The 72,089-nt window shown below is 33.8% G+C and overlaps 3 protein-coding genes, 1 non-coding gene and 1 pseudogene across 5 annotated transcripts; 1 reads left to right on the top strand and 4 right to left on the bottom strand.

Annotated features, from left to right (window-relative positions):
• Positions 1–25,175: 25,175 nt before the first annotated feature.
• Positions 25,176–25,649, bottom strand: LOC123895946. The gene has a single exon (XM_045946411.1). It carries the CDS (start codon positions 25,647–25,649, stop codon positions 25,176–25,178), a length of 474 nt encoding a protein of 157 aa, XP_045802367.1.
• A 367-nt stretch (positions 25,650–26,016) lies between these two features.
• Positions 26,017–28,123, bottom strand: LOC123900168 (organic cation/carnitine transporter 3-like). The gene has a single exon (XM_045951489.1). The coding sequence runs from the start codon at positions 27,987–27,989 to the stop codon at positions 26,346–26,348; it is 1,644 nt and encodes a 547-aa protein (XP_045807445.1). The 5' UTR covers positions 27,990–28,123; the 3' UTR covers positions 26,017–26,345.
• Positions 28,124–35,857: 7,734 nt separating this feature from the next.
• On the top strand, positions 35,858–35,976 carry LOC123900234. The gene has a single exon (XR_006805886.1). It is a non-coding gene; the product is annotated as a 5S ribosomal RNA (ribosomal RNA).
• A 6,788-nt stretch (positions 35,977–42,764) lies between these two features.
• LOC123899752 (myb family transcription factor IPN2-like) lies at positions 42,765–45,645 on the bottom strand. 2 transcript variants are annotated; one of them, XM_045950962.1, is made up of 6 exons: positions 45,305–45,629; positions 44,935–45,011; positions 44,688–44,745; positions 44,509–44,575; positions 44,197–44,239; positions 42,765–43,647 (listed from the first exon to the last, which is right to left on the bottom strand). In XM_045950962.1, the coding sequence occupies exons 1-6, from the start codon at positions 45,483–45,485 to the stop codon at positions 43,051–43,053; spliced, it is 1,023 nt and encodes a 340-aa protein (XP_045806918.1). In that variant the 5' UTR covers positions 45,486–45,629; the 3' UTR covers positions 42,765–43,050. The 2 variants fall into 2 exon arrangements, with proteins under 2 accessions (XP_045806918.1, XP_045806916.1); XM_045950960.1 differs by having other exon boundaries at positions 42,786–43,647; positions 44,679–44,745; positions 45,305–45,645.
• A 2,526-nt stretch (positions 45,646–48,171) lies between these two features.
• Positions 48,172–50,111, bottom strand: LOC123900161 (annotated as a pseudogene).
• Positions 50,112–72,089: the final 21,978 nt, after the last annotated feature.

The raw sequence follows: 72,089 nt of genomic DNA, 5'->3' as shown, positions 1-72,089 counted from the left end.
CTCTTCAACAGTTTGTGCATCTCAACCTTGGGAAGAGCAAAGCTGCTAATAGAATTTATAATGTTTTGAGACATAGAGGAGAAGGACTTGGCTATGAATATGGTAGAACATATTCAAAGCTAAAGACCTTTGCCAAAAAGGTTGGAAAATCTTGGGTTTATTATGTTGTTCCACCAAGTGAAGAGGGAAAGAATCCTGGTGTTGTTGAAAATGACAATGATGATCTGAGTGATTTAGAAGCTGACAGCTCAGAGGAACCAAGTCCCTCAGGATCTGGAAAGAAAAGTTCAGAAGATAGAAGTTGTTCAGAACCTGAGAACATTAGTTCAGATGTTCTGAAAGCTTCAACATCTGAGACTTCAAATTCTGGATCCAAAGGAACTTCAGTACCTGAAGCCAGTCAATCTAAAAGATCAGAAGTTTTTAAAAGAAAAAATTCAAACTCCAAATCTCAGATGAAGTACAGGACTCAGATTATTTATGATTCTAGAGTCAGTAGATATAATCAATCAGAACATGGGATTGGTGATAAATACAAACCCTGGAATCATAAACAATCCAAATCCTGGAATAATGATCGCTGTCGTTTTTGCTTAAGTACTCATAGAAAATTGGGCTTAAAAAGCTACGGGTCGAAAAACATAAGTTTGACCCGAAATTACATTATTTTCATAAAGTCTGGAACATAAACGTAAATATTTGACTGCGTTGCGCTCCGAACTGGGTTCTGGCCTTAACATGCAAGTTGTAGCTCTTTCTCTTGTCTTTCCAACGCATATTCGCACACCTCAATCCGATACTCGTAGCTCAAGTTATGACCTGCAGACTGAGAAGGATCAATATGTCATTAAATACGAAAATTGGTCAAATAAATTCATTAAGGCTCAATTGTGACCCAAAACTTAGAAACATAATAAAAACTCGATATTATTGTAGAAAGACTACTAATATGCTAAATTATAATACTAGAAAATATGTGCCAAAATGCACTGATCAAATTCCCCCACACTTATTCTTTTGCTCTCCTGAGCAAAACTCTAGAACAAAGCATGCTACAATCATCACAAGCAATCAACAAATTCTAGGATTCAAGCTTCCAACCGTGGACTGTATTTCAAAGATTGACATAACTCTTGTATATCAGCTGTCAACGATAACCCTGCGTGTGTGTACTGCCTATTACTTTTCAACCAGAGTCATGACATGATCCTTCTCGAAAATACACAGTCAGGATACTAAGCTACCTTTTCTTTCCTACAACTCAGAGTTTGAGTTTAGATTTCAGCTTGAGGGGAAACTATTCTTTTCTTGTTCTCACAGGCTTTTTGATTTTTATATGCAGGGATACCACTTAAGTTCATTTTAGTTATGCTTTAGGTGCTACTCTATCTTTTCACCTGACGGGATCTCACTTGTAATGAGTCCAACCTGTTACTCCGAATAGAGCACCCTACACAGCATTTGTTCCTCCAGTTTTAGGCACAGGAACTCAACATATTCATTATTGTTCCTCCAGTTTCGGGCACAGGAACTTATTCTATTTTTATTTTTATTTTTTTTAATTTTTTTTATTGTATAGTATCCCATCATTTAATCTAGCCATGATCCTACAATCAAGTAATTCAGTTTTCCCCCAAACTTAGTCCTAATCATAACTCTTTATCGTATTCTATACTCAGACAACTTAGCTGATGACTGTGTATTTTAAAGATTTATCAAGCCACTACTAAGTTTGCAAGTTTTTCAGCAATTGTGCATTAAGGTGCAAAGATCATCATATCAAGTATGAAAACGAGAATTTCCAAAAATTTCACCAATCCTACAGCTATATTGCTCTAGTCCTAAAACATGTAACTACTCATAACAATTGCATGCATGCTAAATTTATTTATTTATTATTATTATTTTTTTTTTTAATTGACAGGAAAATAAAATAAATGAATGCCCCCCCACACTTAAAACAGACATTGTCCGCAATGTATAACAATAAGCATAAAGAAAAGGAAGGAACACACCCGAGGGCTAAGGTGTAGCTTTCATGTCTGGTGGTTTTGGAGGAGGTCGTTCCACACTACGAATACACGTAACAGGAAGAAGCAAGTGGCAAGTGGACTTGCCCTTTAGTAAAAAATCGGGTGGCTTAGGAGGAATAGCCAATGTATATGGTGGACCTGCAATAACAAAAGCATGAATATCAGAAAATCCACATTTAGCTTGTGAGTCAGATAAATTGGGTGGAAGAGATGCACAAATGATGAAGGATGGCTGCTTGTTGTGCGGCTTAATCAGAGGTTCCACCAACAATCTTTTTGCTATAGACAATGGTTGCTTCCGACTAAAATCCACACTTTTTGTGTTAACTTCAAGAATTATTGAATTTGTTGGGATTTCTGCACAACTGGTTGCCGGAATCAAAATGTCTTCACCTAAAATAGCTGCATTGATCTCATGACAAATATTACAAACACCACATTCACAAGCAAAAATTTCAAAAGATTTATCTACTTCAAGAGAAGTATATAATTCATCTAAATCAGATTTCAATAAATTTTGTGGTGTAATCTCTTCCATGCATTCACTTGAATTTATGTTGCTTATTTTGTGTTCATCAACGGAAGCAAGTATTGTTTCAATGGGCCCACTTGGAGTTTCATCAAGACTTGTATCACATTGCATTACCTCTAATAGTGCAGCAGGTTGTACATCAACATGAGACATCTTGTCCTCTTGAATTCGATGGACGGTGGAGATTATTTGTTCAACTTGATCAGTTTGGACTTTCATAACTTGCATATGTTGAAGAAATTGCAAATGATCTTCAGCCATTCTCTTATTATTTTCAGCCATCTGCATTATCATTTCTTCCAAACTAGGTTGTGGTTCAACTACCAATGAATCAATTTGCTGAAATTGTGGATGTGACCAAATAGGTTGTTCTTCAAGATATGAATTTTGTTCTTGATAGTATTGTCCTTGAAAATTACCTACAAATTGGGTCTCACCACAAAGAGCAGTATCTAACAATATAGGACATGCATCACTAATATGAAAACTCGAAGAACAAATATTACACATCACAGTTGGAATATGATTTTGATAGCATGTTTGTTGTTTTCTTGCATCCAAGCAATTAATTATATAAGTCAACTGGTCCAATGAATCTTCCATTTTTTTTTATAGGTTTTTTTTTTTTTTTTTTGTCTAAATGAAATGAAGAGAAAAATAAAAAATTGAGTCAAATAAAATCTAAAAAAAAATAAAAATACCACCTAAAATCTCTAAAAATCAAATAAATCTATATATAATTTTTTTAGATTTTTTTTAAATATATGGAAAATTCAAAAAAAATAAAAAGTGGTCTAAACGAAGAAATTTCGCAATTTCAGCCTGAATTTTCGTATCAAAGATACGAAAGTTTTGTTCCTTGATTTTTTTCGGATTTGTGGACCAAATTTCGGATCAATCCGAGATATGAACCGAAAATTAATTATTTTTCAGCTTCACTACAAAATTCAACGTCAGAACCTGAAACACAACTAAAACTCACAAAACAAAATTGTTAGTAATGTTAGTTAGTTCTCAATTTTACTAATCCTAATCAGAGATCCCCGGCAACGGCGCCAATTTGATCGCTGTCGTTTTTGCTTAAGTACTCATAGAAAATTGGGCTTAAAAAGCTACGGGTCGAAAAACATAAGTTTGACCCGAAATTACATTATTTTCATAAAGTCTGGAACATAAACGTAAATATTTGACTGCGTTGCGCTCCGAACTGGATTCTGGCCTTAACATGAAAGTTGTAGCTCTTTCTCTTGTCTTTCCAACGCATATTCGCACACCTCAATCCGATACTCGTAGCTCAAGTTATGACCTGCAGACTGAGAAGGATCAATATGTCATTAAATACGAAAATTGGTCAAATAAATTCATTAAGGCTCAATTGTGACCCAAAACTTAGAAACATAATAAAAACTCGATATTATTGTAGAAAGACTACTAATATGCTAAATTATAATACTAGAAAATATGTGCCAAAATGCACTGATCAAATAATAACAGATTTCAAACAAAGAAAAGGTTTCAAAAAGGTTATTATTCCAAACCAAGATCTTTCTCTAACACTAGACAACATAGTAAGCATTTGTGGACTAACAAGCGTGGACCCAGAAGATGGGTACCAAAAGCTGAAATAATGTATCATTCAGATTTACCAACTAGGAAAGGATATGTCCTACCTAGAGTATGGAAACAAGTCCTATGCAAAGGAAGAAGGGTTTATGTCCTAGACAAATGGCTGACAAGTTCTCAAGTTAACAATCAGAACTTGAAAAATGAAGAGGAAGAATACTGGGATGACTTTATCATTAACTGTGATGAAGAGTTCTACCGCAATGATTAAAGTTGTTTCTCATACAGCCTGCCACTCAAAGAAGTATCATGAAACACTCATGGTATCTGGATAGTGGATGTTCAAGGCATATGACTGGTGACAAACAACTATTTTCTAAGCTGACTATGAAGGAAGGAGGATCTGTTGGCTTTGGAGGTAATCAAAAAGGAAAGATAATAGGTACAGGTACAGTAGGTAATTCTTCCCTATCTATTAATGATGTTTGGTTAGTAGATGGACTCAAACATAACTTATTGAGCATAAGCCAATTTTGCGACAATGGTTATGTAGTTGTCTTTAATAAGGAATCATGTACTGTGTCTAAACAATCTGATAACTCCATTATATTCAAAGGTCTGAGAAAGAACAATGTTTATAAAATTAATCTTTCTGATTTGAATGAACAAAAAGTGATGTGTCTTTTGACCTTGAGTGAAGAAAAATGGATCTGGCATAAGAGGTTAGGCCATGCTAACTGGAGGTTAATCTCTAAGCTTAGCAAGCTTGACCTTGTCAGAGGTTTACCAAAAATCAAATATCACTCAAACACACTTTGTGGTTCTTGTCAAAAAGGAAAAATTACAAAATCATCTTTTAAACCTAAGAACATTGTTTCTACCTCAAGACCATTGGAACTTCTTCACATTGATCTTTTTGGGCCAGTTCACACTGCCTCTATCAATGGAAAGAAGTATGGATTAGTGATTGTTGATGACTACAGTAGATGGACTTGGGTAAAATTCCTAAGAACAAAAGATGAAGCTTATGATGAGTTTAGCATCTTCTGCAAACAGATTCAAAATGAAAAAGGCTACACTATTTTAAAAGTTAGAAGTGATCATGGTGGAGAATTTGAAAATGAACCTTTTGAAAACTTTTGTGAAAAATATGGCATCTTGCATGAATTCTCTTCTCCTAGAACTCCTCAACAAAATGGAGTTGTAGAAAGGAAGAATAGAACTCTGCAAGAAATGGCCAGAACCATGATGCATGAAACTAATGTAGCAAAATTTTTATGGGCAGAAGCTGTAAACACGGCATGTTATGTTCAAAATAGAATCTATATCAGATCTAAATTGAACAAAACTGCTTATGAACTGTTCAAAGGAAGAAAGCCTGACATTTCTTATTTTCATCAGTTTGGATGTACTTGTTACATCTTAAACAACAAAGTCCATCTAAAGAAATTTGATGCTAGAGGTTATAAGGGTATCTTTATAGGATATTCTGAACGCTCAAAAGAATACAGACTGTATATTTCTGAAACACACACTGTGGAAGAAACTATGCATGTCAAATTTGATGACAAAGAGCCTGACCAAGTGTCAGAGCTTGTGGAAGGTTTGTCTAGATTTCAGGTATCAGAGGATCAATATTCAGATATTCCAAACTACTCAGAACATCCATTCTCTGAAGAACCTCTGAACATAACAGTTCCTACAGACTCTGAACAACAAAGAACTGAAGCAACTGTTGAACCTGCTGATGATGAGTCTGAAGATGATGAGCCCCCAAGAAATACTTTCAAATACAAATCATCACATCCAGAGGAACTGATCTTAGGCAACAAGGATAGTCCAAGGAAGACAAGATCTCAACTAAGAAATGAGGAATCTTTAGTTGGTCTTATCTCAATGATGGAACCTTCAAAGATTGATGAAGCTCTGAAAGATGATGCTTGGATTGTAGCAATGCAAGAAGAGCTGAATCAATTTCAAAGGAATGATGTATGGACTTTAGTGCCCAAACCTTCACACAAGAACATTATTGGAACAAAATGGGTATTCAGAAACAAGCTGAATGAACAAGGTGAAGTGGTAAGAAACAAGGCTAGATTGGTTGCGCAAGGTTATAGTCAGCAAGAGGGGATTGACTATACTGAAACCTTTGCACCAGTTGCTAGACTTGAAGCAATCAGGTTACTTCTATCTTATGCTGTTAATCATGGAATAAATTTGTATCAGATGGATGTTAAGAGTGCTTTCTTAAATGGTTTTATTTCTGAAGAAGTGTATGTTAAGCAACCTCCTGGTTTTGAAGATATCTCAAACCCAGAACATGTTTTCAAATTGAAGAAATCACTGTATGGTCTGAAACAAGCTCCAAGAGCTTGATATGATAGACTCAGTAATTTCCTTCTTGAAAAGGGTTTTGAGAAAGGGAAGGTTGACTGCACACTCTTTAGAAAAACAACCAAAGAAGACATTTTAATCATTCAAATTTATGTTGATGATATTATTTTTGGTTCAACTAATGCTTCTTTGTGCAAGAATTTTTCTAAGATAATGCAGGATGAATTTGAAATGAGCATGATGGGAGAATTGAAATTCTTTCTGGGAATTCAAATCAATCAGAAGAAGGAAGGAACTTATGTTCATCAATCTAAATACACCAAGGAACTTCTGAAGAAATTCAACCTAGATGATTGCAAGATAATGAACACTCCTATGCATTCAACTACCAACATGAGCAAGTCAGAAGATGAAGGAAAAGTAGATCAAAAGGTCTACAGAGGTATGATTGGTTCCTTACTCTATCTGACAGCCTCTAGGCCAGATATTTTATTCAGTGTCTGCTTATGTGCAAGATTCCAGTCAGATCCTAGAGAATCTCATCTTACTGCTGTAAAGAGAATCTTTAGGTATCTGAAAGGAACAACTAATCTTGGACTTCTCTATAAGAAATCCAATGATTATGTGCTAAATGGATTCTGTGATGCTGACTATGCTGGAGATAAAATTGAAAGAAAATCCACAAGTGGCAATTGTCAATTTGTTGGTGAAAACCTTATCTCCTGGGCTAGTAAGAGACAAACTACTATAGCTTTGTCTACAGCAGAAGCAGAATACATTTCAGCAGCTAAGTGTTGCACACAACTACTCTGGCTAAAATATCAGTTAGAAGATTATCAGGTAAGCAGTCACAATATTCCTTTATATTGTGATAATACTGCAGCCATTCATTTATCTAAAAATCCTATCCTACACTCTAGAGCCAAACATATTGAAATCAAACACCATTTTATCAGAGATTATGTTCAGAGAGGCATTATAGATATTAAGTTTGTTGATACTGAAAATCAATGGGCTGACATATTTACTAAAGCCTTACCTGTTGAAAGATTTGATTTTATAAAGAAACATCTGAACATGTTTTCAATCTCTGAATGAAATTTTTTTTTTTTTTTTGGCAATTAAAGTGTAAGAGGTTATGTATATCAGAACTTATGATTCAGAACATCTGAAACACAAGCTCTGAAGTACTTAACTCTGATAGAGAAGTTTAAATAACTCAGAGGCTCTGAACTATTTAAGTGGGAAACGTTTAGTATTCGCTGCTGAACAGTTGTCCATTAAAATAGCAGTTACCAAGTAAATTTCTGCACGTGGTCTACGTGTGTCAGGTAGTGGGTGGTTAATGATGATTTTTGGTATTCAACTTTCTGTCAATTAGCGTAACTTCCCAAATTTGCTATTTTCGTGTTAACTGTGTGCATTTAAATAAAACTTACACAATACACTTGCACACTTCTCACTTTCACAACCTACACTTTCTTTTCTCTCTAAACCTTCAACAAAATTTTCTTTCTCTCTCATTAGTTCCTACCCTTACCTAAACTCCAACATGGCCGGTTCTTCGTCTTCTTCAACAACAAAAATTCCTCCGTTCATGTTTAGAAATCTTCAAATCGTTGGGAACGAAATGGAGTTTCCAGAATCTGAGCTCATCTTTCTCTCTGAGAAGATGATAGACTTTGATAGTTTAAAGGCAAATGGGTTCGATGTGAAACGGTACTTCTCCACTCAAGGTTGGGATAAGTACTTCAACATGCTTAATGGTCCTATTTACCTAGATCTCTTGAAGAAATTCTGGATGAAAGCTAAAGTTTTTGATAAGGTTGAAGCTAAACAGGAAGAACTTGCTGCTATTGAAAGAAATCCTAGTTTAAAAGGTAAATCTAGGAAAGAAATGGGTTTACTGGAGTTCACTGGAAAACAGATTAGGTCAAATATCTGTGGTATGAATCTGGCTTTCTCTCCTATTCATTTCAACGCTTTGCTTGGTTTGGATAACTCTGGGATAGAGTTAGATGTTTTTGAGAAGGACACAAGGTACAGAGATGATCTTCTGGCTCTGATATGTACAGATCTAAATTTGAAGGGTAAAGTCAAGGGTTTGACTGATGTCTGCAGAGTGGTGTTCAAAATCATACTAGCTATTATCAGTCCAAGAGTTGGTGGTACTGATACAATCTCCTGGACTCATCGTCACTTGATCTTCTTCCTTCTGAAAGGAATGAAAGTGAATCTAGGAGAATATTTCTTTGAGAGGATCTGTGAAGCAATCTTCTCAAGCAAATCTCAGAGGAAAACAGCCATAGTTTATCCAAGATTACTCTCAGACCTTCTTTATCAAGGTCATGTTGTTCAGAATTTGAAGAAATTCCATCCAGAACTTGTGGAAAAGAAGTTCACTCCTGAGATTCTGAATGCAAGTTTTCTAACCAAGATGCGCATCATCTCATCAAAGTTGGTTCAACCTACACAAGAATTCACAGCCAGTCTTGAAGATCGTCTGTATGTAGATGGTTATCCAGTAATCTCTGAAATGGATGTTGAGCACATCATCCAAGATTATCTGGAAGTTCTTAGAAAAGAAGGATATACTGTTGATAGGAGTATGGTTCCAAAAGCTCCTGTTAACTTGTATAATCCTAAGAGGAAACCTAAGAGGAAAGCTGAACAAGAAAAACCAGATCTTCTGGCTCAGAAGAAGGTTAAGGTAGAAGAAGCTATTGCTGAGAAAAGAACGAAAAGGAAACATGAAGCTTTGTCTGGAAAAGCTGCTGCAACTTCATCAAAGAAGCCTATTGTTATTGATGAAGAGGAAAGTGAAGACAGTGACTCCTCTGAAACTCAATCTGAATCAGAAACTGAGTCTGATGAAGAAACTCTGAGTACTAGGATGCATCAGAAACAAGTTCCTGATCCCAAAGGTAAGTCTCCTAAGTACATCTTTAACGAAGCTGAAATTGGAATAGGGTTTACCAAACCACTTAGAACTATTCTTCCCAACATTTCACCTTCTGATAACCCTCTCTCTGAACTAGAAAAACACCTGAGCACTGACCCCCTCAATAATCAGCCTCTTACTCATGCAACCCAAAAATCTTCCTCACCTCCTAAACCAAAATCACCTCTACCTCAACCTCAACCACAACAACAATCACCTCTACCTCAACCTCAACCACAACAACAATCACCTGACATTCCACCATCTGAACCTCAACCAAATATTCCAACTGCTGAACAAACCTCTGAACCAACCCCTGAACACAAAACTCCTGAACCATCACCTTAACACATCTATCCTGAATCAACATCTGACATCTCTTCCTCTGAATCAACTCCTGAACCCAATCCTAATCCAAGTACTGAGCATGCTTCTCCTGCACGCATTCATACTTGTGCCCCTAACCCTTCAGTAGCAGAAGTTGTTATCGTTGACAACCCTGCTAATGACCCAACAAAACTCTCTACCATTCCCAACATCTCACCCTCATCCTCTGACCCTTTTGGTAACCTCTCCAATCAGCTGTATGATGATTTACTTAGGTTATCCCATATTCAGAACAAGTTTTTGGTGTGTCCCTCTGATGTGGATATGGAGGTGTCACTAATCAAGGCTAAAGTCTGCAAAGCTCTGGATGCAATGGGTGATGAGATCAAGATTGTGATTGGGCAACGAGATTTGGATTTGGTACATTTGCTGAAGGACAGCTTAGCAAGAGCTAGTTTGAAACGGCTGACTGGGTTTAACCATGAAGAGCATGAGCGTGCTAAGCTTGCTGCTATTGCTGCTACTGCAAGGCATATGTCTGCTTTTAAGGAATGCTGGGTGGATTCTAAGCTTTTCAAAAGCCTTGAGGATCAAAGGATTGAGAATGAACGTCTAGCTGAAGCTGCTGCAAGAGTTGCTGAAGAAATCTCTGAGATGAACCAAGAGGATGCTACAGATGCTGATATTCTGATGATTGATTATCCAGAGGAAGGTGAACCCTCTGATAAAGGCAAGGCACCTTTGGTTGAAGATCAAGCACCTGTGGTTGTAGATCAGCTGCAGATTTTTCAAGAAGCTCTGAGGGAACAACAAGAAGGTTTGGAAAGGCAAAGGACAGCTCACCTCAATTTGGAATCTAAAGTGGATGGTCTAGTTTCCAACGTGGGGTCTCTGAATGACAAATTTGACCAGCTCTTAGCCTTTCTCAAGAAACCTTAGGATTCTTTGCACTTTATGTCTTTCATATTTATCTTCTGAACAATTTATTTTATACTTTCACTTATTTATTGGTTTGATATTTTTTTTTGGTTGTTGTGTGATGTTTACTTTTATTTTCTTTGATAAACAAGAACATAAGAACACAAGATGATTTTAAAAAAGAAATTTTTTTTTAATGATCTAACAATGTTGAGTACATTGGTAAAAAGAAAAAGACGACCTAATCCTAGTCAGATGGATAATACTCAGAAGAAATCTCAGATTTCTCCTCAGCATCCTCTGATGTAATTTCTATGGGATCTGGGTTCTGCTCTTCTTCTTCTTCTTGTTCTTCTTCTGGAACATAGCCAGCCAAGAACTCAACATAGTCAGCATCATCTTCATTTTCTTCAGCTTCAGAATCTGATGAGATGATTATAATCTCAGCCTCTTGTGGTTTCTTGTCGTCTTCTTTATCTTTCTCATCTTTTTCGCGTTTTTCTTCTTCTTTCTTTCTCCGAAACTCTGCGATACGTGAACTAAACCTTCTCATTCTTCTTGATCTTTCTTGATACTCGTTTATTATTGTTTTTATGTGAAGAATGTATGTTAACTCGTTCACCTTTTATAAACCTTTTAGCGCGTTGTTTTTTGTTTTTGAAATAAATTCACCTTTGTAACAACCACTCTTCTTCTTTGACTGTCTTGGTTATCTAAATTTTTTTTACTTTTTGATAATGACAAAAGGGGGAGTAGTTACGCATTAATTGATAAGTGATAAGTTTCAAAGCTGAAACCACGCTCACGCTTTTATCTCGCTTTTATCCGTTAAGTTAAAAGTTGTTACTTTTAAGTTGTTTTACGTATTTCAATGTGGAGACTAAGTTAGTTGAAACTGAAATAAATTTCATAAGTAAGGATAAGTTAAGAGTGCAATTTTAACTTAGCCTTATGAGATTTAGGGGGAGAGCTTGCAAACCTCTCACTCTGAAGAAAGATATGAAATTTATTTTATTCCAAATTATCTTAATCTTATACTAAATTAAAATATCATGGATAAAACTTAAAGCTTAGGCTTTAAGGAGTATCAATCTTAGGGGGAGCTTGCAAACCTCACAAACCTAAGAGAAATATGATAAGTTGATTTAACAACAATTGTCAATTAATACTTATGTTTGTCATCATCAAAAAGGGGGAGATTGTTGGAACAAAATTGATTTAAAAATGTTTGCCCCTAAATCTATTAAGGTTTTGATGATAACAAAGTATTAATAAACAATTGGAAGGACTAAAAATTTAATTTAAGTGTGCAGGACTTAGATTCAATTAAGCTCTGATTAATGATCAGAAGATAAGGACTTCAGAAGTTTGTAAGCGCTCAGAAGATCGTGAGACTCAGAAGTTGTACTCTTCAGACGATGAAGTCTTCAGAACTTCTTAAGGTCTTAGCTTCATCAAACTCTGATGATCTTCTTGAAGTTTGTAAAGATTCTCTTTTGCAAGTCAACTCTTCTACCAATGAAGAAAAGGACCTTTCAAGCCTGATCAGAACAGCTAATCTCCTTCTGTCTGTTCTCTTTTGAGAACGTGGGTCATTGTAACGACCCAAAATTTAGTATTCGTTATTTAATTATTTTATTACGCGAGGGCGTGATTTATAATTAAATTATTAAGCGGCGAATAATCATTTAGCGAGAACGTAAGTTAATGAGCGAGAAGTTATGTTGATTGGGCCTTGGGGCGTGTAAGTGGTTATTGGGCTTAGCCAATTGGGCTTTGATCCATGAGAATAGAGAGAGCTATAAGTAGCAAGTCAAACCATGAATAGTCTCATAATTTATGTTTCATGAGAAAGGAAGATTGAGAGCTAGGGCAAGAGCCAAAGAGAAAGAGAGGAGCTCGTGGGAGAGAAAGAGAAGAGCAAGCTTGTGGATTCGTCGAGCTAAGGTACGAGAGTTAGATTACATATTCGTGAGTGATTCGAAAGAGGGGAGGATGTCGATTCCTCCATTCCCAAACTCTTTCCACTCTATTTTCTTGTGGGTTTTGTGGGTGATTTTCTTAATGGAAAATGGATTCTTTTGATCCTAACATGTGTAGTGAACTCATGGTAGATGAGGTAAACAACTTTGGGGAGTTGAAAGTGGGTATATGTAGATGTTTGATCAATGATTTGCATGGTTTGATAAACTTGCTTAAAATGCAAGAAATTGGCATGATTTTGATTGTTTGAGGTATTTGGATGTTTGGAAGAGATGATTAATGTTCCTTGATATCATATATGCTTGGAATTGCTGTTTATAAGAATTTATAACATGTTTGAATGAATTTTTGAGTTGATTCAATGTTAAACCGCCTTAGAGAAACTCAAGAACAGATATTTTTCTGGTGTAGTTCGCTAAGCGACCAGGAGTTCGCTGTAGCGAACATGTTCGCTGAAGCTCGCCAATGCTCGCCATGAGCAGGTGACTTCTTGGTGAGGTTCACCATGTCTCGCTAAGCCCTCGCTTAGCGAAGGCCTCTGTGACAGCAATTTTTGTTGATGTTCGTAAGTGTAATTAGGCACTTGTAACATGGTTTAAGGGTGTCCTTACATGATTATTGATACATGTTGATACTGTTAATACTTATTGTTAATCGTTATATGATTGATAAACGTGTATGCAATAAGTTGTAGCTTAAAGTGAGCAATGTGATGTTCTAGCATTAATTTGCAATGTTAAGGAAATGATGTGTGTTTTATGACATAAGTGTAAATGAAACTTTATGTGTATAAAAATGGTTATGCAGATAATTATCATGTGAATAATTATGATTTGAGTGATAGGATATTGTGTTATCCTAATGTGTTAGATGTTGGAATTGTGTTTCCGCATCAGTGAATGAATAGCTTCGAGCTAGATAGCGTCATGTATTTGATGTGTTTAAAAGTAATCATGCATTCATGAATAATTGTGTTATGGGAATCACGTGAATTCCAATAATTGATGAAAATGGATTATGTTTATGAAAAGTGGCCGAAGATGGGATTATGTTATCCGAGATCTGGAGCCCATATCCAAACATGATATAAAACTGTGTGACTCCTCTTTATGGGAGAGATGGTTGATGATAACCATATCCTACATGATATAAAACTGTTATTGAGCTTATCCAAGGGAGATAAGGTGGTTCGGTAAGTTCCGACGCATCCAACAAGATGTAAAACTGGGTTCATCTTAAATGTGGTGAATAGCAGCATCCAACATGATGTAAAACTGGTTTGGTCCACCATTGGTGAGACGCTTATCCTGCATGATGTAAAACTGCTGATGTATAGTCCGTACATGACTATAATCTGAACAGTCCGTACATGACTATAATCTGAACAGTCCGTACATGACTGAAAACTGAACAGTCCGTCATGACTGAAATCTGAACAATGTAAATTGGTACCACATGCATTAGTCGTGTCTAGGGATGACATGACATTGGATAATTGGCATTAGATGCATTAGGGTAAATGCACATGTATCTGATAATTGTTATGTGACATTATCTGATTGGATTGTAATGTGTTTTCCGTATGTGTTAAGCTTTGGTATTTACTAATTGTTTAATACTGTGATTGTTGCCATGTCTTGGTATATGAGCAGAGTCCGTCATGACTATAAAATGAACAAGTGTAGAGTCCGTCATGACTATAAAATGAACACTTTGGTAGTGTCCGAGAAGACGTGAAACTATATGATTGGTGTGTTTGTAAATGAATGATTAATTGGTAGTCGTATTTGACGATGTATGTGCGTGAGTTAGAAATGTATGATAGCGTGTGAAGTGTGTAGTATACTACTCACACTTATATTTATGTTTATGTTTTCTAACTCTCTGCTATGTGTAATTGCTGGACCTTTGGGGGTCCAGGTTGACAGGTTATATGTTAGCCTCGTCCGAGTGTAATGGTGAAGCTCTGCTCTGATTGAGACACGGGAAAAAGGGGTTTTTATATGTATATGCATGTAGTCCTCTTAGTATACTCTGTTGGTCTTAAGCTTTCATTTGAAAAGTATCCGTTTTGTATAACTAATAACGCATCGTTCGATGCGAGGTTTTGTTTTTAGTTCATTCGAATATTTTACTAGATAAATGTATTAGTATTATCTTTGAATGAAGTTTGTGATATTCAAACCAGCGCTTTATAAATCAGATTTTCAATTTTTCCGCTGCGTATTTTCGAAAAAGATTTTATAAAGGCAGAGTTAATTAAATAACGGGTTTGGGTGTTACAAAGTGGTATCAGAGCAGGTTGTCTTCGGACTGTGAGGTTATGTGTCAATCAGAGCCGTTCTGTGCAGTCAGATCGAGTGAGCGTGTGTGCCAGTTGTGTCTGTCTTTTCTTGTTGTGTGTACTTGATGCGATTGATACTTATCATTGTTATAAGTTATCAAGTCAAGTAGTGGTTGTGTATTTTTATGCTTAAAGTTTTAAAAATTTGTGTGGTTTGAGCTTTTGGTTTGCAGATGCTTATTGCTAATTGTTGATGATCCGACATGATGTAAAACTGTATTGTTGATGATCCGGCATGATGTAAAACTGCATGTGATAAAGATTTTGTTGAAAATATAAGATTATTATCTTTTGAGTAAGTGAAAATGAATTTTTCACTAGAGTGAGAAAGGAGTAGGATGTAAGTAAATCCTAATGTGTGTTGTTATATATTTGTTTATAACATGTGGTAGATTGATTACTAGTACTTAGTGTGGTTCTTTAATTGAACTATGTGAATGTATTCTCGTGATTGAGAAGTTGTTGAAAGCATGCTATATTTTATATGTATATATATATATATATACATGTTTGAATTGATTTTGTGGAATTCATATCTGTGAGCGATATGAAATGTAAGGCATGTACTTGACTCGATGTCTTGTGTACATGGATGTTTCATTGTCTTGCATATAGTTTAGTTATAAATATATGTATAGACATATGGTAGTAATTATGTATGCTAGTTGTTACGTAGGTTGTTACATTAGCATAGATGGGAATAGTGTGTTTATGTATTTTGTAGTGGTGTGTATATCAAGGAGACTGCACCGGGGTTTTGAGTAGATGCTTAGATATCTTACCTTATGTTTACCCTTTGCATACGACATGCATGTGAATGCTGTCGGTATTAGATTTCTCTTGGGAGGAATAAATTTGGAATCGATAGGACGGTTAGGTGCTTACACCGGATGTTCTAGTGGAAGTGTAAAGGTGGGTTTGAGATAAGTGGGGGAGAAGATTTTGTCTCTCCAAGATGTTTCGAACGCGAGAAATAAGGACGAATTGAGATGTTCTTGAAGTGGATTGTTTAAGATTGAGTAGCGTCGTTCGAAGTGGAGTTCTTATTTGAAGAATATTTTGGAGGAAGTATCAGATGATCATTTCGGAGTGAGTCGGAATGAAGTTGTTTAGCCGTAGGGAGAATGTGGCCATTGGGGAACGATGGAGCAGGTTGAATGATAAGTGAACACCGTTGCTGGGAAAACAGAGAAGACGTGTGCGTCGAGGGTGAGAAAACCTAGTGATGATCATACGACGAGTATGCGAATGGTGGGTACCTTGAGGGTTAAGTTAAGTGGGAGATTGATGTCAAGGATGGAAGGTGTGGTTAGGGAACTGAAAACCCGATTACAATAAGTGGGACTGGTGGTGTTTCTAACGGAACTCGTAGCAAGAATGTTCCATTGTTTGGTTGTCTTTCACTTGATGGTTCATCCTCAAAGAGGAGGAAGAGTGATAAAGATGGAAGCTTTGTTGATGAAAAGTTTTCAGAGGAATCTGATGAGAGTTGTGTTGGAATCAACAAGACGGAGATCATGGTTGTTTGGAAATCAACTTTTGATAGTAGCTGAGATTTAAATACAGAATTACTAGGTGATCAAGAAGAGCCTAGGAAGGATTTATAAAGGTTGAGTATGTTTGAACCGAGTAGTCATTTCTTGGAAGGATTTGAGAAGCTTAGAAATAGAGGTGGAGCCTTGTAAACCGTTAGTGTTAGTTAACCACGGAATGAGAATGAAGTTATGAAGATATCATAATAAGATTAGCAAACTTTTTAAGTTATCAAGTGGCATATGATTGTACAAGTAGTAGAGTTATTCCAAGATGGAAGTGGGATAACAAATCGAAGGATTTCATAAGAAGTTTATAGAGGAAGGAAATGAATCCATTTGGACGATAATCAGACAACTAGTGTCTAAGATTGGATGAAACCCTAGAGGTTGATGAGAAGCTAAGTGCGAAGTGTTACCTTTGGATGCTTGGGGATAAGAAAGTTAGCCTTTGGAAACGTGTCGAGCACGAGTATTAGAGAGACGTAAGAAAGTGACTTATGTCAAGTAAGAATTTGCGGAAAGGACTATCTCACACATAAGTGATTGTTGTGTTTGGAAAATGTGTGTTGAGAATTTGGAAGTGATGCTTGAAGTAAGTATCAGAGATGTTTTGTAGCAATTGGAAAATTATTTTTTGGAATGGAAAAAGTCGGTGGAGACTAAGTGATGTTGGGAACATCGTATATGTTGGAGTAGTATAGTAATACTATGTGGTAAGGAAATAAAATATTTTGGATATTTTCATCATGGACGATGAAATGATAGTTAGTCGACGAGTGACTTAAGGTAATATTTTGGATAAAAGTACCTCGACGGAAAAGTGACATTGGAAATGTCGTGTTAAGGAACCTAGAAATTTGGATAAGAGATTGTTTGGAAAATAAAACAGTTATGATGGGGTTCGACGCAACGATTTGGGAGTTGCGAAGGAAAAGAATTTGACGGTTGGAGATAATATATTTTTGGAATGTGTTAAGAACTTTGAGAAGTTGGACAACAAATGAGTGTAGAAGTTGTGCTACCGAATGAATGGTTGGAGTGAGATTCGACGCAGTTAAGAACTTATGGAATTTGAAAAGTTGTGAAGTATGCAACGGAAGGGTCTTTCGGAGTATTTTGGGTTAAGTGGTTTTGTTTTGGAGTGGTGCTGCGAGTACCGTAAGATGTTAAGTTGAAATTTTAAGTAGTTTGATAAGAATGATTTATACCGTTGTCACGATTGTTGACTATCTATCGACAAATCGAGGGATTAGCTATCCTTGATCTATTGTTGGTAGTAAACTTCATTGTGTAGATTGGAATAAACTGATTTTGTCAGACTTGGTTTGTTTGGAATTTGAATGATTGTTGGTGTGAATCCGGAAGAAGTGTTATTTTGACCGGAGATGGTATAAAGGAATACCGAGGGAAGTAAAATGATTCGGAAAAGTGACATATAGGATTGCTTTGCCGCCATCATGGGCGAATTTGCATGAAGTGTTTTGTATGTTTTGGTTAAGGTAGTATGAGGAAACCCATTGGTTAGAATGTAAGTTGGAATTAGAAAGTCGGATGAGAGAGTTCATCCGAGGTTGTTCTTAGTCGAGCCATTTTCGAGGGCGAAAATATTTTTAAGTGGGGGAGAATTGTAACGACCCAAAATTTAGTATTCGTTATTTAATTATTTTATTACGCGAGGGCGTGATTTATAATTAAATTATTAAGCGGCGAATAATCATTTAGCGAGAACGTAAGTTAATGAGCGAGAAGTTATGTTGATTGGGCCTTGGGGCGTGTAAGTGGTTATTGGGCTTAGCCAATTGGGCTTTGATCCATGAGAATAGAGAGAGCTATAAGTAGCAAGTCAAACCATGAATAGTCTCATAATTTATGTTTCATGAGAAAGGAAGATTGAGAGCTAGGGCAAGAGCCAAAGAGAAAGAGAGGAGCTCGTGGGAGAGAAAGAGAAGAGCAAGCTTGTGGATTCGTCGAGCTAAGGTACGAGAGTTAGATTACATATTCGTGAGTGATTCGAAAGAGGGGAGGATGTCGATTCCTCCATTCCCAAACTCTTTCCACTCTATTTTCTTGTGGGTTTTGTGGGTGATTTTCTTAATGGAAAATGGATTCTTTTGATCCTAACATGTGTAGTGAACTCATGGTAGATGAGGTAAACAACTTTGGGGAGTTGAAAGTGGGTATATGTAGATGTTTGATCAATGATTTGCATGTTTTGATAAACTTGCTTAAAATGCAAGAAATTGGCATGATTTTGATTGTTTGAGGTATTTGGATGTTTGGAAGAGATGATTAATGTTCCTTGATATCATATATGCTTGGAATTGCTGTTTATAAGAATTTATAACATGTTTGAATGAATTTTTGAGTTGATTCAATGTTAAACCGCCTTAGAGAAACTCAAGAACAGATATTTTTCTGGTGTAGTTCGCTAAGCGACCAGGAGTTCGCTGTAGCGAACATGTTCGCTGAAGCTCGCCAATGCTCGCCATGAGCAGGTGACTTCCTGGTGAGGTTCACCATGTCTCGCTAAGCCCTCGCTTAGCGAAGGCCTCTGTGACAGCAATTTTTGTTGATGTTCGTAAGTGTAATTAGGCACTTGTAACATGGTTTAAGGGTGTCCTTACATGATTATTGATACATGTTGATACTGTTAATACTTATTGTTAATCGTTATATGATTGATAAACGTGTATGCAATAAGTTGTAGCTTAAAGTGAGCAATGTGATGTTCTAGCATTAATTTGCAATGTTAAGGAAATGATGTGTGTTTTATGACATAAGTGTAAATGAAACTTTATGTGTATAAAAATGGTTATGCAGATAATTATCATGTGAATAATTATGATTTGAGTGATAGGATATTGTGTTATCCTAATGTGTTAGATGTTGGAATTGTGTTTCCGCATCAGTGAATGAATAGCTTCGAGCTAGATAGCGTCATGTATTTGATGTGTTTAAAAGTAATCATGCATTCATGAATAATTGTGTTATGGGAATCACGTGAATTCCAATAATTGATGAAAATGGATTATGTTTATGAAAAGTGGCCGAAGATGGGATTATGTTATCCGAGATCTGGAGCCCATATCCAAACATGATATAAAACTGTGTGACTCCTCTTTATGGGAGAGATGGTTGATGATAACCATATCCTACATGATATAAAACTGTTATTGAGCTTATCCAAGGGAGATAAGGTGGTTCGGTAAGTTCCGACGCATCCAACAAGATGTAAAACTGGGTTCATCTTAAATGGGGTGAATAGCAGCATCCAACATGATGTAAAACTGGTTTGGTCCACCATTGGTGAGACGCTTATCCTGCATGATGTAAAACTGCTGATGTATAGTCCGTACATGACTATAATCTGAACAGTCCGTACATGACTATAATCTGAACAGTCCGTACATGACTATAATCTGAACAGTCCGTACATGACTGAAAACTGAACAGTCCGTCATGACTGAAATCTGAACAATGTAAATTGGTACCACATGCATTAGTCGTGTCTAGGGATGACATGACATTGGATAATTGGCATTAGATGCATTAGGGTAAATGCACATGTATCTGATAATTGTTATGTGACATTATCTGATTGGATTGTAATGTGTTTTCCGTATGTGTTAAGCTTTGGTATTTACTAATTGTTTAATACTGTGATTGTTGCCATGTCTTGGTATATGAGCAGAGTCCGTCATGACTATAAAATGAACAAGTGTAGAGTCCGTCATGACTATAAAATGAACACTTTGGTAGTGTCCGAGAAGACGTGAAACTATATGATTGGTGTGTTTGTAAATGAATGATTAATTGGTAGTCGTATTTGACGATGTATGTGCGTGAGTTAGAAATGTATGATAGCGTGTGAAGTGTGTAGTATACTACTCACACTTATATTTATGTTTATGTTTTCTAACTCTCTGCTATGTGTAATTGCTGGACCTTTGGGGGTCCAGGTTGACAGGTTATATGTTAGCCTCGTCCGAGTGCAATGGTGAAGCTCTGCTCTGATTGAGACACGGGAAAAAGGGGTTTTTATATGTATATGCATGTAGTCCTCTTAGTATACTCTGTTGGTCTTAAGCTTTCATTTGAAAAGTATCCGTTTTGTATAACTAATAACGCATCGTTCGATGCGAGGTTTTGTTTTTAGTTCATTCGAATATTTTACTAGATAAATGTATTAGTATTATCTTTGAATGAAGTTTGTGATATTCAAACCAGCGCTTTATAAATCAGATTTTCAATTTTTCCGCTGCGTATTTTCGAAAAAGATTTTATAAAGGCAGAGTTAATTAAATAACGGGTTTGGGTGTTACAGTCATCAGCTGTGTTAGCTGAATAAGGAAAGTCTTCTCTGCAGCAGTCAAAGTACCTGAAACTCTTACTCAGTTTTGGATACAACCAAACTGCATCAAGACAGGCTGCTTGAAGACAAAAGATTATCAACTTCAACGGTCATCTTTGCAACGACTCTTTTCTAGTCGTATATATACTAAAGGAATCAGTTGTATTTCATACAGATCAAGGATTATTAACACGCACCAACAAACTCTGAATTCCTCATACAAAGCTCTGAACCTCTGAACTGTGTTGTTGCACTTTTAGTTCAAATATTTAGTATTTGTTCTTCTAGGTTCTGACTAAGAGTTGTTGTATACTTTCCATTACTTTATTATATCTTGTACTTGAGATAACTTAAGCTTGTGTGCTTAAGTGTGAAGTCTTAAGCTTGTGTGCTTGAGCAGTGTTGAGAAGTCTCTTGCTTGTGTGCTTGAGCAGTTGTAATCTTGTGTGATTATAGTGAAATCCCTTGGAAGTGCAAGGGGACTGGACTACTCTCGTTTTGTGAGAGGAACCAGTATAAATTGCTTGTGTGATCTCTCTATCTCTCTTAACTTGTTTTATTGTGTATTTTATCCGCTGCTGTTGTAGTTAAGTTAAGAACTTGAAAAAGTTTTAAACTTGACTAAAACACAATTCACCCCCCCCCCCCCCCCCCCCCCCCTCTTGTGTTTTCACACCTTCAGACAAGTCTAACATATCACAAGGCTGAGAAGTATGATTTTATCATAACTTAACAAAGTGACATGGTTTTCATGGAAGATGAATATTTGACTTGTTTAAAAGGTCGTAAATGACCTAAATTCTGAGAAGTGACTAAATGCCATAGAATATGAGATAAAATCCATGTACACAAACCTTATGTGGATAATGGTTATGTCATCAAGATGAGTAAGACTCATACGATAAAAGTGAGTCTTCTTATAGAAGACTGACATGGATGATATGGAGACTACATTTAAGATGTAATTGATTATTGAAGGTTTCACGCAAAATCATAAAGCAAATTATGATGAAACCATGACTGTAGTCATAAAGCTTAAATCTATTGGATTCTACTTACAATTGTTGTACTACGTGTTCTGGCAGATGGATAACAAAATTGCATTCCTTAATTGGAATGACCTCATATATATGTATTAGACATATACATAGGTTTCCTTGATTCAAAGGACGCTAGAAGAGTGTACAAATTGTAGCAATCTAATTTTGATTAGATGAAGTTCTCAGAAGTTTAATTATTTGTTCTTATTTATAAAGTTTTATGAAAACTAATTAATAAAGGACAAATATAAATCTTGTGCACATAAGGAGGTTAGTGGGAGTAATTGTCTTAATCTGGTATCATGTGTGGATGACATATTAATCATCAAAACATTTTCCTTATACATGTAAGACATGATTAAGGAAATGTCTCTTGATGAAATACTTAGGCAAGACTTCCTAAAGAGTTAGGAATCATAATCTATAGAGATAGATTCTTGATGCAACTTGTCCTTAATCTAGGTACATATGTTGACAAAGTGTTTGGACACTTATTGTGCATAAATTATTGCATGTGTCCCATGGTTTTATTTGTCCAAAGGACAAAATCAAGTCTCATTGGATGAGAAAGAGATACATGAAAAGAATCCATATGCTTTGGCAAACAGATCGATCATGTACACCATATAATATGTACTGCACCAGATACACCATATGCTTATAGCATAATTAGTAAGTACCAAAGTTGAATCTAGTGTTTGACAGTAATTGACCTTCAAGAATATCCCTAAGTACTTTAAAGGAAATAAGTAGGTATGGAAAGGATCATTGTAAACAAGTTACAATGATGTTAGTTTCCAATCTGATACATTGTAATGAAATTCTAATTAATGCAGGATATAAACACTATAATAAGCTATAAAATAATAAGCTTGGTATAGTGTTTATTTCTGTTACAAAGGTTAATTAAGTATTTGCTTTGGATCGTTTAGCTCAGGATTGAGCTAAAACTATATTTCCACCGTTGCATATCTCATTAATCACATTAGTGATAATAATGATTAAATCTTGCAAACAAAGGAATAGATCTCACCAACGATTCAAATGTATATAGACACCTTTATATTTCGATAGAGATCGAAGAGTAATTTGGAAGATATGTAAGATACCAACATGAGAAATAGTTCCTTATCCATTATTGTAGCATCTTGCTCAGAAGTTTCTCGATTCTCATAAATGTTAGATGAACATTTGATTGGCTTTAGTGCTAGTGGGAGATTGTTGGAAATAAACCCTAAAAGCCAATCTATTTGATAGTATTTGCTTTTGTATTGTGACTTGATTTATGTATTTAATATATATAAGTAGGCATTTCTTTATTATGTTTGTTTTACAAAATAATAAAGTCCCTAGAATAGTTAGTTCATGTAATGAAACATTAAGTGAGACTTAATCGTGAGATTACATTAACTTAAGAACACTATTCTAAAAGTATCTGTAGTCAAACTTTAATATGAATTGGGATAATAATAAAGCGTAGAGACTATTATGTATGTAGACTGATGACCAAATCTCACGGGTCATGGATATGAGATATTAAGTCTATACATAGGTATAAATATTAGGAGTAATATTTATACTGGATTGACCCACCATGAGAGTACTACATAGTATGTTATGAAAGTGTCATAAGATACTCTCATAGTGATAATAGTGTATATCACTCTTAGACCTGAAACCACTATGATCCCTGGATGTGGACTTAAATGTTTTATTGCCGCTCAAACGTTATCTGTAACAGGATAATCATAACGTCGGTTAATGGACATTTGACGAACCATTCTGAGGGACATGAGTGTCCTAAATGGGATTTGTCCCTTATGCATAATAGGAGATATATCTTTAGGCCTCTTGATGAACATGACTGAAAAATTGCATGGCCATGCCGAATTAAGTCAATATGAGATATTGGACTTATTCGTTACTCAGTATGCTTCGGGATCAAGAAATATAAATATTGAACTATACAAGGATGACACTATCTATGTCTTGTGTTCAATAATAAAAATATGAGGACAAAGGAGTAATTGTACACATATACATTATCATGGAAAGGTTTCGTAAGATCACCTGACATTCTTGTCACTTGGGTAGCAGTGATGTATTGCTAGATACCGCTCACTGTTTATAATATTAAATATAAGATTTAATATTATTGCCAACGTGGCAAGATCCTATAGGGTCACACACAAATAAACGGTCATAAGGAGAAACATAAGTAAGACTTATGAATGGGGTGCAATTAGTAAAAATTGCTAATTAGTTAGTGGGCTTAAGGAAGCCCACTATCACTTGACTTGGAGAGCACACAAAGAGGTTTTATAAATAGAACCCTTGTGCCATAGTCATAAAAAAAAAAAAACACTTTGGTTTTTGAGAAAAACAAAAGAGCACTCTCTTCTCTCTAACATCTGATTACTTGGCTAGTATCGGGTACCGGAGGAGAACCGTTCGGTGTGGACGAGTAGAGGCTTTGCTAGGTTGCTCAGCTTGTGATCGAAACTTCTCTTCCACAATTTGTAAGGTAACAACACTATCACTGATTCATTGCTCTTTCATAATGATCCAAGGAAAAGAAATCGAATTTTTTTTTTAAATTCCGCTGCTTCTGATATATCGATTTCCCTACAACAACCACCTATATGAAGTCTGTACCTGTAAATAAATGTTAGAGAGTAAAGACTGACACTCCCCCAACATCTACGCCTCCCATGCCCTCAGCTTCCTCAACCACACCCAAGCCGCCCCATCTATCCCCCACCTTAAAGAGAACATCTCAGCCACCGTACGCGATTTGGTCTCTGACAAGGCAAACAAGCGCCCAAACCGCTCACACAAAGGAGTCTCATTCTTCCAAGGATCTGTCCAAAAAAAGAGTATCGGACCCATCACCCACCCTCCTGACAACATGATCACCAAACCATCTGCCTCTTGGCTCACCACCACCACCTTTAATACTCACTATCTCTCGCCACCACAATGGCCCACGCCTCCCTCCATCTCGCAATCTCCCTCCCTCTACCCCATACCGAGCTGCCAACATTCTAAACCACATCCACTCTCTATCCACTAACATCTTCCAACACCATTTACCTAAAAGTGTCAAGTTAAACTCATTCTACTATCTAACCCCCAGTCCTCCATACTCGTTACGCAAACAAATAGTTTTCCAATTTACCCAAGCTTAGAATCATCACACCCCCCCCCCCCCCCCCCAAAAAAAATAATAAAAAATAAAAATAATTATAAGAGATTGAATAGAAGAAATGATATCTTAGGGAGCTTTGAAGAAGGATAAAGCATAGACAAGTATAGAGGTCAAGACAGACTTAAGTAAAACCAGAAGACCACCAAAAGAAAGAAAACGAATTTCCCACCCAAATAATCTATTCTTTAAACGAGCCAATACTGGTTCCCATAAAATCATACGCCCCGAATCACCCCCAATAGGAAGACCCAAATAAAGGAAAGGAATCTTTCCCACTTTACAACACAAAGCAGACGCAACCTCGCTTAACCAAGAATCAGGGATATTAACCCCAACCAACATACTTTTATTAAAATTAACCTTCAAGCCAGACATAGTCTCAAACAGCACCAGAACAACCCGCAATGCCCGAACATTAGCCCAACTCTTCACCCCCAAAAGAAGAGTATCATCAGCAAACTGAAGATGCGATACTGAAACTGGATCACTCTCCTCAATGTTATACCCTGTAAATAAGTTATGTTTTACCATAGCCTCCATCAGCACATTCAAACCCTCGGCAACCAAAAGAAAAAGGAAAGAAGATAATAGATCTCCTTGTCTAAGACCTCGTACAAGAGGGAATTCATTAGTTGGACTGCCATTGACAAGAACAAACGCGGTAGCCGTGCCCACACACTCCTTAATTCATTTCCTCCACAACGTTGGGAACGACATTCTCTCCATAACCTCGTCCAATACTCTCAATCCACTGAATCATAGTCTTTCTCAAATTCCATCTTTTAATGACTTAGCATGCCTACTTGTCTTTTTTTTATTATTTACTTTTAAATCCATTTCAATATTTATAATTTTTAATTAAAAAAAAAATTAAAATCATTTATTAAGAAGAAAGGGAGATATAAAAATTATAAATCACTTATACGTTTTATTTTATTAAAAAGTTATCCATATCAAACCAATACAATATAGCAAACATATTTGCCTGCATAATACATAATTTGTTTAAAATATAATTACTTACAAATAAAATTGATGTATGCTCTAATATAAAATATTTACGCATATAATCATTCGGTCTTTTTTATAAGAAACAATTAATTTTTTAGGTTAATTGAATAACTGATGTATTTGGTCTATATTATACACTAAATACATCAATTTTAAAAAGTTAATTGTTTCTTATAAAAAAGCTTCGAAGAATTGTGCGATGGATATGTTGAACACTAGTTAAATTCAAGCCAATATATCACATGAAAGTTTTCCTTTGTTTTCTTCTTCATCCATTGTATCACAAAGTGCTCTCCCTTTTGTCTCTGGCAAGAAAACTCCAAATACACCACTAAAACCTATAGCTAATCCAAACACACCATAACAAAGAAACGCATATTCTCTACCAGCACCCACCAACAATGGACTAAAAACACCACCAAACACCACAGCAAGCCTAGCCATTGACAAAGCTGAATTCCTCACACAAGTTGGGAACAACTCAGTGGTGAAAATTAGGTAAATACCAAAAGAAGTGCAAGCACTAAAAAATGATATCAACTCAAACCAAATTTGCATCTTACTCCATATTTCCCCTTCCATAGTTGACATCACACTAAAAACACCACTTATGATACAAAACACAAGCAATGCAATTCTCCTTCTAAATTTGTCTATGAACAAAAATATGACCAAAGAAGATGGTAGCTCACTTAAGGCATTAAATGTGACACTTAAGTAAAGATTAAAGGACAAGTTTCCAAGGCCTAATGGCATACCATAATAGACAACTCCAACGCCGAAACCTATCGCCATAACGAACAATAGCCTCCTTGATGACCATTTCTTTTGCATCAAAATCTTGAGGGCATAGAATAAATCCACATTCAAATTATTTTCTTCCTCATTTGAAGACATACTGTTGATTGCTAAATTTAAGTTACTTTGAGTTATTGAGGTTATGTATTTTAGTGTAGCTATAGCTTCTTCTTTTTGTCCTCTTACTAAAAGCCATCTAGGTGATTCTTGAACGAAAATTTTCACCAACATGCAATAGAAAAGTGTTGGAACTGATGTCATCAAGTAAAGATTTCTCCATGAGGAATCTTTGTTTACGTAAGCAATAGCTGGAAGAGATAAGAAGCCTATAGTGAAACAAAAGAAGCCAATGACACTAATCTTACCTCGCCAGCGCTTTCCAACTAGCTCGGATGCCAAAACGAGCGATGAAGTTCCAATGGTGGCACGGCCAAATCCGGTTATGAATTTGAGTGATGAGTAGATCCAAATGTTGGGAGAGAAGGTGGTGAGGAAAGATGAAAGAGCCATCAAGAGAGTTGAGTAGAAGAGCATGTTCTTGCGACCAAGTGATGAGGAGTCAGCAAGTGTGGACAACAAAAGCCCACCAACTAAGCAGCCCATGAAGAACATTGAAGCCGGAAGGCCTGTGATGATAGAGTTCTCACACTCCAAAGCCCATTCCGATATCATGGAGGTTTGTGCCGGCCCATCCCAGACCCACGAGCCTTTAGGAAGGTTGCACATATCATTAAATGATGTGGCTGAGTAGCAATCAGTCTGAATCTTGATTGTTGGACCCAATTGTAAGTTAGATCTAACATCTGAAATCTGATTTAAATTTTTGTATTCGCCGGTGCAGTGCCATGATGGCATTGCATCGGTGAAAACAGTGATGAATGTTTGTTGGGCATCAAAGATCCAAACAAAGGAGATTAGCACAGCTTGAAGGAATTGACTCCAATTGATTTCACCTATGCACTTTTCTATTGTGGAACCAAGAGAAGGAAGATGGTGTTGTTCATTTGTTTGTGTTGTTGTATCACAAGGAGTGTTGTTGGCTTGGCTCAGAAGAGGAGTTGGATCTGCCATATAGTTAATCTATATATTTTTATACAATTATTGCTTTATTAATGATGACTGATGAGTTTGATGAGGGAGTTTGATGGGGAGTTATATAGCTATATATTGGGGAAAATGCATGCAAGAATGCTCTAGATTCTTAGTTGTAATTTGATTTACATTAAAATAACACCCTCGTGTCCAATATATATCTATTCTTTTATTTGTATCCTCTTGTCCATATAAATAAAAATATTTCGGCAAAATTAAATATAAAAATTAAATAAGGATACTGTATTATGAATTTATTCATCCACTTGTTCTCTTTTTTTTATATTGATTCATACACTTGTTTTCCGTTCTTTGTTTTGTCCAGCACACAGCCAGGGAGGATCATTAAGGGCGGGTAGGTGCGCCACATCATTTCAGATATATCTCATATATTTACACTATATTAGGTATATTATATACAAGCTTTTTAACATAAGATAACCTTAAATCTAATTATTTTTCTATCATTTTCCCTCTCTTTTTATTCCAGTTTTATATTAAAAAATTAATCTAAAGATTCATGCATTCACACGTGTCAATGACTTCTATTTGATATTTAAGTTTGTTATTATATTATGGTGGAAACTTTATTTATAATAAAATATTTAAAAATTTGGTATATAATATGGTTAAAATATAAGTGAAACTATTGTGCTATTTTTAGTAAAACTTATTAAATGAATAAATTTGGTTGTAATTATCAAAGATAAATTATCCAATTTTTTATGTATATGTCACAAATAATAGTCTCGTGTATATTTTTTAATAAAAAATTAGAAATTTGATTAGGAATATTTAGGATAATTTAGTAAATTTGATAGTAATTAACTTTATTGTATTATTATTATTATTATTATTATTATTATTATTATTATTATTAGTTAATAGTATTTTTTTATGAAAAATATTGTTTATGTTTATATATTCCTAATTTTATGCATATTCATCTTATTTTTTCTATAATTTATTTATTGACTATTTTATTCTCTTTTTTCTTTTACTCGTAATAGATTATTGAGTTGATCGTATTAATCGGTTTTGTTGCTATTTTTATGAGTATAGATTGTTCTATTTTGTTCCAATCTATAATATATTTTATTTCTATTTTTAAATATATCATTTTTTTTGTATTTATCTTATATTTTTTTTAGTGAAATTACAATGAAGGATATAAAACTTGCAATGTAGTTAAAAATAATAAGGATAGATATACAAATTTGTTTATCGTGGGAATCAAACTCGCATCCTTTGCATACAAGAAAATATTTCAACCACTAGAGCATGTGCTTCAATTGTGATTAAAATTAGGAATCCTAATATGTCCTAAGATTTACTAATTGGTCCTGCAAGTAATTAAAATTAAACTAGCGATTGTTTACCAAAAATCAGTGTAAACAAACAGACAAGCATTAGTTAAAGAACATGTCCGATTGATGTCAGGAAAAGTTTTCACATTGAGTAATATTGATTGGTGATCAGGTTTTCATACCTAGGTAGATTGTCTCTGACACTATCTGACGTAAGAATTCCTTTTAAATTTCAACGAAAATAGTTTCCTTTAATTGTTTCTTTTGCGATGACTATTAATAAGAGTCAGAGACAATCTCTTAAGCATGTTGTGATATATCTTCCATCGCAAGTATTTTCACATGGTCAGTTGTATGTACGAAAACGGTGAATATACAAATAAGACTTCTAATGCAGTCTATAAAGAAGTATTTCTTAATATACCATATTTTCTATGGTATGAACTTTTCCTAAATTTATTGTTCAACTAATTTTTAAAGTTACTCGAATTTTTTTAATATACCTTTCAATATTACAATTATTATTTTTTGTTACATACTAGACTAATTAGATCCATGCGTCGTACGGGTCGAATCGAAGTTCTAGTTAATATGATATTTGTACCCAAAAGGATATTTCTTAAGCTAATCGTTTATGACATGGCAAAGTTTCATATCTTAACAAATTAAATACTTATTTTACGTGTAATAAAAAAGAAAAACATGTTTAAGGACATTTGATATTTTGTACTGCGAGTTCAAAGATCAATAGAAACAAAAGTTGATATATTTATAGGGACAAAAGTTAACCATCATTTTGACTGATCTTTTTGACTCAAAAATGTGAAATAAAACTTGGATTGAAACGCATATAAATAATTCATAAAACTGATCTTTTTGACTCAAAATTATATGTGTTCCGATCCAAGCTTTATTTCATCTTTTTGGTTTCACATATATGACCAAATGTGGATACAGCCTTTTGGCCATGTTTTTTTCATGTAAACTAAATGCGGATATAGTTTTCGCCTTGTTCACCAAAAATACACACACAGAGTCTTCGCCTTTTTCCTCTAACACATGTGGTGCGTGTTATCATTCATTGATTTAAATTATCATCATGCTCATAAAAAATTAAAACATGATTTCCATCTGCAGTGGCGGATCCACACTTAAGTGAAGTTCAACTGTACCGAACTAATAAACTTAAGAAAAAATTGCACATATATATATATATATATATATCTTGCATTTTTTTTTTTACTATAATATTGGTACGAAATTTTCATCGCCGTTAGCGATGAATAATTTCCGTTAGGGAACATATGAGGCACACAAAGTAAGTACTCTCCTCCCAACCGAATTTTCTTCATACGCATGAGTTATGAATCGAATTTGACTACATGCTTAAGGAGGCACAGACTCTTACTACTTGTACCCGTTCATTATTTATTTTCTGACTTATGGACCAATTCATTAATAATTTTCTGACTTATGGACCAATTCATATTGTTGATTGCATCGTAAACTCTACAACTTTTTTTGTTTGGATCGCCAACACAAAAAAGTTTAAGCCAATTTCAATTCCTTAATTATTTTTAGATAGTTTCATAACTTATATATTTTTTTTTTGTCAAGGAGACTAGTAGCTAGAAAATCTACCTTAAAGATAAATAAATGCAGTGTCTCAGGTTCGAACTCAGATTCTGACCATATTTTTTTTGGTCATAACTTTTATATATATAATTTCTAACCACCAGTTTACTTTAACAAAATATATATTTATTTTGGTAGAAAAAGAGGGCTAAAGCCCTATATATATATATATATATATATATATATATATATATATATATATATATATATATTGAAACAGATGAATGATCCACGTTCCACTATATTAATTCAAAACAAAACTATGCAGAAGATAATAGAATGTGTGAATCAAATTACGTGGCTTCCATCGGATGAATCTCTCAAGTCAAGGATCACGTACATAGCAGCAAGAATGGTGCAGCGAGCGCCTACTGATGTAACATTTTTTATAATAGTACGCCGCTAAATAATTTTTATGAATATAAATTTTACAAAATTCACCGTTGAATTGAAAGTTTGTATATCATATAAATTATTCATATAAATATTTTAAAAAAAATTAAAACAATTTGATATGTTTAACATTAACGTTGTTTAATAAAAAATGCATAAACTGTTAATTATATATATTTTGTTAAAGTAAACTAGTGGTTAGAAATTTTTCGCTTAAGTGGGGTGTCTGAAGTTCAAACCCTAATCCCTACGTATATAATATAATGTTCCTACTAACTGAGTTAAGCTAGAAAACTCATATATAATGTTTTTTTTTATAATATTGATAATGAGGATCGAACTTAGGACCTCATGCATATTACTCAAATTCCTCACACTTCACCAAACATAGTGCTTCATATATAATGTTTTTAGTACAAAAAGAAATTGAAAAAAATGGCAAATTTTAATCAAAATAAATACTGTATTTGATTGACTAATAACATAACATAAAATAAATAATTGATTATTAATCAAAATTTTAATGTTCAAAACCCACCAAGTTATGAAAACGCGGTCGTCCATCCGTGATTGCAATAATGTGAATTGAAGCAATACTTTATGTTATTTTGGTAGTCATTCCAGGTTGGTTGGTTGGAATAGTTGTACCGTTGAATAGATAGGAGATCGATGTGGGAGCATAGTGGTTGGATAATTGGCGTAAACAACGTCTCTTTGATTTTGTTTTTCTTATAGAAAATCTCTTAATAATAAATGCAACATACCGTCCATCATCATCATTAAATTCTTTTAAATAATATTACCTCCTCTCTACTACAATATAAATTACTTTACCCAAATTACTCAAATTAAGAAATGTAATTAATGTTGTGTGGAAAAAAAAATTATGAGTTAGTTTATAAAATTGTGTTTTAAAAATGGTATAGAAAAGATAAATTGAATAATTGAAAGAGAGAATATTAAATAATTAATGGTATAATAGAAAAAATAACATTAAATGTTTTATTGGTAATGTAAAGTGACTTATAATTTGGTACAATTTTTTTCTCAAAATGACTTATAATATGGTACAGAGGAAGTAAAATGTTCACAAGCTACTAATCGTTAGTTGGTCTAATGGTGATCGATTGATGCTGAACTTGGTAGAGAGGATCACAGTTCGATCCTACGCAACTGCGATCGAAAAATGGCTGAAATCACTTGATGTCAGAACTTACTCTCGAATCAGATGAAGCGATCTACTGAACTGAATATTGATGGTGAAAATTAAAAGAAATAAAAATGCTCGCTAGCTCTTCAAAATTGAATTATTTTGAAAATTTGGAGTTCAGTCTTTTATATGAATAATTTTCAGCTAAGTTTAATTTATTTTACTTTCGTACTTTAAATTATCAAATTGATTTTTTCTTTTGAAAACTAGTGGACTAATAATAAATAAAAAAATAGTAATAAAATGCTAGTGGTCTTGGCAAAAACTAAAAGAAAATGCTAGCTAGTGGTACAGATATTGATTGAATTGAACTCTGATTGCGTACGTAGAAATCGTTTAATTTTCAACTGTTTCAGAAAAATGGTAGCTGAATTACCGTAAGATTGCTACACGGCTATTATTATATCAGTGGGCTAGGCAAGCGCGTTCCGCGTCTGCCTGTGTCTAATTTATATAAAAAAAATAATATGTCTTATGTTATAATGTGTTTGTTAATAAAAGATTTTTACTACTAAAAAAAATGTGTCTTATGTTATGGTGAGTTTGTTAATAAAGATTTTTGTTGCTACTAAAAAAAAATAAAGTGTATTGTTGGTATTATTGTTAAGTGTTATTTCAAATGATAGTGAAGGGCAAAATGGACCAAAGAAAAAGCCAGCCCAAACTCACTCATCCCCTTTATATATTGTTATAGATTATAGATGAATATATAGATCGATTCAAGTTTCATTTTGATCGAGTTTTTTTTTTTTTGAAACACATTTTGATCGAGTTTAGGAGCGTAAATTTGTGTTTAAAAAAAATGTGTTAATAAAAAAATGTTTATTCTTTTTTTCATTCATCAAAGAGATGTGGATTAGAGTCAATTTTTGACCCAAAATCACCTTCTTAAATTGTTTTTTCTTTCCTTAAATTGTCTTCACGGCCGCCGCCCCCTTGGGTTAAACTTAGTTTATTCTTTTTGTTCATCTATTAAGGAGAGATGATTTTAGGGTCAATTTTTGACCCAAAATTATCTCTCTAAATTATTTTTTCTTTCATTTTCATTCAAATAAGTAATTTTTCATATCTTTAACTTTTCTTTTTCTGACTTTGTCATCTTAATGCAACGTTGTGTTGGTCGTCATCTTTGTTACATATAGGAATTCAACACTATTTGAATTTAAGAATTTAGAAAGTATTATAACTATATATACAAGGTTTATTGTTAAATTGCTTTGTTGTAATAATTGAACCGATTTGGATCGGTTTTTGGTCAATATATTTAAAGTGCCTGAAATTACCGGTGAACTATCCATCGGTTTGCTTTGATTCGGTTTTTAGTGTTTAGAAAAAATGAAATCAAACCGAACTAATCGGTGTGGTTCGATTTGATTTGGTTCGATTGATCGATTTGCAGCTTTTCAATTTTTTCAATGTTATATTCATTTTTGTATGTTAAACTATAACTTTTTTTCAATGTGTTCCTTGCTATTATTGTTTTCAAACAACATACTTCGTAAACTAAACTTACATCTATCAAATAAATTAAATGAAGCTTTTAAAAATAAGGGTAAATGATCATTTACCCCCTGCAAAATAAACAAATTTTCGTTTACCCCCCCTATGCAGATTTTTTTTCTGTTTACCCCCCTGCAAAAAATAGATTCACTCATTTTTCCCCCGTGTGTACAGCAGGACATGTGAATGTGCAAATCTGCTGACATGGCTTGTACACGTGGGAAAAAATAATTAATATTTATTTTTTAAATTCCACGTCGGATAATATATTTTTTTTTTTAAAAATTCCTACAAAATATAAAAACGGATTTCCTTTTTTTTTCCCAAAAAAATCCTACAAATAAAATTTTTTTCCTACAAAATTTTTTAAAAAATTTCCTGCAAAAAAAAAAAAAAAAATTTCTTGCAAAGAATTTAAAAAAATTTCAAACAAAAAAAAAAGAATTTTCTTATTTTGCTCCCAAAATAAAGTTTATTTTCAAAATAAAAATTTTAAAGATTTATTTTCATATCTTTTTGAATTAAAAAAAAACATGATCTTTATTTTTTAAAAACAAAACATTATTTTTTTGTTAATCTCTTTGAATTAAAAAAATAGAAAAAGAAGTTTTATTCGTGTTTTCCTCTTATACCAAAATCATTTGCCCTAGAACTAGAAAAATAGAAGGAAGCAGAAGACAATAACGAAGTAGAAGACGATTCCGGTGATTGAAGAAGACGACGATGAATATGATCACGACGGTGGAAGCAAACCGGCGAAGATTCTGTTTTTTTTAAATCAAAAAGATTTGAAAATAAATTTTTAAAATCTTTATTTTGAAAATAAACTTTATTTGGGAGAAAAATATGAAAATTTGTTTTTTTATTTTAGGAAAAAAATAATAATTTTGTACGAAAAAAAACTATTTGTAGGAATTTTTTAAAATTTTGTAGGGAAAAAAAATTATTTGTAGGATTTTCTTTTAATTTTGGAAAAAAAAAATCGTTTTATTAATTTTGTAGGAAAAAAAATTTTAAATTTTTTTTTGAAAAAAATATTATCTGACGTGGAATTTAAAAATAAATATAAATGCTTTTTTCCACGTGTACAAGTCACATCAGCAAATTTGCACAATCACATGTCCTACTGTACACACAGGGGGCAAAATGAATCTATTTTTTGCAGGGGGGTAAACAGAAAAAAAATATGCATAGGGGAGTAAACGAAAATTTGCTTATTTTGCGGGGGGGGGGGGGGTAAATGATCATTTACCCTAAAAATAAAAGATGACATAAATAAAATTTTAAAAAGCGAGTATAAAAAAAAAATCACATAAACCAAACTTACATCTATCAAATAACAAACTCGATCTCATCATTCTCAAAACAAAATATTATTTGTGAATCTGATTCCAAAGTCGCTATCGATCTCATTGATCAAGGGGTTCAGAATACCCACCCTTATGCACATCCATGTGGTGAAATGTATTCGAAATTATTACAATAATCATGTTTGGTATTTTCATTTTCAACATACCTTGAGAGAACGCAATTTTTGTGCTGATTGGCTAAAGTCATTGGTTCGGTTCATCAGTTTCTAAAAATTAAATCCGAGAACAGAACCAAACAACCTCGGTTTTTATTGGTTTGGATCGGTTTAAAAACCGAACCATGAAATTGCTTTTTTTTCCGATTTGGTTTGGATTGAATTGTCGATATAATCAATTTTTTATGATCCGCTTACACCACTAAGTGTAAATGGTTCAGACAAAATTTACGAAAATGAAAACACAAACCAAGGTAAATTAGAAATTAACCAATATAGGTGTGATCATACCAGCACTAATGCACCGGATCTCATCAGAACTCCGCAGTTAAGCGTGCTTTGGCGAGAGTAGTATTAGGATGGGTGATCTCTTGGGAAGTCCTTGTGTTGCACCTTTTTTTTTAAAAAAAAAAAAGAAATAAATTAACCAATATGTTTTGGTTCGGTTTAAATCCAGGATCATCCCAAACAATTTAGAGGCTTTGTCCTTGAAAATGCATGTGCTCTCTTAGTTTTGATTGATGTCAAAAATAGGATCAAAGTAATTTGATTTGAAGTAGGCAAAGTATTGGCTAAAGTTTTTCTAAAAGCTTTTTTTGTAAAAATACATCGAACAAAGTTTTTTTTTTTGACAAAAAAAAAAAGTTTGATCTTTTAAGAAAATGGTTTTTGAACTGGTGCATAATGTAACACCCCGATTTTTCTAGATCATTATACTTATTTGAATATGGTTTGTTTATGTGTTATTTTCTTTAGTAAAATACTTTTCTGTTTTTTACTAAAATATATATATATATAAAAGATAAGATGGTGTGTGTGTTATATAAATTATTAAATAGGACATTATGCAAAAAAATAAATTCTTATTAAATAGAGGCGGTGGTGAGGAAATCATAATTAGAATTAAAATAGAACTTTTATTTGATTTTATTGATGTAATTAAAAAAGAAAAAAGTTAAAGAAAATAGTTTTGGCTATAAAATAGAGTTTTAATTCCCTTCTCCCTTGGTAACCTTAATGGTTAATTGACATCTATAGGCTTTAGCTATAACCACGTGTTGAGAACTAGAAGCTTACACATGGCTGGCTATATGGAACACATGCATTGGTGGCCCAATGGGATATATATTTCTCATCATCATCACACTTTCATCTCTATTTACCCTCAACCATTCTCAATCTCATTCTCTCTGTCTTATCTCATCCTTCACGATAACATCCGCCACAACCTCGTTTTGGTTAAAATGAGGAGTTTTTGGTTAACATTGAGTTTTTGGTTCAAATAAGGAGGTGTGTTAAAATAATAAGTTTTAATTATATTTCATAATTTTGCTTGGGCTAAACCTAAATAAGTTTATTTTAAATAGAAAGAAAATGGTGACTACTTCTCTACCTTCACATAAATTGAGGGTAGTTGCCCTATGCTGATGTGGCACCAATGAAATTCATCCATGTGTATTTAAGTCAAACATAATTAATTTTTTACCATAAATTATTTTGACTACTTTTATTTTCAATTAATTATATTTTATGTTACTAGTTTTCTTTAATTATATTTTAGACTATGTGTAAATATAATTAGAATTAATTTGATCATTGAATGCTTGTTTCTAAACGTTATATATTGATTCTAAAATATTAATGTTATTAGTAAAAAAAAAATGTTATAGGCTCGAAAAAATAAATATATATCAATGTTAGTTTAAATAAAAATAATAAGAGAACAAAAACAACAAAGAAAAAAAAAACTAATATCTCTAATTTAAATATATAATTCCACTTGTACATTTATTAAATGAAATCAAATAATGCTTCAAAAAAAATCAAATCAAATAATGCATGCTATTCCGGTGTAAATACTCCCTCCGTTTCAAATTACTTGTCGTTTTAGAAAAAAAAATTGTTAGCTATCTAAGTCACTCATGTAAATTCCAAATATTTAGGAGTAGTTGAAACCGTAAAAGATTTATATATTTGGAAAATTAAAGTTTGTTTTTTTAAGTTTTCAAAAAAAAATGTTTGTTTTTTTAAAAAAATTGGTACATAACATATTAAATTTATTGGAAAGATCAAGTGCGTGGAAAAAAACAAAATAAGCTTATTGGTGAATTAAAATAAAGGTATAATAGGAAATTAAGTGCAAAAATACACTTTCTTAATTAATTTTTTTTCTAAAACGACAAGTAATTTGAAACAGATGGAGTATATAGTATTTATTTTTTCAATCTCTTTAAATCACTGAATAGATTAACGTTGGTTGACATGATGTCTGTAACGCCCTAAACTATTTACGCGCTATTTATCAAACTAAAATAAATAAACGGCAAACATTTAAAGCATCACATTCAATTAAACACATGAAACACGTCTCCATAAATTTATTTCACAAGCAGCGGAATTAGAAACCTGTCCTAATCATCTAAAACATGTACTTCAATATTTATATTTCACCATTATACTTAAAATAGTGTATCATCATAATAACTTAAGTAAGTTTAAGTACCAACATATCCATATCATGATCACATCATTCATGATATGAACAAAACAACATAAGTCTCAACGATAAAAGTCATAACATCAAAATATAACCATTTAGGTAATACAAGCTAGCGAGGTCCTAGACATAGTGGTATATACATCAGAGCACTACTCTAGACTCGAGCTAAACATAAGCAACTGAGATGAAGTAGCATAGCTACACTCCTCACCAAAAAGCTAGATTCGAGCAACAAAGGGCACGCGACTACTCCTGGGATATATGATCCTCAACCTGAGTATCTGGACCCCCAAAGGTCCAGCACAAATACAAAACAGAGGGTTAGATAACATAATCATAATTAGTGACTAGTATATTGAATATCAGACACTAAATAACATAGAACAGTTGAATAAATTCAATTCATACAACTCACATATGTATTAAGAACATATAGACATTCTGAAACATATTCATTTATAAAGTACTCAATAATTTGAGGAATACAAACATCCACAAATAAGGAAATACACAATGATAAGCATTATTTAACAATTAAGAATATCACATAATTCCTAATTGATTCTAATGTCACATAGATATGATGTCACCTAGACATATCTATATGCATGTGGTACCAATTCATCATAATTTTGGATAACTTAATCCGAATGTTTTAAATCATCGTCTCTAAAACAACAGTAAACTAGATCATCCCCTCTAGAATACTCATCAATAGACACAACTTATGAATGCAGGAATGTGCATATATCCATCATATGGTTTTATTTCAACATCAACATAATACATCAATAGACCGCAATTGTGATCGATCAAGCTTCTGTGTGATTGTTTTGCGACAATGGTCCGACCTTTCTTTTAGTTCAGATGAACTATTTAAATTTTTACTTATGATCAATAGTTAAACCCTAAACCCTAAACAAGTTCAAGAGTTAGTTCGTCTTCCTAAAATAGTCGAACCTTTTCATTTTGATCGGATAAATTTCAGGTAGACCGCACTTGTGATCGATCAAGCTTCCGTGTGATTGTTTTCCGACAATGGTTCGACCTTTCTTTTAGTTCGGATGAACTATTTATATTTTTACTTCTGATCAGCTAAACCCTAAACAAGTTTAAGAGTACGTTACTTGATATACCTAGTCTTTATTTCCTTTTATGGAAAGGCAAAACAAATCATTTTTATTTATTACTAGATCATTCCTTACAAAACTCGTGTCTATTGCATATTGTAACCCGAGTAAACTGTGAAATACCCCCTGAAATTTTAAAATTCGTCAAATACCCCATGAAATTTGGAAATTGGCAAATACTCCCTCTGAAATTTTAAAAAGTCAATTAAATTTTCTTCTAGCGTGGACTCTGACTGGTAGTGCAAGGGGGCAATTTGATTGACTTTTTAAAATTTCAGGGGGTATTTGCCTATTTCCAAATTTCATGGGGTATTTGACGGATTTTAAAATTTTAAGGCGGTATTTGACGGTTTACTCAGTGTAACCCATTACTTGGTGCAATTAATTCGATTCATTTGAGTTTTGAATTTTCAATAATATGGTAATAAATATTGAATCATATTCCTTATTAGTCAACAATCATAAATCAAATTCTTCTTAACTCAGTGGCCAATCAAGTGGATCAATTTTCTTGATTACATTCTCCTAATTTTTTGTTTTCTCTAAACTATTTTGTTTTCAATTTTTTCCCGATATGGACAACCAAAGAAAACAAAAACAAAATGACGATGAATAGGAATCACATTCTATGACATAACAGGAAAAAATAAGGAAAAAAAAAAACAGGAAAAAATACGCTAAAAAACATAACATTTAAGAAATTGAAAATCACAAGTTTTAGAATCTTGAAGAAATCCGATAGATCGGTGGCAAAGGCTGCAGTAAAGATTGACATCGGATAACACAAAAGAGGAGGAGCCGTAGAATGCTAACATGACGGTGGTGAAGGCTGCGGCAGAGATTGAAAGGATTAAGAAGAAGAAGAAAGTTTTTTGACGATAAGAAGAAAGTTTTTTTTTTTTTTACGCGAAGAAGAAAGTTGTTTGAGACGTAATACAATTTGAAGAAGAAGCAAACAAATCAGAAGTAATTAGGTCCAAAATATAAATTCATAGAATATAATACATAAAATATAATTAAATGAAAATAAAAGTAGTCTAAATTACTTTATGGTAAAAAATTAATTATGTTTGACTTAAATAAATGTGGATAAATTTCATTGGTGCCACATCATCATAGGGCACCTACCCTCAATTTATGTGAGGGTTAATTAGAAAAAACCAAAGAAAATTAGGGAAAGTGAGATATGAAAAATTATATTTCATAATCTTCTTTCACTTTCCTTTCTCATCAAAACAAAGCATCAAAGGAAGATAGAGATGCTTAGAGGGAAAAAAGAAATCACAATAAATAAAGCACATCTCTATGGCACCTTTTCCAAAATTAACAACCGTTAGTAACTGCTTGAAAGAAACGCAGCTAGAGAATGTTCCTCCACGTCATAAATTCAACCATATTATATACAGTACGTACTTTTATAAATAAAATAAAAAAGGGTTAAATATGATTTTGTTGGTAAATTCTAATATGACCACTTCATTAAGTAGTTCATGGTAGATCAATCATGAATAACATTATAATGAATACGAATTTTACAAAATTCACTGTTGGATTCAAAGTTTATATCATATAGATCATCTATAGAAAAATTTAGAAAAATTGAAAATTATTTGATATGTTATTGAGACACATCAAGATTAACGGTTTATTAAATAACGTAAATCTTGATGGGTCTCAATAACATATCAAATGATTTTCAAAAAATTTTAAAAAATTTATGGATGATCTATACGATATAAACTTTCAATCCAACAGTGAATTTCGTAAAATTCATATTCGGTAGATCACTTGTCCACGGTGGACCACTTATGAATGTGGTCTACCGTAGCATTAGTCTTATTTTGGTTACTATAGTTTCCCATAATTTTCATTTTTGTCCCTGAAGATTTTTTACACACTTTTTTTTAGTCCCTGAAGTTTTTTCGGTCAATGTTTTTAGTCCCTACTTTTCATTCAACCCGTGTATATTTTCATATTTTTGAATGATTTTTTGTATTCATGTTTATAATATTATAAGAACATCTCCGATAAAAATTTAGAATTTTTTAACATAAGATGAATTATTTATGAAATTTTATGTGCAAAAAATTAAAAAATTCATATTTAATTCATCTTTTGTTAAAAAATTTAAACTTTTGTAACTGAGATTCATATAATGTACCAAACATGACCGCAGAAAAAAAAATTAAAATAGCATGCACGAGTTGAATGAAAAGTAAGGACTAAAAACATTGATGGAAAAAACTTCAGGGACTAAAAAGTGTGGAAAAATTTTTCAGGAACTAAAATGAAAATTCTGGAAAACTACAGGGACCAAAAACATATTTAACCCAAATAAAAAATACACAAAAGTCATTAAGATCCGAAAATATATTGTACTCCCTCCGTCCGAAAATATAAAGAAAAATTGGTCAAAAAAAGTTGATGTATTTGGTTAAAAATTTGGACTAAATACATCAATTTTCTTTGACTAATTTTCCCTTATATTTGGGGCGGAGGGAGTATATAGTTGTTTTTATTTAGTGTTTTTATAAATTTGAATTAACAAAAACTTTTTTTAACTGAATTAAGAGCATAATGACATCAAAAAGTACATAAGACATCCCAACTAGGTTGACCTCCCTTGTGAACTCTAATCCTTTGTCGAATTTAATAAAAATGCACCGATTATTATCCAATAAAAACTATCAATTTGTATGTTATATTTAAAATTAATTGGGTGACGTGGCGGAAAAGATTGTGGTTGTTAGTTGACAGCGTAAAATTAATTTACAATGGTAACGCATATTCGTTTTTTTTTTCTTTAAATTTATTTCATGAATACTTCTAATTAATTACTTTTAATTCCACTAACTTATTTTCTTTGAATATTCCCTCTCGTAATAAATAAGGGTGCAAATGTAATTAAATATCAAATGCATTTAAAAATTTATTAAAATTTCTTATATAAAAATATTATTACTCTTTTTTTTTTTTTACAATGCTGGGGATCGAACCTAGGACCTATTGCTACTCAAACCCCTCACTACTAGACCAAACCTAATGGATTAAAAATATTATTACTTTTTGTTTCTTATAAAAAGAGAAAAAAAAAATATGCCCTGATAGTGTAAAAAATAATTTTACACTATCAACCAATATCAACCATGTTTTCCGCCACATCACTCCACTAAACCTCACTTTCTTAATATGATGTGGAAGAATGCTTCATTTTTATTGGTTATCAGTGTAAAATTAATTTACACCGACCGTGCGTAGTTTTTAAACTCCTAAAATATTGCCTCAAATATATACATGTCATGACTTGATTGGATAAGGAAGGTCAGGGAAAGAAGATCTGGTGAGAGAGAGATGTTGACAAGGACGCTCGCTAGCAATGTTTACATGGATGTGTAAGATATATGATATGTGTATAAAATGTGTGTTCTAATAACACCATTGTTATTGTTCACATTCAAATCCAAACAACAACTCTAAAAAAAATATATAAATATAAATTAAATTTATTCGTCTTAAATACTCCTCCCAATAATAGAGGATGAGAACTGTGATAATTTAGAGTTCGATCGAAAGATAAATAATATTTTATTGTTCAAGTTTGAATACATTATATTGGAATTAACGCTAGCTAATAAGCATTTGTAATTCAAGCAACCAAAAAAAAAAAAAAAAGATTAGAGTTATAATAAGACTTTTCTGGTATATGTCATGCAATGACAATGATATACCATAAACAAAATGACCCTCGTATAAACTATTGATTTCTATGACCAAAACTCAAAAATATATATCCTCTAATCTATTAAAGTAAGTTACATAAGAAAATTATAATCAATATTCTCAAGAAAATGGTGATGAGCTTCTACCAGCTGCCACAGCATTGATCATAGGTGTTGTTATTCCAAGCTTCATAGATGCATCAAATTTCTTTTCACTCAACTTTGTATCATAATTAATCTCAACAATAGGATCACTTTCAATATCACCTCTATCCAATGAGTCATCATCACCTTTGAAATTAGGAACATCTTGAGGACTAATGCATGATGAAGTTGTTCCCAAATCATGAAGCCTAAGATCATTATTATCATTCCAAATTAATGGACCTTTTCCACTTCCATTAAAAGGGTTATTAGTTATTTTCTTTTCAACAAACAAATTTTCATTACTAATATTTGGCATAAATCCATCAATGGTTGGCCTCTCAAGCTGTTCATCATCACTACCACAAATGTTAAGGTCTTGAAAATGAGGAAAATTATTAAGAGGAGAAACAAAATCTTTCATGTTAGGGATTCCTTGAGTTCCAATACCCTTGAAATTTGTAGCTGATGCAGCTGCCATGTTTTCTCCTGCAAGTGTGTTATATGCTTTCTCCAATATGTTTTGCATGTATTTTCCTTGAGCCTCAATCCTCAATTGAAGGTGCTTTTGAACCTGCCACATATATATATACACTTACAAATAAGCAATTTATTCAAACTTTTCAACTGCATTTGTTTTTTATTTCTTCTTAACCCTTCGGTTCTCAAGAAAAAATAATTCCAGTAATATGACGTTTAGGTCAGAAGATAAATAAAATCTGAATAAAAAAGAATTTTTCCCATATATATTTGGTTTCTCCACAACAATTTTACGTTGAGTGAAGTTGATTAACTACTTAGTTCAACCATTTAATTATTTGCACAACATATAATACTAGAAAAAGTTAATTTAATGGAAAATATATATATTTTGTGTTTTAATAAACTCCTAATCTTCTAAAAAAAAATTATCCGCGCGCAATCATTTGAGAGGTTAACCTCAAATTGTTAAGGGGTTCAAATATCTATCACTTGTATTACACTGTGTTAGTATATATTTCTATTTTTTATTATTATAAAATATATTTTTTACTAAAAATGGTAAGGGTCCAATTATGTACCATTTTTTGAACTTATTAAATTGAAACAAAATATAAATACTTATAAATGTAAATATGTTTACCTCTAGTTGTTCATGCAATCTTCTATGCACCTCTATTTGCATCCTAAAATAATGTACCAATCATATTTATTTTAGTTACAGTTAATTATATACACTGTGAAATACTTTGTTGAATCTAGGTACATAATCTAGAAATTAAGATTCAAAACAAAAATATAATTGTTAATTTTCTTTAAATCAAAAGAATAAAATTACTAAAAGAATATATAAAAGTGAGTGAAAACTACAAACTTTAAAATAGTTTACTTGTAGTTGAGGGTTTGTAATAGATTAAAAAGAAAAAAGTGAATTAGCTAGTGCCTAGTAGCATACTCATTCATGTTGCGGCCAGTCATAGAAGATGAGTTGCCACTATTTCGTTGCAGTTCAAAAGCCGAAACTGTCACGGAAAAAACAAAAGTGTTGCAAAACATGTGAATTAATTCAACAAAAGTGTAAAGATAAAAAGCTCACAAAATCAAGAAATTAAAGTATCATGTCACCTCTCATACCATCCTTAATAGATTGCTCATTGAATTCCTTGTGGGGTTGCTTTCCAAGTCTAAATTTCTATTGATGCAAAAAAAAAAAAAATTCAAAGAACATAAAGGAAAAGGGATAAAAAAAAAAAAATTAGTGACATAAAAGTGAGCTAATTAAATGAGTAAAAGAAGATTTGAATATATATATATATATATATATATATATATATATATATATATATATATATATATATATATATATAGTTTGTTTTCAAACCTGAAGATGACTCTTGAGGTGGTAAAGAGTAAGACCCTTCACACCCATAACCCTCATGATTGTTTTAGGAGTAGCTTCTACAAATTATATAAAGAGAAAGAAGAAACCGTTACTAAAGCATAGAGTTGCAAATTATGATACTAAAAAAAAATTAGTTGCAAATTTAATCACTAGAGAAAAAAAAATAAAAAAGACTAAAAACAGAAAATACCTTTTAAATTTCTCGTCACAAAATTTATAAGTAATAAAATTAAAGATGAAAAAAAATACATTAAATTTTTTCTAGTTCTATTGTTCAAAAAATAAAATCTAATTAAACTTTAGTTTGCACCACATGGAAAGAAAAGAATAAAATGGATAAGATGAGTACTATCAGGCCCTCCAAGTTGAGCAACAGCATCGACGAAGCGTTCATGGAGTTCGACTGTCCATCGAAGCCGTGGTTTTGGATCGGTAGTGAGGACAAGGCCTGAATCACCTTGAACACACATGGATCTATCATGAGAATTCATCATTGTTGAGGGCTTTTTTGCAGGGAACATTCTTTCCATCTCTCACTATATTCTTGTTCTTATTTCTCTCTTGTTTTCTATATATCTTTTAATAAGTTAGCTGAAAATAGATAGAGAATCAAGAACAAATTAATGGATGCAAGGAAAGAAGAATAGGGTTCGTTTCTATATAAGATGAGATGGAGAATGTGGATGGCTTTATTTACATTCTCTAAAGAATAAAGGGAAGAACAAGCTTATAAGCTACCTTGCTTAAAAAGAATAAAAATAAAATACATGTATAGATATTCATTTTTAAAGAAAATAAAAGTATTGCTATTCTAATATACAAGCCTATCTTTTTACCAAAGACACCTCTCTCTTTCCAATCTCGATTATTATAATCAAAGGCATTAAATAAACCTAATGAAATATTTATGTTTAGGTTAAGTTTAAGTGTAATTAAACTCCGATGATAAAAAGTAGGCAAAATTACACTGTAGATTATTTATCTTATTTATTTGTAACACTTTAGTTATATGCGCACAAGATGATGAACATATGAAGATGATGATAAATGTATGAAGAAAAAGATAGTTTTCTAGGTTTTATTATTTTTAATAAGAAAAAAATGTTTTGAAAAATACAATAATTCTATTTGGCAGTATTTTTATAATAAAAGAAATGAAAAAAATGACTTGTATGTATGCCCAACACAAAAGATAAATTACTTATGATAAAAATAAAATAAAATAAAATAAAAAAAACCAAAATATTACAAATAAATAAGATAAATGACACCGTATGATTTGTCTAAAAAGTATAAATATCATACTTACTCTCCTAAAAATGTAGGAGTTCAATATGATGGCAAAATGGATTACTCGCCCTGCTTTAGATAAGGCTAAATTAGTCATTTTACTTTGTATTTTAAAAATTCAAGAGGTCGAGGTCTGTGAAATGTGTGGGGAGAAAAGAATTTCATAGAAAAAAAAATTAAAATATTGAGGCCGTTTGTTATAGCTTATTTTAGAAAAAAAAATCATTTTTTTTATAAAAATAATCGCTTTAAATTGTTTTGCATCTATTTATTACAGATTTTTAAAATAATCAGAAACTAAAAATAATCAGAAAACAGCTAAAAATGATAAGCTACTAAGAGTAGCTTATAAAATAATAGATTTTTTTGAGAGGAGAGAGAAAAGAAATGTTAAAAGAAGAAAGCTATTTGTAATTAAAAAAAATTATTTTTATAAGTTGTATCCAAACAAACTAAAGATTATTTTATTTAAAAAAAGTGATTTTTATTATAATAAACAAACACAAATTAAATTCAACTTTTCTAAAAATTTCTAAAAACTAATCTCTAAATTATTTTGCATCAAAATCAATATTTTTTTAATACGTAACAAACTTACCCAAAATGGATATTATGTGTATGTATATATGTTTCACCCAAGATATTGCGATACTTGGTATTGTAGTCTCTTGCATGCTTATTAATTTGTACGGAAATGGATTGCAAAAACAAGAAGTACAAAAGGATTGCAAAAAGAGATACACTCCTGAACTAACAACAGGTACAAGGCTTAGGCGGAACAACATAAGACCAAAAAAACCAGAGACAAGGTAGCATTATCCATATAATAAAACCACAAAATCTAGAAGCAAGGTAGCATATAATCATGTTATAAAACCAAACAAAAACACAATCAAATAAAAACCAACATTTGGAATTTTTACAAGTTAACCATTTGCAGCTTCCATAAGTTAATTCAGAACAAGATAAAGATATAAACAATGAAAATTCAATCAAATCTAAAACCTTAAGAATCATTTACACTAATGAATATAACGACAAAATCTTCTAAAACCGTTATCCTCTGCACCAAACATATGTCGCAGAATGCATTACTCTTCCAATAAGAGAACCAACAAAAAAATGAAAAATACCAAATGTCTAACCTAAACCAGCCCACCAGTTGCAAACTAATAGTTAAGCTCAAAGATATAAACATGTGTTCCCAGACTTCTACCATGAACTGTCTGTCTGGTAACTAAAGTACCTTTTGCTTTAGTATATGATATTTCACAACCAACATGAATGTTTTACTTAAAAAAGAAAAACTAAACATCAACTAATTCATATAATCATCAAGACTGCTCAATCAATCACATACACATAGAAAAGTTTTGTACCATACCAAAACTTCTACTACGTCTATTTTACAAAATGGTGGAAACTGAACTTCTAAACCAACAGAAACCCATTAGAAAAACATCTTCAATTCTCTTTTACATTAAATGTACAGCCAAGTCAACACTACAAGCCACACATGGTCACATTCCAGCATTAAACATTCTAGCAAGAGGGTTTAACAATTGTACCATTAAATTTAGGCCAAGTAATTTGGGTAGATACACTCCACAGATTCACTGCACTTCATTTCACTGCACAACATTAGTTTTATTTCATTGGAGAAAGAGGATTCGTGCTGTTGCTAAGAAACAACATGCAATAAAAATATTTACATTCTTGGTAAAAAAAAAAACTGTGAGCAGAAGCCACCAGGTCCAGACAAATCACCTGACTACAACATGAACAAATTATACATATGAAAATCAATCTACAATTCAGTCCAAACAATCTATAATACATGCCAATTCTATCATATTGTTACCAAACACACTGGTACAGATAATGAAATTCATTAAACTTCATGATATAGATTTAGAGGCTGCATATATAATGTACATAGCACAGCAGTGTTCAAAGAAAACCTCGTACATATTCTAAATAGCAGTACATATGTCAGGATGGAAGGTCATTAGATTTCATGGAATACAATTTAAATCTGAGGATATAAGCCAGTGGCATTGAAAGAAAAATCAGTAAACAAGGGATCAACGCCTTTCAAATTTCCCCTCTGTAACCCCCGGATCCAAAATAATCCTGTCAATTGTTTGCAATTGCCACACTCTTCTGGTGTTCTAATTTGGGACAATCACCGATACGATGACCGAGCCCTCCACAATATGCACATCCCTTGACACCACTTATATCTGTGATGTCATCATTATCTTCCATTGGATCATTAAGCTCAGCCAAAACTGGGGGGATCCTTTGCTTTGCTTCTTGCAAAAGATGTTTCAAATCAAGCAATGTTGTCTCACTTTGGTTCTTGTTTATAAATGTTGTCGCTATACCAGTCTTGCCACATCTTCCGGTACGTCCAATCCTATGAACATAATTTTCTATTTCAGCCGGCATGTCATAGTTGATCACGTGCTGAATATCAGGAAAATCTAAACCTTTGGATGCAACATCAGTTGCAACCAACACATCTTTCTTTCCAGCCTTAAAAGATGAAATGGCATACTCTCTCTCTTCCTGATCCTTGCCTCCGTGAATAGCCACGGCTTCTACTCCTTTCAAGAGAAGATACTCATGAATGTCATCCACGTCAGCCTTATCCTCACAAAATATCAGAACAGGGGGCGGGGTCTTCTGTAGGCACTCGAGGAGGTAAACTATTTTTGCCTCTTGCTTGACATACTCTACCTCCTGAATTACATCAAGATTTGCTGCTCCTGCACGTCCCACATTGACAATAATAGGTTTTACCAAAGCGCTTCTAGCAAAGTTCTGAATTTTTGTTGGCATGATAGCAGAAAATAAGAGAGTCTGCCTTTGAGCTTTGAAGTGATCAAAAACTTCTCTTATATCATCTTCAAATCCCAAATCTACCAACCGATCAGCCTCGTCTAATGTTAAATACCTGCAATTATCAAGATTCATTTTCTTCTTGGCCAACATATCCTTCAATCTCCCAGGAGTGGCAACAACTATAGGAACCCCCTTCTTCACAATCTCAAGTTGTGATCTCATATCAATTCCACCGATACAAAGCAAAGGCCTGAGCTCCGGATATCCAGCTTCCTTCAAAGGTAGCAAGAATTGTTCAATGACTTCATAAGTTTGCCTAGCAAGTTCCCTTGATGGACAAATAATCAGACCAAACGGACCTTCCCCGGGAACTATAGGCATCATAATTTCCTCCTGCATTGCCATCATGATCATCGGAAGCACAAAGACCAAAGTTTTACCAGAACCCGTGAAAGCAATTCCAATCATATCCATCCCAGATAAGATAACAGGAAGACCTTGCACCTGAATGGGTGTTGCCTGCACAATACCTTTGGTTTTCAACATCTTCAGAATAGGATCCGGAAACCTCATATCCTTAAAATTCTTAACCGGGGGTGGAATTTCTTCACCATCAACTATTATATGTCACTGTTTTTGAATCAAATCGCAATCTTTCTTCGACATCCTTCTTATATGCCAAGGAGGTTTCCACCCCGTAGGCAAAGGTTCTGTATAAGTGATCCCCTTAGCTAATTCACGAACCGACTTTAGAGTTTTATTATCTGGTAAATTCTCAATCATCTCCTTCTCTTGTTGAACAGTCTGTTCTGTGACACTGATCTCAGGTTGATCTTTTTATAACTGTGATGCCTTGACAAGAAGACTTGGCTTAGTTTCAACCACTCTTAGTTTTTCAGAATCATCATTGATTGCAGGCTTGCAGCAGAGACCTTCCCTTTTCGTTGGAGAATTTTCTGAGCTTCCATGGCACGGCGCTTGGCCACAGGCACATACTCCTCATAATCGTCTTCTTCCATTTTATCTACCACTGAGTTCAAAATAACATCTTTGTTAATTTATTTGCATTTCAAAGATAAATTGAAGCCAAAAAAAAAAAGGAGTCACGGATGATAAAATAGCAAGCGACACAAAAAGGTGTAAGATATATCATATTGGGATGGGCTAGCTTAGTTGAGCTTATCTACTAACATAAGTTTTGTGAGACCAATGACAACTTATAAAAACAGCTTATGAGTTATGACATTTATAAGTTGTTTTCAGCTTAATTTCATAAGTTGTCAAAGATAGCCTATAAAAACAACTTATAGCTTATTCGGAAACTATTTAACTTTATTTTACCATTTTCTACAGAAATAGGTTATACATAACTGCGGAACTTAACTACAAAATTTGGATGGCCAAAATAAACTATAATGCAAATTTTCCTCTTGAAAAAGAATCAATTTTTCTACTCTACATACAATGGCGGAATGAGGAAGAAAAAAAACTTAAATGGGCCACTAAGAAAAACTATATATAATATATAAATTTAAAAAATTTAAGTGGTAATAAGCACAAAGTTGATATATAATACTCCTACCTCTCAATCCAAAGCACAAGAAATGCCAACAGACTCAAAACCGGAACAAGAACATCACAAAATCACTCAATTTCAATAGGAACAAAATCAACGATGTGCAATCACTCATTAAATCAACAAAACAATCTCCAAAAAAAAAAAAAAAAAAAAAAAAAACCCTAAGCTTTCAAGACAGATCAAACAAGTGAACAACAGCTGGCCAAAGACAGAGACAGAGTGTGAAGAGGGGGGACAAAGCTTACCGGTCGCCGGCGCGTTTCAGAGAGGGAGAAAGCTTCGCCGGTGGCTGTCACGTTTCAGAGACGGTGGCGAATAGGGCAGAGAGGGGGACGTTTCTGTCACTTCTTTTAGTTTTTTTTGGCTTAAATGCAGTTTTACCCCCTGTTTTGATTAAATCGAAATTTTTTCCCCTATTTTAAAACACGGACTTTTACCCCCTGTTTTATAAATTTTTGGATTTTGCCCCCCTAAAATTCTGCTTTCGAGTCACAAGCGTCGCACACAACTCAATTTGGATCAATAATTCACCAAACATATATCGAAATGACCGTAATCGAGTTATCTTTCCACATAATCAAACCTCACTAAATTTGAAGTTACAAAGAGAGATTAATTACCGTTTTAGTGAAGGTATGTCCCCCAAAATTCTGCACAAAATCTGCTTTCGAGTCACAACTTCAAAACCTCGCACAAAATTTCATTTGGATCCATAATTCACCAAACTGGTACCGAAATGACTGTAATCGAGTTAGTTTTCCACAGAATCAAACTCCACTAAATTTGGAGTTACAGAGAGAGATTAATTATCATTTTAGTGAAGGTCTGTCCAAATCAATTATTGTATGGAACTACTACTGGTATTTTTGTCATGTCTCTCACCCTGTAGCTCATTTTTTAATAGTATTTACATGTCCGGAAAGCTAACGAAATTACCCTTGTTGTCATTTAAATTTCGTCGAATTTGGAGTTATGATGTGTTTGGTAGACGATGTTGAATTTGAAGGTCATAAGTAGATTTCTGCAAAATTAGTAATTAATCTATCTTTGTAACTCCAAATTTAGTGGGGTTTGATTATGTAGAAAGCTAACTCGATTATGGTCATTTCGGTATCCGTTTGGTAAATTATTGATTCAAATTGAGTTGTGTGCGAAGCTTTGAAGTTGTGACTCGAAAGCAGATTTTGTGCAGAACTTTGGGGGACATACCTTCACTAAGGCGGTAATTAATCTCTTTTTGTAACTCCAAATTTAGTGGGGTTTGATTCTGTGGAAAGATAACTCGATTACGGTCATTTCGATATCTGTTTGGTGAATTATTGATCCAAATTGTGTTGTGTGCGAAGCTTTGAAGTTGTGACTCGAAAGCAGAATTTTAGAGGGGGCAAAATCCAAAAAATTATAAAACATGGGGTAAAAGTCCATGTTTTAAAACAGGAGGGATAAAATTCCGATTTAATCAAAACAGGAGGGGCAAAACTGCATTCAAGCCTAATTTTTTTTATCAAAAATTATTTTTTTTGACTCTTTAATTATTAGCTCAATTAAAGATTTAATCTGGATTTATAAAAAATTATTAGTTAGTAGTTTTTACACATTGTCAAGATTTAATCTGAATTTCAGATTTCTTTCTAACTCTTTAATTATTAGCTCAATTTCTTTTGACATAAATTATTAGCTCAATTAATTTAACAACACCTCGCTTTTGTTTTTTAGAATATTATTACTGTAATTTATATTTTTGAGTGTAAGCTGTGTTACAAAACATCTATCAAAGAAAATTAAAAAAAATAAATAGTATTATTATGATTATAAAGTAACAGTAATGTATGTGTTTTGTATTGTATATATGTGTTTGAAATCTTTTCGTATAGATATATAAAAAATAAAAAATAAAAACTTTTTGTATGTGTTTGAAATATATGTTCATATACCATTGGTATTGAAATCTTTAAAAAATTGATTTTTTTTTTAACAAATAAAAAATTGAATTTTTGTGTAATGTTATGTGTCATAGTAATCGAGACTAAATAATAAAAATAGAAATGTTATATAGACACAAAAGACCAAACAAATATACAACATAAAAGGTATAATGCCCAATTTGCTAATTAAGAATCCTCCTACACGTGTGAACTGTTTTTTAGATTTTATTTTTTTTTTTCCCTTCTCACTTCCACACCGTCAAACCAACGCGAAGAGAAACCTCACTGTTCTCACTTCTCACACTGCGCAAGTCGCTCCATCATCGCCATCTCCATCTCAGCTCAAGCTTCTCCCTCTCTGCAAAATTCCTTCTCCCTCTCTGCGACAAAACCCTAACACATTTGTCCCCTCTCTTCGACGAAATTAGAAATGTTACTACATTGAACTCATTCACCTGATTCAAGGTTAGTTCATTGTTCCTTTTGATTCTGCTCTTCTCCTTATTCTTCAAAAGATTCTGATTTTAATTTCCCTTTTACTTATGGTTATTTGATATGCATGATTTAGGGTATAAATTGGCGATTCTGATTCGTGAATATGTTTAATATTGATTTTCTCAATTTAATCTCATGATTCTAGACTTAGACAAAACTGAAATCATATTAATAGTAGTTTAAGTTGTGGAATTATGTTTGTTGTAATGTTATGAGTTGAAAAAAAAAATAACATGATAATCACAGCAAGACAAAATAAACAGTAGTCATGTGTTAAAATGTGGGCAGTTGATTGAAACACTTGGTTAATGTAGAAGTTTCTGTCAAAAATTGAAAAGTGACACAAGTTTTGGGTGGTGAAATCATGAATATGCCCCTCTTATGTTTCTATTTAGACAAAATTGAAATCATGTTATTAGTTTAAGTTGTGGAATTATGTGTTGTAATGTAATGTTATGATCAATTGAGAAAAATAACATGATAAACACAGGGAAAAAATGTGGGTAGTCACGTGTTAATTTTTGGGTAGTTGGTTGAAATATTTGGTTAATTTAAAAGTTTTGTCAAAAATTGGAAGGAAGTTATGTTGCTTGTAATACTTTATTTTTGCAACTTATGATACGATTGATTTAATTGTGTTCTTTTAAGCAGTTTTGTGGTGACACTTGCACCCAAAATAAAAATTTCATGGACAGTTCTAATAAGACGGGAGATTGTGGTAGTAGTGGTCATGAATTTATTGAAGTTGACAAGTTTCAAGATGATGACACATCTTGGGAGCCTGCAAAATATATGTGTTTTTCTTCCACGGACGACGTTAAATCTTTTTATGGAGGGTATGCTTTGAGAAAGGGGTTTGAGTGGAAGATTATAACATCAAGAAAAGGGGATAATGGAGAATTATGCTACTTGATGCTATCATGCTCAAGAGAGGGGTATTCAGTCTCAAATGTTCCATGTACATTGAAGACAAATCCGACAATGGTGAAAAATGAATACTAATTTTATTCACTATAATGAATACTAATTTGCTAGGACCTGCATTAATCATGATCCAATTCTACTTGAAAATAGTTTGTTCATTTTGTGCTCATGTGCTTTGTTTCATTTGTAAAAAGAAAGAAAAAGATTTGACATTTTTAATAGCTTATCAATATTTTTTTTTTTTGCGGGGTGGAGAAAAAAGTGATTTTAAACATAAAAATTAATTTGAAATGTTTCGGTTTTCGTTGTGGCATGGTGTTAATACTGTTGATAAAAAAAAGATGAATTCAAATGCAGGAACAGAGGTGATATATTGTTAGTTAGTATTAAAATTACAGAAATCATCGTTATTATCCAAATGACTTTTTTTTTATTGTTGTTGCATATAATTGTAGGTGCGTGTCAGACACGAGTGTAAGTCAAGTCTAATTTACAAAATTAATATGAAGTTGACACAAGCTCAAAAGTCTAGAATTGAGGCAACACCATTTAAATAGTTAATGTGGTTGCCAAAAAAATTTAACATTTTTGGCATACTACTTGGAGAATTAGTAAAAAGATAGAATACTGAAATTCCTGGCACACAGTGGACAGGTGTTGCTCAAGGTGTAGCAACACTTGTCTGTTGTAGACAGATGTTGTTACTGGTGCGCCAACACTTGTCTATAAACAGAGCAAATAACATAAAACAATACAAACAGTAAAGTAAATAACACACAAGAGTTGTTAACCCAGTTCAGCCTAAAGCCTACTCTGGGGGATACCAATCCAGGAATGAAGTCCACTATCAGCAGTATTACTTCGAAGTTAAACTCACCCGTTTACAACTTCTCACTTAATCACTACCCAATGACCCTTCTACCTAGGAACTCCTAGATATGAGACCCCGTCCCAATTCCCACCTTAACAACACAGACAGCGTTGCTATTCAATTTCACAATCACAACAGGTGGAGACACACTCCTAAGAAACTAGGATTCACTCTTGCTTAAAAGCTTGCGAGTAAACCACACAACACAATAGAACAATCTCCGTACTTCAAAGCTTAGGAGAAGTTCACACTTACAACTCAATAACACTCAGGTCCTAAGCTTGCATCAATGAGACACAAGATAGGCTCACAATTAACACTCTAAAATCCTAAAAACACACGCTTTGTAAAACACGATTTTAGATGCTTGAAACCATATGCTTGCCTTCGTATTTATAGTAGTAGAACGACTTGGGCTTCAAGACAAAATTAGGGCTTCTAGAATTGCGGCAGCAGTGATATATTTTTGAAAACAATAGTTATATTTTTGAAACCGCAAAAATATATTTTCCAAAAATATAATTCTTTTGGAAAATAAAACTAGGGTTTAGCTGCCTCTTGAATCACATTAAACACGTGCGCCTTCTTCTGCAAGATACCTTGAACAAATTCTTCAAACAGATCTTCAAAAGATTGCGTAGAAAATAATAACACCTTAGCTGGCGCGCGCAGGAACAGAGTCAGGTGTTGTTCCAAAGTGTCACAACATTTGTCACAACACTTGGGGTCAGCACACTTGTCTCAACACTTGGCTAAAATATGTTTTTGCAAAATGTAGCCAATCATACAAAAACCCAACAATCTCCCCCTTTGGCAAATTTTGGCTAAAACAATATTAGACCAGTATATAGAGAGATACAGTATTACCTTTCCTTTGAGTCAACATGAACACACAACTAGGAAAGAAAGTAACACATAATAAAACTACTTCCAAGAAAGTCAAGTAGCATCAGAGGCAATGCAACAGCGGAATAAAGCACAACTAGCCTCATGGAACAACACAAGGGAGAAATAAACTCCCAATAGTAGATGCTTAGAAGTAGGAGAAATAAACTCCTAATAGTTTAAGGCGCATTCCTTCAGTATAAGAACAACAGGGAAAAATAAATTCCCATAAACATCTGAGAAAAATAAATTCTCAGTCATAAGAGATAGTGGACTCAATAGTCAGGTGCCATAACACTTGACACAACATTTGTCATCAAGGCGATCAAGAGATAATTTCACTCACACTCCCCCTGAATTCATGCATACACACACCAGATAGAGAAAGAATATTCACTACTCCCCCTCAGTACATGCATATTACTCACACTCCCCCTCAATACGAGCATACGAACACTAGCACTGACAACAACAGTCACCAGATGTGGGAACATCTGACCACACATTTGTCACACACACACACTACTCCCCCTTTTTAGCCACAATTTAGACAAACATCATGCATAGGAAATAGTAGTGTACCAGAGCATAGAAAATGTCAGTGTGCAGTTATTACAGACCATCTAGAAATCCAGGGCCTTGCCCATAAAAGATGTGGAGAACAAAAGTAGTGGAAAGAGAACATGCAAGCTGTTATCCACAATACCGGAACCAAACTCCAGCAATATAGCATGAAGATTATAAGTCATAAGGCATAAACCTATATTATCTTCAGCACATCAACTACTTTGTGCACAGAACTACTACAACCGAAGATAACACAATGGAATACATACCTCATCATATATAAATCAGTAGTGGAGGAACCATATCATATCCACCACATCAAACATTTCCCCCTTGTTTGCACATCATGAAAGAGACATCATCTAAGAAGGAACACTTACATGTCATATTTCTTCCTGTCAGGTGACATAATTTCCAGGACATCTAGCTCAGAGTTACACACACACAGATGAAGATTAACCAGTTTCAACTTCAAGAGGCATATACCAAATCCATCTTCAACAATCATATAAGAACTTCAAACCAGAAGTTTCAGAAACAGGTCTGAAATAGTCACATATACTAGTAGTAATCACCTCTGAATATCACATATATGAGCACACAATATCAGAAACACATTCAGAACATAAGAATTTTCATCTGCTTCCTAGTGAGAGTACCAACCATTGGCTGAGCAGATGTACCTACACATGGTACAACATTTGTCTCCAGTGTCATAGATGCATCAACATCTGACACAACATCCGTCTTAGGGATGAGTTCCACGAGTGAATCAGCAGTAACTCACTTGTGGTTTTAGTAACTCATAATTAACAATAGCAGGGGGACACAAGAGAATCAACCATCAGTAGTTGATCAGCTTTCAATAACAAAGAACAATAATCATTTGCTCCCAACTAAAATGCTCATCCTAGGTGATTTGGATGACGCTCCAAAGTACAGATAACAATTAACCATTGAACATAAGTTGAAACAGCTCCAATGTTCATAATCCCTTGAAGTGCTTTTTACTACAGCAGAACAAGAGTTCCATGCTCTCATAGACTTGATGATATCAAGTTAGAGTAAACAACCTTCATCCCGTTTCAGAGAAATACCACCATTCATATTGAGAAAAATAAATTCTCAATATAAAGATGTCAAGACATTAAGTCTGACATGTCTTCAAGGTCTTCCAGCTTCAGATTAAGGACTCCCCCTTAATAACTGCATAATCTGCTGGTCAGATGTTCCAACATTTGGGAGGACATCAGTCTCCTTCTCAAGGAATACACAAAGAGATCCTTTATCAAAGCCACTGGAGGTTGACTTTTAGGATTAGAAGCAAAAATAAATTGCTCATAAGTTCATTCAGATCTCTCTTCAACAAACTTCATATATGAGTGCCTTTATGAGTGGACTTGAGATCACCCTCAAGTATCTTTGGCATCTCTAACAAGTTAGTTGGATCTCTCATCGAGTATCACCTCACCAAGGGATACAGCTTCAAAGAACAACATAGTTTTGCATACTCAGCACCCAAAACCACCATGAGTTTTCCATCAGATATATATGCAGCGGAATTCGAACTAGAAAACTCATCACCAAACTTCAGGCACAACATATTGACCTTTGCACACACTCCACATTCTAGGTCCAACAGGTTAATATAGGTTTGAAAATAAATCAAACCATACAACAAATCATCACCAAAGCTACACGCCTGAATAATAATGGACAGGTCTATTACACGCCCTGCCATGAATAGTCCATCCTCCACTTCTAGGGACCATTCAACCAATATGAACTTCTTCGAGTTCAAACAACTTTTCTCATTAGATGGGGAATTAACATCAGTGTGTTCGTCAGACACTTCTTCTTTATTATCAGTCATCACCTGACCATTTTCATTTCCAGGAACAATCACATGTTCGGGGATTTCAGGAACAGTTTCACCTTGTTTATTCTCTCGGGCCAAAGATGTGTCAACATCTTGCACAACATTAGTCTCAAGAACGATTTTCTTGAACCAATCAATCACATAGTCAATCATGACTTTACCAGAAGTACCAATATTAACATTAACTTTAGAGGAAGAATTCATATCACATTTCCCTTGATTAGCGTGCACCATACAATGGAGAGAGGGAAAAGAGGCGGTTGCACGCGTTACATGCAGTAACTGCTACAATTCTTTAAATAGGCAAATACTTAGCTTGCCCCTTAACTTTCCAGATTGAGCTTCTTCTTTCAAATTCTTGAGAATTACATATGTAGATATTCTTATGGTAACTCCTTGGTCAGGATTTCTAATAGAGATTTCCTTTGAGTGGTTCTTCTGAACTCTGATTGATGGACCTTTGTTTGGTCTCAAATTCTCTGTATTAGGCTCAAAGTCTTGAATAGAATCATATTCAGCTTGATCATCATCTGGTGTTGGGACAGGTGTGACTACATCTGTCTCTTCAGCTGAATCTATACTTGTCAAATCAGTATCATCAATTACGACATTGATTGATTCCATCATGGTTTTCGTTCTAGAATTGAAAACTCTATAGGCTCTGTTGTTGGTTGAATAACCTAGAAATATTCCCTCATCACTTTTGGGATCCAATTTCCTCCTAGGTTCTCTATCGGCCAAGATGTAACATTTTGATCTGAACACATGGAAATATTTTACAGTAGGCTTTCTGTTCTTCCTTAGTTCACACAGTGTTGTTGCAGTACCTGTTCTTAATGTTACTCTATTATGGATGTAACATGACGTATTCATAGCTTCAGCCCAAAATTTATAAGGAAGGTTTTTGGCATGTAACATAACCCTAACAGATTCTTGTAAAGTTCTGTTCTTTCTTTCAACCACACCATTTTGTTGAGGTGTAATAGGTGAAGAGAATTCATGAGCTATTCCTTCAGCAGCACAAAACTCAGCAAATTTAGAGTTTTCAAACTCCTTTCCATGGTCACTTCTAATTCTTAAAATACCACAGTCGTTTTCTTTTTGAAGTTGTAAGCAAAGATCTTTGAATTCATCAAAGGTTTCAGATTTTTGCCTAATGAAGTTAACCCAAGTGTATCTAGAGAAATCATCAACAACAACAAAAGCATATTTCTTACCTCCAAGGCTTTCAACTTGCATAGGACCCATCAAGTCCATGTGTAGTAGCTCAAGAACTCTAGAAGTGGACAAGTGTTGCAACTTTTGGTGCGACACTTTGGTTTGCTTGCCAATCTGACATTCGCCACAGATGTTGTCTTCCTGTATTTGTAAGTTTGGTAAGCCTCTGATAGCTTCCTCAGATATAGCTCTTTTCATACTCTTCAGGTTAAGATGTCCTAGTTTTTGGTGCCACAACTTAACCTCATCTTCTTTTGTTAAGAGACATGTAGATACATTAGCTTCTTCTAGAGGAACCCACAAGTAACAATTATCCTTCGATCTAACACCCTTCATCAGGATGTCACCTTCATCATTGGTAACAAGACATTCATTTTTTGTAAAGTTGACTTGCATGCCTTGATCACATAGTTGGCGTATACTAATTAGATTAGCAGTTAGCCCTTTTACAATAAGAACATTTTCAAGTTTAGGTAGACCATTGTCAATCAGCCTTCCTATACCTTTAATTTCTCCTTTAGCTCCATCTCCGAATGTTACAAAACTTGTTGCATAGGATTTTATATCCATCAAATATTTTTCAACACCGGTCATATGTTTAGAACAACCACTATCAAAGTACCAATCTTCTTTTGATGAGGCTCTAAGAGAAGTGTGAGCAATCAAGCTTTTCTCACAACTTTCAGCTGCACAACCCTTGGTGTTGGTTACATCAACCTTTTGTTTCCACTCCTTCTTTGCATTAGTTATGGATGGATCAAGTTTCTCTTGAATAGTTTCATTTGGATACCCATATAACTTATAGCAGTAAGGTCTTATGTGCCCCTTTCTTCCACAGTGATGACATCTCCATGAACGATATTTGCTTTTATGCCTTGGTATAAATCTAGGATTCTGCCTTCTTTGACGATGTGGAGCCATATGTGGTAACACTTGTCTGTGTGTAGTATGATGTCCGGTGGACAAGTGTGGTGACATTTTTCCATACATTGTTGGAGAGGGTTGGTTACTTATCTCAGGCATATATTTTCCATCTTTGTTGTAATCTTTAATTCTATTAACGCTTTTATACTCATACCCAATGCCTGTTTTGGCTCTACTAGGGGTAGGTAGTTTTTCTAGGATTTCATCTAGGTCAGTTCCTTTAAATAACATAACAACATGCTTCTTTAGATTCTCAAGATGAGAGTTCAATTCAGTTACCTCTTCATTCAGCTTAGATATTTCTGCTAGTTGCTCAAGCTTATCTGTTTCCAGATTGGCGATGATTGCCTTCTGCTCCTCAATTGTTTTCAACCCTTCTTCACACTTAACACCAATCTCAGAGATTTTTGTTAGATTGACAATTCTTTCAGTTTGCAACTTTGAGATTGTCTCCTTTTGTTTTTCTGAGATTCTGCAGACTTCTTCACTCCTTAGACACAGCTCCTTGTATGATTCAGCAAGTTCATCAAAGGTCAGCTCTTCATCACATGATTCAGTGTCAGATGTGCATACACCTGTCAGTGCATGAATATACTTTGCAGTATCAGTTTCTCCTTCAGAATCCTCATCTGACCATGAAACAGTTAACCCCTTTTTCTGTTTCTTCAAGAGGGTTGCACATTCAGTTCTAATGTGTCCATACCCTTCACATTCATGGCATTGAACACCTTTATTTGGAGCTGATTTCTCATCTGTTACAGGTTTTCTGAAATTCCTGTAAGTGTTGCGACCAATGTCAGCTGCACTTGTCTTTGGACGTTTGTCCATTATTTTTAGCACCTTATTAAATTGTTTTCTTAGAAGAACCATTGCATCAGAGATGCTATTCTCAGACTCCGTGTCACTCTGTTGATCTTCTTCCTCAGCATTCGAGACAAAGGCAATGCTCTTGTTTTTCTTATCCATCTTTTCATTTGTAGCTACCTCATAGGTTTGTAGTGAACCAACTAGTTCATCTAGCTTCATATCTGTGATATCCTTTGCTTCTTCTATAGCTGTGACTTTCATGTCAAACTTCTTAGGTAAAGACCTAAGCATTTTTCTTACCAGCTTTTCTTCAGGTATCTTTTCACCCAAGGCATCAAATTGATTGTCAAAATCAAGTATGGTCATGTGAAAATCCTGAATGGTTTCATCATCATTCATTCTTAGATTCTCAAACTTAGTTGTTAGGAGTTGTAGCTTTGACAACTTCACTTTAGAGGTACCTTCATGAACAGTCTCAAGAATTGTCCAAGCTTCCTTAGCAGAGACACACTTTTTGATGAGTCTGAATATGTGTTTGTCAACACCATTATATAGTGCATATAATGCTTTTGAGTTTGCAAGAGCAAGCTCATCCTCTTCTTTGGACCATTCTTCAGCAGATTTCAACTCAAAAGTTGGTTTACCATCTTTGTCCATCTTCACAGGTGGAGTCCACCCTCTCAGCACTGCCTTCCATGTCTTGCTATCAATTTGTTTTAGAAAGGCCATCATGCGGGACTTCCAATAGTCATAGTTTGAAGCACCAACCAGAAGAGGTGGTCTGGTAACAAAACCTCCTTCTTTGTCCATCCTTGCCAGAAACGATTTCCCTGGAGCTCACCCTAAAATTCAGAATAGGGTGCCTGCTCTGATACCAATTGAAATTCCTGGCACACAGTGGACAGGTGTTGCTCAAGGTGTAGCAACACTTGTCTGTTGTAGACAGATGTTGTTACTGGTGCGCCAACACTTGTCTATAAACAGAGCAAATAACATAAAACAATACAAACAGTAAAGTAAATAACACACAAGAGTTGTTAACCCAGTTCAGCCTAAAGCCTACTCTGGGGGATACCAATCCAGGAATGAAGTCCACTATCAGCAGTATTACTTCGAAGTTAAACTCACCCGTTTACAACTTCTCACTTAATCACTACCCAATGACCCTTCTACCTAGGAACTCCTAGATATGAGACCCCGTCCCAATTCCCACCTTAACAACACAGACAGCGTTGCTATTCAATTTCACAATCACAACAGGTGGAGACACACTCCTAAGAAACTAGGATTCACTCTTGCTTAAAAGCTTGCGAGTAAACCACACAACACAATAGAACAATCTCCGTACTTCAAAGCTTAGGAGAAGTTCACACTTACAACTCAATAACACTCAGGTCCTAAGCTTGCATCAATGAGACACAAGATAGGCTCACAATTAACACTCTAAAATCCTAAAAACACACGCTTTGTAAAACACGATTTTAGATGCTTGAAACCATATGCTTGCCTTCGTATTTATAGTAGTAGAACGACTTGGGCTTCAAGACAAAATTAGGGCTTCTAGAATTGCGGCAGCAGTGATATATTTTTGAAAACAATAGTTATATTTTTGAAACCGCAAAAATATATTTTCCAAAAATATAATTCTTTTGGAAAATAAAACTAGGGTTTAGCTGCCTCTTGAATCACATTAAACACGTGCGCCTTCTTCTGCAAGATACCTTGAACAAATTCTTCAAACAGATCTTCAAAAGATTGCGTAGAAAATAATAACACCTTAGCTGGCGCGCGCAGGAACAGAGTCAGGTGTTGTTCCAAAGTGTCACAACATTTGTCACAACACTTGGGGTCAGCACACTTGTCTCAACACTTGGCTAAAATATGTTTTTGCAAAATGTAGCCAATCATACAAAAACCCAACAAATACTATGCATGGGGACTTTGTTATAGAGGGTAGGGCGATACGTTTTACGCCCATAGGTGTATGTTATGCATTAGGACTAAGGATACTAGGTCAGAAATTGGACTTAATAGAATATACAAAGTCTTGTTCAAATAAATTGTTTGATGGGAGGGTGATTAGCAAACAAAGCATATGTGATAAACTTGACAAACTTCCAAGAGATGAAGATGTCGAGGATTTTTGTCGATTGTACATACTCCTTGGTTTGGAAGAGTTTTACTTCCCCACTTCATCCCCCAATGTACAAAATGTACAAACTTGTTACTTTAAATATTTGGACGACTTGGATTCAATTGGGAAGTACAATTGGGGTTTAGTTGTAAATGAGACTCTTTCAAAAAGCTTAAACGAAGGAGCACAAAAGATGAGGAAATGAACAAATATTGCACAATATAGAGGATGCGATGTTGTTTTGCAGGTATATCTTTTCATCAACCATAATTTGTCTGAATTTGAATTGAGTTACTTTTGGTCAATTGAATTTAATTTGTATACTTTTGGTGGATTTACCTATATAGGTGTGGGCTTTAGAACACGTCTTGGTGCAGCAAAGAACAAGTACAAACTTTCCAATGATGTTTCCAAGAATGTTCAAGATGTATGATAGTTCGATCAATGATAAAGATATAGCACATTTGCTTGACAACAATCGGGTAATGTTCAATCAATATCTCTTGCCAATGCAAGTAGTCCTAATAATGTTTCTGCCCCCCTTGTTTTTTTGGCTGGTAGTTTTAATTTCACCTTGGTACATTGACTTGTTCTAATAAAATCATTTGCGTTAACATATTCTAAAATAGGCTATTGAAGACTTGTGTGCACTAACGAAGAGCTCGAATATGCAGCAGTGCGGGAAGCTTCATTTTGGGTACCAACTGGATATTTCAAATCGAGTAAAGATTTAGTCGATAAGATCACTATAATGAATAATACCCGGTTGTTAATTGCTGAAGACCAAGAGATTGAGGCAAGTATATCACAGCTTGAAGTACAATTGTGAGAAATGAATCTATTGAGAACTCCATTTGATTTGAGAACTCCATGTGATGTAAGCATGGAGGATGTTGACTTCGTCATTGAAAGAGAGGTAGTAAGTTTATCACATACATATGAAGATGGCGAAGCATCAAACCTCTACACTCGACTTAAAGAAAAGCCAAGGAAGCGTATGGATAGTGCGGTCACACGGACACCGTGGGTGAAACCAAAAAAGAGGAAGTTAAAGAGAGAAGAAGTGTGATCACACTATACATGTGTTTATTATAATATTCTATTTGATTAACTTTTGTATGGCCTTGTAAAGTACTATATTTGTTAACGTCATTGATAATTAAGTATTTGTTTCAGACCGTGCAAAGTATCTAGTTATGTTGGTTAATTATTCAAAGTGTAGTTTGGTGATCATCTTTAGTACATCTTGTACTTGGTGATTTATCATCAATACAATTTTAGCTACTTAAAATACAAAGTTAATTTATGTGTTTTAAGCAACAAATGAAATTAGTCCTCCATCACATATGAATACTACAGTAAGCAAAAGGAACAAAACCAAAGGAGTACTAAGGCAAGCATAAGGAACAAAATAACACAAAAGTTCACAAAAATGCACCGTGGGTGAAACCAAAAAAGAGGAAGTTAAAGAGAGAAGAAGTGTGATCACACTATACATGTGTTTATTATAATATTCTATTTGATTAACTTTTGTGTGGCCTTGTAAAGTACCATATTTGTTAACGTCATTGATAATTAAGTATTTGTTTCAGACCGTGCAAAGTATCTAGTTATGTTGGTTAATTATTCAAAGTGTAGTTTGGTGATCATCTTTAGTACATCTTGTACTTGGTGATTTATCATCAATACAATTTTAGCTACTTAAAATACAAAGTTAATTTATGTGTTTTAAGCAACAAATGAAATTAGTCCTCCATCACATATGAATACTACAGTAAGCAAAAGGAACAAAACCAAAGGAGTACTAAGGCAAGCATAAGGAACAAAATAACACAAAAGTTCACAAAAATGCATAGAGCACAAACACATAAAAACCAAAATACAATAAGTGCAACTCCCACGAAAAACCATCTAGAAATTTATTAAATTAAATTATTCGTCATTGATCGCTGTCGTACGCGGTCAAAAATAAGTTTTATAAAATATAGTAGTAACAAGGTAGTTAACCTTGGTCGTCTCACAAGGACCTCTAATTTAATAATTAGTAAAAATAAGAACAATGAATAACACAATTAAATATGGGGTTTTGGGTTTGTTTAGATCGAAAGAATAGTATTAGAAATTCAATTGATAAAAAGACGATCAATCCATTGGTTTTAGGAAAACTTCGTTATGATTCTATCCTCGGTTCACATAAAATATTGTTTATATATTCATGCCTTGGTTGGTTTATAAGACCGATTATACAAGCGATAAACAGTTTATACGAATTCATTCGATTAAGCAAAGAATGTGTTCAACTAACCATGAGTAGTGAACAAGCGTCACTTAGAACACGGTTTGTATCATGACAGATTTCGACCAACCCTTTTTTGCTAAGCGCGAAAAAACCTATATCAATTCCTATTCGAACTAGTCATACAAGCGATGAATCAATCCGAAAAGTCTCACAATATATAACTCAAAATAGAGATTAAGCATCACTATATTCGAGTTTCATAAATAAATAAAGAGCATGAATTGATAAGAGAAGACAATAAATAAATAAACTGAATTACTATTAAGAATTGAACCTCAAGATGTCATGAACGATGTTCCCGTATACCAATGGATCAACCTAGGGTTGCTAGTTCTCCATGAGAATGTAGCAGCCTTTCTTTTCTATTTTTTTGCGTGAAATCAGAATTCTCAAACCCTAGCTGTGTTTTTGCTTAAGTACTCATAGAAAATTGGGCTTAAAAAGCTACGGGTCGAAAAACATAAGTTTGACCCGAAATTACATTATTTTCATAAAGTCTGGAACATAAACGTAAATATTTGACTGCGTTGCGCTCCGAACTGGGTTCTGGCCTTAACATGAAAGTTGTAGCTCTTTCTCTTGTCTTTCCAACGCATATTCGCACACCTCAATCCGATACTCGTAGCTCAAGTTATGACCTGCGGACTGAGAAGGATCAATATGTCATTAAATACGAAAATTGGTCAAATAAATTCATTAAGGCTCAATTGTGACCCAAAACTTAGAAACATAATAAAAACTCGATATTATTGTAGAAAGACTACTAATATGCTAAATTATAATACTAGAAAATATGTGCCAAAATGCACTGATCAAATTCCCCCACACTTATTCTTTTGCTCTCCTGAGCAAAACTCTAGAACAAAGCATGCTACAATCATCACAAGCAATCAACAAATTCTAGGATTCAAGCTTCCAACCGTGGACTGTATTTCAAAGATTGACATAACTCTTGTATATCAGCTGTCAACGATAACCCTGCGTGTGTGTGTGTACTGCCTATTACTTTCAACCAGAGTCATGACATGATCCTTCTTGAAAACTACACAGTCAGGATACTAAGCTGTCTTTTCTTTCCTACAACTCAGAGTTTGAGTTCGGATTTCAGCTTGAGGGGAAGCTACGCTTTTCTTGTTCTCACAGGCTTTTTGATTTTTATACGCAAGGATACTACTTAAGTTCATTTTAGTTATGCTTTAGGTGCTACTATACCTTTTCACCTGACGGGATCTCACTTGTAATGAGTCCAACCTGTTACTCCGAATAGAGCACCCTACACAGCATTTGTTCCTCCAGTTTCGGGCACAGGAACTCAACATATTCATTATTGTTCCTCCAGTTTCGGGCACAGGAACTTATTCTATAATTAATTTTTTTAATTTTTTTTTTATTGTGTAGTATCCCATCATTTAATCTAGCCATGATCCTACAATCAAGTAATCCAGCTTTCCCTCAAACTTAGTCCTAATCATACCTCTTTATCATATTCTATACTCAGACAACTTAGGATAATGACTGTGTATTTTAAAGATTTATCAAGCCACTACTAAGTTTGCATGTTTTTCAGCAGTTGTGCATTAAGGTGCAAAGATCATCATATCAAGCATGAAAACAAGAATTTCCAAAAATTTCACCAATCCTACAGCTATATTGCTCTAGTCTTAAAACATGTAACTACTCATAACAATTGCATGCATGCTAAATTTATTTTTTATTTTATTATTACTATTTTTTTTTAATTGACAAAAAAAAAATAAATAAATGTCCCCCCCACACTTAAAACAGACATTGTCCGCAATGTATAACAATAAGCATAAAGAAAAGGAAGGAACACACCCGAGGGCTAAGGTGTAGCTTTCATGTCTGGTGGTTTTGGAGGAGGTCGTTCCACACTACGAATACACGTAACAGGAAGAAGCAAGTGGCAAGTGGACTTGTATAATAGTACAAAATCTGGTGGCTTAGGAGGAATAGCCAGCACAAATAGTGAACCTGCACTAACAAAAGCATGGAAATCACAAAATCCACAGTTAACTGGTGAGTCAGGTAAAATAGGTGGAAGAGATGCATAAATGGTGAAGGATGGCTGCTTGTTGTGCGGCTTAATCAGAGGTTCCACCAACAATCTTTTTGCTATAGACAATGGTTGCTTCCGACTAAAATCCACACTTTTTGTGTTAACTTCAAGAGTTATTGAATTTGTTGGGATTTCTGCACAACTGGTTGCCGGAATCAAAATGTCTTCACCTAAAATAGCTGCATTGATCTCATGACAAATATTACAAACACCACATTCACAAGCAAAAATTTCAAAAGATTTATCTACTTCAAGAGAAGTATATAATTCATCTAAATCAGATTTCAATAAATTTTGTGGTGTAATCTCTTCCATGCATTCACTTGAATTTATGTTGCTTATTTTGTGTTCATCAACGGAAACAAGTATTGTTTCAATGGGCTCACTTGGAGTTTCATCAAGACTTGTATCACATTGAATTACCTCTAATAGTGCAGCAGGTTGTACATCAACATGAGACATCTTGTCCTCTTGAATTCGACGGACGGTGGAGATTATTTGTTCAACTTGATCAGTTTGGACTTTCATAACTTGCATATGTTGAAGAAATTGCAAATGATTTTCAGCCATTCTCTTATTATTTTCAGCCATCTGCATTATCATTTCTTCCAAACTAGGTTGTGGTTCAACTACCAATGAATCAATTTGCTGAAACTGTGGATGTGACCAAATAGGTTGTTCTTCAAGATATGAATTTTGTTCTTGATAGTATTGTCCTTGAAAATTACCTACAAATTGGGTCTCACCACAAAGAGCAGTATCTAACAATATAGGACATGCATCACTAATATGAAAACTCGAAGAACAAATATTACACATCACAGTTGGAATATGATTTTGATAGCATGTTTGTTGTTTTCTTGCATCCAAGCAATTAATTATATAAGTCAACTGGTCCAATGAATCTTCCATTTTTTTTATAGGTTTTTTTTTTTGTCTAAATGAAATGAAGAGAAAAAAAAAATTGAGTCAAATAAAATCTAAAAAAAAAAAAATAAAAATACCACCTAAAATCTCTAAAAATCAAACAAATCTATATATAATTTTTTTGGATTTTTTTTAAATATATGGAAAATTCAAAAAAAATAAAAAGTGGTCTAAACGAAGGAATTTCGCAATTTCAGCCTGAATTTTCGTATCAAAGATACGAAAGTTTTGTTCCTTGATTTTTTTCGGATTTGTGGACCAAATTTCGGATCAATCCGAGATATGAACCGAAAATTAATTATTTTTCAGCTTCACTACAAAATTCAACGTCAGAACCTGAAACACAACTAAAACTCACAAAACAAAATTGTTAGTAACGTTAATTAGTTCTAAATTTTACTAATCCTAATCAGAGATCCCCGGCAACGGCGCCAATTTGGTCGCTGTCGTACGCGGTCAAAAATAAGTTTTATAAAATATAGTAGTAACAAGGTAGTTAACCTTGGTCGTCTCACAAGGACCTCTAATTTAATAATTAGTAAAAATAAGAACAATGAATAACACAATTAAATATGGGGTTTTGGGTTTGTTTAGATCGAAAGAATAGTATTAGAAATTCAATTGATAAAAAGACGATCAATCCATTGGTTTTAGGAAAACTTCGTTATGATTCTATCCTCGGTTCACATAAAATATTGTTTATATATTCATGCCTTGGTTGGTTTATAAGACCGATTATACAAGCGATAAACAGTTTATACGAATTCATTCGATTAAGCAAAGAATGTGTTCAACTAACCATGAGTAGTGAACAAGCGTCACTTAGAACACGGTTTGTATCATGACAGATTTCGACCAACCCTTTTTTGCTAAGCGCGAAAAAACCTATATCAATTCCTATTCGAACTAGTCATACAAGCGATGAATCAATCCGAAAAGTCTCACAATATATAACTCAAAATAGAGATTAAGCATCACTATATTCGAGTTTCATAAATAAATAAAGAGCATGAATTGATAAGAGAAGACAATAAATAAATAAACTGAATTACTATTAAGAATTGAACCTCAAGATGTCATGAACGATGTTCCCGTATACCAATGGATCAACCTAGGGTTGCTAGTTCTCCATGAGAATGTAGCAGCCTTTCTTTTCTATTTTTTTGCGTGAAATCAGAATTCTCAAACCCTAGCTGTGTTTTTGCTTAAGTACTCATAGAAAATTGGGCTTAAAAAGCTACGGGTCGAAAAACATAAGTTTGACCCGAAATTACATTATTTTCATAAAGTCTGGAACATAAACGTAAATATTTGACTGCGTTGCGCTCCGAACTGGGTTCTGGCCTTAACATGAAAGTTGTAGCTCTTTCTCTTGTCTTTCCAACGCATATTCGCACACCTCAATCCGATACTCGTAGCTCAAGTTATGACCTGCGGACTGAGAAGGATCAATATGTCATTAAATACGAAAATTGGTCAAATAAATTCATTAAGGCTCAATTGTGACCCAAAACTTAGAAACATAATAAAAACTCGATATTATTGTAGAAAGACTACTAATATGCTAAATTATAATACTAGAAAATATGTGCCAAAATGCACTGATCAGTCATCGGTTAAGACCCCATATGTGATATATTGACGGAGAGGCGTACCACGCGAATTCGACACAGATGAAGCCTCATATCTGTTGATTCGAATTTGCATCTGGTTATTCTCATGCCGCACTATTTTAATGGCCATCTCGAGCGATTCATCAGTGTCTCTTGGAACTTGTAATGATCGTTTTGTTGGCTTTTTTAGGAGGCGGTAACTTATACTTGTCTGAGCTGTCTAGACTCTTCCATGTGGTAATCCCATTCTCTACCATATTCATTCATATTTGCGAGTGAGTATCGATCCCGAGGACACAATGAGTAGTGAAACATATCTCGCTCTAATGCCCACACACAACCCATAGACTCCAACATTTGTTTAGGAGTGTACTTTGTTCCCATACGCTTTGAAAGAAAGTTAAACTCCCAATATTGTTGCTCTGGATTATTCGCATCATACATTATGAGTTGTTGGAAGTATTTTTTCGGAAAATATGATTTGGTTGATGTTATGATTGACATAGCTTCAAACACACAAGTATTATATATAGGAGTGAATGACACACTTTTGAGTTACAGAGTGAATGAAACATTTTTTAGTGTTTGCCAAAATTTACAAGGGTTAACCCGCGTTATTGTGCAACTCTCCACTTATTTTAACCCGACTCCCCACATATGTAATACAAATATTCAAGAGAATCTTACTATTTGATCACGTTTTACTGAGAATGGGGCAATATTCTGGCTTTTTACAGTTGCTAGAGTTAAAGAAAAACATAAAATTAATGGTGAATGAAACATTTTTTAGTGTTTGTCAAAAGTTACGAGGGTTAACCCGCGTTATTGTGCAATTCTCCACTTATTTTAACCAGACTCCCCACATATGTAATACAAATATTCAAGAGAATCTTACTATTTGATCACGTTTTACTGAGAATGGGGCAGTATTCTGGCTTTTTAGAGTTGCTAGAGTTAAAGAAAAACGTAAAATTAATGGTGATGAAACATTTTTTAGTGTTATCAAAATTTACAAGGGTTAACCCGTGTTATTGTGCAACTCTCCACTTATTTTAACCCGACTCCCCACATATGTAATATTCAAGAGAATCTTACTATTTGATCACGTTTTACTGAGAATGGGGCAGTCTTCTGGCTTTTTACAGTTGCTAGAGTTAAAGAAAAACGTAAAATTAATGGTGAACGAAATATTTTTTAGTGTTTGTCAAAAGTTACAAGGGTTAACCCGAGTTATTGTGCAACTCTCCACTTATTTTAACCTCCCTCCCCACATATGTAATACAAATATTTAAGAGAATCTTACTATTTGATCACGTTTTACTGTCAATGGGGCAGTCTTCTGACTTTATACAGTTGCTAAAATTTCAAAGAATGTCACAATTATACTGTCATTTAAACATTAAGTACCTTTTCTATTCTATATAAACACTATGCCATATAACTTGTAATCTACTTTAATCTCATTAAATATTGAAGGCTGAGATTGTTCACAAAAATGGGAGATTATAGATACTTGTTGGTTGATTTAGATTGGAGCTATGAAGAGCAAAAAAATAGACCACTAGAAAAGAAAGCAATTAGGAAGGAATGGCGATTTCAATCACAAGAGTCAATTGATCTTCAGTCATATCTAAGTGAGTTGGAGGCCCCACTTCCAGAATTGAGAGCTATTAAGTTGTGGCAAGATAATCCAACCCAGTTTGATAATATGGAGAGAGCATTGCTTCGTATCAGAATAGAGAACAACATTATGGCATTAAGAAGGGCGCGATACGGTATGTTAAAAATGTGCACTATTTTTTTACACGCAAATAGAACGTTTCTATCCGCGGTAGAAGAAGAAGTCATCTTATGCACAGATGAATACTTATCA

The sequence above is a fragment of the Trifolium pratense genome, linkage group LG7 (genome assembly GCF_020283565.1).
Source record: "Trifolium pratense cultivar HEN17-A07 linkage group LG7, ARS_RC_1.1, whole genome shotgun sequence".
In the NCBI taxonomy this organism is placed as follows: domain Eukaryota; kingdom Viridiplantae; phylum Streptophyta; class Magnoliopsida; order Fabales; family Fabaceae; genus Trifolium; species Trifolium pratense.
This window is presented reverse-complemented; position numbering and strand designations above follow the sequence as displayed.

Bases quoted from the DNA above. Each gene is read 5' to 3' on its own strand.
- LOC123895946 (XM_045946411.1), bottom strand. From the start codon at position 25,649: ATGGAGGCTATGGTAAAACATAACTTATTTACAGGGTATAACATTGAG.
- LOC123900168 (XM_045951489.1), bottom strand. From the start codon at position 27,989: ATGGCAGATCCAACTCCTCTTCTGAGCCAAGCCAACAACACTCCTTGT.
- LOC123899752 (XM_045950960.1), bottom strand. From the start codon at position 45,485: ATGGAAAGAATGTTCCCTGCAAAAAAGCCCTCAACAATGATGAATTCT. The intron at 44,576-44,678 runs GTGACATGATAC...TTTCCGTGACAG, and splicing joins TATTAAGGATGGTATGAGAG to TTTCGGCTTTTGAACTGCAA. The intron at 43,648-44,196 runs GTAAACATATTT...TATATGTGGCAG, and splicing joins GATTGCATGAACAACTAGAG to GTTCAAAAGCACCTTCAATT.